General features: G+C 38.3%; 1 pseudogene; it reads left to right on the top strand.

Moving 5' to 3' along the window:
- Positions 1-33386: 33386 nt before the first annotated feature.
- Positions 33387-35604, top strand: LOC101414869 (TBC1 domain family member 22B-like; annotated as a pseudogene).
- Positions 35605-72089: the final 36485 nt, after the last annotated feature.

Genomic DNA, 72089 nt, shown 5'->3' with positions numbered 1-72089 from the left:
TTCTGAAATTCAATCCAAACATAACCCCAGTTATTGTTTATATACAGAGTCAATTATAGGCAGAAGACTCAAAATAACAGTTTTCAGGAGGCATTGGTAAACAGTAGAGGCAAGAAAAACAAAGACATCTTGAATATGGTGGTGTGAGGACAGGAAGCATGAAAAGAATGGACAGATATAATTGATGGAACAAAACCAGATGCTCTTTCATTTCCAAGTGCTATATTTCATGGTTAATTCCTATTTCTTCCAACATTAGACCAAGAATAAAATATTTAGAAAATTTACTAGGTTTTCTTGCCTTGGTATTCCTATGTTACTAAATTTAGCAATTTTTCCTTACTTTTTATCCATTTATGTGTTTATATTCAGTTCTACATGACAACTCAAAAGCCACCTAATCTGAGAGACCTTGCCAGACCACCCTTTCCTGCATAGGGCATCTGTTGTCATTCGATGGCCTTCTCCTCTGCATTTTTTTGCTTCATAAATCAGGGCACCAACTGAAAGATAAAATATAAACTCTAAATACTAACTCACTAAAATATTAACTTGGAGGGCCAAAATTAAAATTAAAATTGGTGACTTGAACATTTAAAATATGTTTTTTTAAGATTTATTTATCCTCCCTCCCCTCTCCCTCCCCTCCCCCCCCTTCCCACCCCACCCTGCTATTTTTGCTGTCTGTATCCATTCACTGTGTGATCTTCTGTATCTATTTCTCTTTTTGTCTTCTTTTCTCATTTCTTCTTCTCTTGGATTTGATCCTGGGGACCTCTAATGTGGAGGGAGTTTCCCTGAGTCTCCCTGTCAGCTGCACCACCTCAGTTCCTGGTCTCTGTTGTGCTTCACCTTGACTCTCCCCTTCATCTCTTTTGTTGCATCATCATCTTGCTATGTGACTCACTTGTGCGGGCACTGGCTCACTGTGGGGATACTCAGCTCACTGCATGGGCACTGACTCACTCCACAGGCACTGGCTCACCACACAGATACTCGTGCAGGCACTGGCCTTGCCATACATGCACTCAGCTCGCTGTGCAGGCACGTGCATGGGAACTTGTGTGGGCACTCAGCTTGCTGTGCAGACACTGGCTCACCATGCAGGCATCCTTTCTCTTCTTCATTTTCACCAGGAGGCCCCAGCCATTGAAGTCAGGTCCTCCCATATGGTAGGCAGAAGCCCTATCACTTGAGCCACATCAGCTTCTCTCAAAATATGTTTTAATGAATTGAAGCATGTAAAATGCTCCTATGCTAATAATGAAGAAAATTTCCTCCAATTAATGTCCTGAACAGTAAATATTAAAAATGAACATACACTAGAGACTGAAAGATTTTGCTTTTTTGACACTCTCCTCACTTTTTGTGCAAGATAAGTTAAGATTTTGCTATCATGTGAAACAATACTTCCTGAAATCACATATTTTTCTTTCCTTTTTTGAGTTGGTATTAGCTGTGTACTTGGCTATCCAGTTGTTGGAAACTGAGGCATGGTGGTCTCAGAAAGGGAGATATGCTGTTTCCAGGGCTAAACTTTTAACATAGGAATGCAGCAATTAAGCCTTTCGAGTCAGCAGGACAGAGCTGTCCCGGGCAGGGAGAAATACGAGTAAACACACTTTGTAGTTTGAAAGGAATACTAAATCTTTGTATTTAGAGATAAGTTCTTTAATTTACCAGTCTTGTTAATGGGTAGTTACACTGTTTGTTTTCTCAATAGTTTGAGTATATATAATGCCACAGGTAGAAAATAAATTTGTCTGATGAGTGACTACTCGCAGACCCCCTGATCCCAGCTTTCTCTTTCTTTCTTTGTTTCACTCTCTCCTTTTCTCTTTCTTTCATTCCTGATACCCTTCAGGTCCAAATCTCCAACATCCAGTTTTCCACTCTCTTGACCTTTGTTTTGCTTATAAAATCTTAATGTGCTTCTCTGCAGTGTTCCCAGGTGTAATTGGTTTTTGTTTTTTAAAGATTTATTTTTTATTTATTCCTCTCCCCTTTCCCCTAACCCCCCATTGTCTGCTCTCTGTGTCTATTTGCTGGGTGTTCTTCTTTGTCCATTTCTGTTGTCAGAGCATCAGCTCTCCGTGTGTACAGTGCCATTCCTGGGCAAGTTGAACTTTTTTTTGCCCTGGGCTGCTCTCCTTATGGGTCGCACTCCTTGCACATGGGGCTCCCCTATGCAGGGATACCCCTGCATGGCACGGCACTCCTTGCGTGCATCAGCACTGTGCATGGGCCAGCTGCACATGGGTCAAGGAGGCCCGGGATTTGAACTGCAGACCTCCCATGTGGTAGACCGATGCCCTAACCACTGGGCCAAGTTCTCTTCCCTCCCAGGTGTAATTTGATGCAGTCTCCAGTTTTGCTCATTTTTCATACAGAATAAATAATTTTATCTTCATGGTCTGTATCTCTCCCTTCCTTTTTCTCTCCAGTTCTATCTCTCTTCACCTTTTATTATCAGCTAGAAATCCATGCCATCTATGCCATTTATGTGAAGCAATAAAGCAATATACATTTTTTGTGATAGCCTTCATATGGTAAGATCCTGAGTGCCTTCGGAATCATCAGTGCATGATATTCTAACAAAACTTTGAGAATTAATATTTCAATAAAGTACTGTGATAACTTGCAACTAAAATTGGGAGTCCTGACTCCATTGTCATATTGGATAATAGAGTTTGAGGTATGCAATTTTATTTATCTTTTACCACAGACTGCATTTGGATTCTGTTGCTCACACTGATTAATCAAATCATTAATACTGTAGAATATAGGGTAGGGCAAAGGGTAATAAAAGATTGAGCTTTTTTAGCTAGTAATGATAATTATTATTTTAGCTAACATTATTGTCCCAGGCCTGATATTGAGTGCTTTAGTATGCACTTGTTCATTTCATTCTTACAGCATTCCTATGAAACAGATACCAGTATAAATCTCATTGCACAGAGAGGAAATAGAATACATGGAGAGCTTTTTAAAAATTATCAAGACCACAGAACTAGAGTGAGATGGATCTAGGACTCGACACTACTCCGGTTTGACTCTAAAATCTATCCTCCTAACTTTATCCTTGTTATCATTTGGTTGTGTCTATTTTATCTACTGATCTGTTCATCTCTCTGTGAACCATTTGCAAGTAAGTTGCAGACATCAAACCACCTCACCCTTAAATACTTTAGTTTGCATATTCTAAAAGAAGAATATTTTCCCACACCTAAGAAAACTGACAATAACCTTCTAATTCTATAATCTTATGTAAATGCTGACCAAATTAAAATTTCTTCTTTAGTTTCATTTAATCTAGACTAGTCCCCCACTTTTTCTTTTATTTTTTTGAATATGATATTGACTTATGAGAAGACCTGGCCAGTTGTCTTTCAGAAATTCCCCTTCTTGTATTGGTCTTATCGTTCTGCCATGTCATTAACTTGTTTTTCTATGCCATGTGTTTTTAGTAAACTGAAAGATTAATCTAAAGGCTTCCCTAGATTGGGGTTGCAATTATTGAAAAGAATACTTCATAGAAAATGTTGAATTTCATGCTGTCACCACTGTATTGTCTCAGTATAAATGATGCTACCTATGATGATTTGGTTAAAGTGGTGACCACTTCATTGAAGCCCATTTTTGGTTTATGATTTTTTCCTAACTAAAAAATAATCTGTAGGATGATACTGTGGCAAGATATAAATAGTGTATTCCCCAGGAATGTTTGGGTGATCACAATAATCCTTGCGTGATTCAATTATTACTCTGGAGCTGCAAAGTACATATTTCTAGCATATCATATTTCTATTATTCCTTTCATATTTCTTGCATTATTCTTTAAAGGAGTGTCCATGATTAATTTGTGATGTTTACACATGAGCAGGAGTAAATGGTGAAATGTGATTATTTTTGTTTCATTTCTGATGTAAATATACTCTCTCTCAAGTTTCAGAATTTAATGTTTAAAATGGCTTAATTTTCATTCAATGTGCTGAACAGCTGCCATATACCCACTAATCTCTGTTTTATACATAACTGATAAGTTATGATTACCTATATCAGATTATTAAGTTTTACTCATGAAACCTTAAAATAAGTCTTCCAGGTATTTCATATAAGTGAGTCATATAATATTTGTCTTTTTGAGTTTGTGAATGTAATTAATACCAGTGAGTTGTGTACTTGAAATTAGTTAAAATGGGAAACTTTGAGTTGTATATATATTACTACAATAAAAAGTTAAAAAAAAACTGCCAGTGATTTTCACCAATTTATAAATCTGGAAAATTTCATTTTATATTTGGTATAATTTCCAGGAGTTTCATGACTGTTATCTGATTTAATTCTTTAATGATTATGTGAGATTGCTTTGACTACAGGTGAAAAAATGTTAAGAATGAGTAAACTCGGAGTCAGACAATGCATAACTAATCCATGGTTAATCCGGCATTGAACCCTAAGTCTTCAGAGTTTTTAAAAAGTTTTCCACTCTAGCATATAGGTTCAACATAAGTTCCATAGACTTGAATATAGGTCCTAGGGCTGCAGGTCAACATCAGAGTTGTGCCAGGTACTATGAGCTGGAATTGATAGGCTGGTTGTTGTTTCATATTTACCAATAGTTTAGATGTGGTCAAAATCACCTAGGTGACCAGATGGCAGCATCTTTGTCTTATAGCTGATATGGCATCAACTTCCCTTATCTCCATTTAAAAATTATGGAATAGTATAGAAAATACACACATATATTTAAACTTTATAAATGTTCATACTAAAATGTATAATATGGGAATCAGCTGTACCTCAATCAGTTGGGCTCCCATCTACCATATGGGAGGCCCTGGGTTCACATCCCAGGGCCGCCTTGGAAGGCAGCGTCGCCCACATGCTGCAGAGAGCCACTGGCCTGGGCACCGTGGAGTGCCACCCAGCTCACAAGCACTGCAGAGAGCCAACTCAGCAAGGTGATGCAACAAAAAGGGAGACAAGCAAAAATGCAGAAGAGAGTGCAGTGAATGAATACAGAGAGCAGACAGCAAACAAGTCACGGGGGGGGGGGGATAAATAAAAATAAATACAGACACAGAAGAAAGCACAACAAATGTACCCAGAGAGCAGACAGTATGCAAAAAAAAATCACAAGGGAGGGGAATTTAAAAAAAAGTGTGTTATGATTAACCATAGGAGTTACATTTCACTATTTCATACAATCAAAAAAATATGAAATAACCAGAATGCACAAGAAATTATGGCACATTCATAAGTTTATATTACACAGCATTATAAATAAAGTTGTAAAAATATATAAAGCTTTGTAAAGCACATTAACTTTATCTACTCAAGCTGAAAAATATTTATACCTCATGTGGTAAGTAGAATAATGACTTCCCAAAGATGTCCATATTCCAATTCCTAGAACTTGTGGATATATTAGATTACATGATAAAGAGGAATTAAGATAGCCAATAGAAATATGGCTGCTAATTAACCTTAAGATAGGGAGATTATTCTAGGTTATTTGGGTGAACACAGTGGATGTAACAAGGGCCCTTGGAGATGGAAGAGGGAAGCAAGAAGGTCAATGTGAGAGTATTAGGATATGAGAAAGACTTAATCAGTTAGAGCTGGTTTTTGAAGTTGCAAGGGGACTGTTTTAGTCAGCCAAAGGGGTGTTGATGCAAAATACCAGAAATTGGTTGGCTTTCCTAAAGGGTATTTATTTGGGGGTAGAAGCTTACAGTTACCAGGCCATAAAGTTTAAGTTACTTCCCTTACCAAAGTCTTTTGCCACATGTTGGAGTAAGATGGCTGCCAATGTCTGCCAGGGTTTGTGCTTAGGTTCCTCTCTTCATGGGACTTGCTTCTCTCTGGGTGAGGGTTCCTCTCTTCATGGGGCTGCATATCTCTCCGGACTTAGTTGCTGTGCTCACTCCACAAGGCCAGCTGTAGACTATCAGGCAAATGGCTCCATCTCTCTGCCCAGGGCTTCTGCCATGTGTAAGGAGCTGTCTCTTTTCCTCTGCGTTCATCTCCTGTGTGTACACTTCCTGGACTCCAGCTCCAAATTCCAACATCAAAATTCCAACACCACAAAACCCAACATCAAAATCCCCAACGCTGTCCTTTCCCATGTCTTTTATTTGTGAGTCCCTACCCACCAACACCCTACTGATGTGGCCCAAGAGAAGCAGTAATCATAATTTAATCATGCCCAAGTATAGAGCAGTTTACAAACAAAATCCAATATCTAATTTTGGAATTCATAGCTATATCAAACTGCTACAGGGACTCTAGCCAAGGAATGTGGGCAGTCTATAGAAACTGCAAAGAGCAAGGAAATGGATGTTCCCCTAGAGCCTCCAGAAAATAACAGCCCTGTTGACACCTTGTTTTTAACCTAATGAGGCTCATTTAAAAAAATCGAATTGGTACATCAGTTATAGGAAACTAATAATTTGCAACCAAAAATACTCCTTATAGAACATTAGATCATAGGAGCCTGAAAAAAATGTTCGTTTGTTTTAGCATTTTTATGGCAAATTATGAACATTGCTCTTTCAAACACTCTTAATAAAATTTAAAAAAAGAATCCTTAATTCCGAGGTTGGATTATACCAAAAACTTATCTACAGTTATTCGATGCAGTATTCCATATATGCCTGTCAGTTTAAGTTCATCAATTCTATTATTCAAATTTTCTATATCCTTTCTGATTTTTTTGGACTGCTTCATCTAACAATTACTGAGAGATGGTGTAAAAATAATTGACTGTGGAGGTGAATTTATCTATTCTGTTTGATAATTCTTTCCATTTTTGCAGTATATACTCTTGAGACTAACATTATGTACATTATATTTCAGAATTGCTTTTGTTTTCTTCCCAGAGTATTTAATCTCTTTTGATTAAGAAGTAATCCTCTCTACCTCCTCTCAAACTTTTTGTTCTTTAGCCTATGTTGCCTTAAATGTCATCCTAAAGTATATAACTGGATTTGCTTAATTCCAGTTTGTAATCTTTCAAATTTAACAAGTGCACCTAGTCATCTACATTTCTTAGAATTCTTTCTGCTATTTTTATTTCATGATTTTTATTTGTTTTGCTTTTTCTGTGTTTCTTCTTTCTCCATTAACTATTAGATTTTTCATATTTTTTTATTCATGTAACCACATTTTAGTGTTTGTCATAGAAAGTCAAGTGTTTTTAAGCTTTTCAACTCTAAAGTTACTTAATAACTTATGCTCCTCTTGAAGAATATGAGGACATTAGACCTTAGACTATTTAAACATTTTAACTCCTCGTTTGAGATATCACTTGCATATTTTTGATCTACCATTTTTAACTTGATAGTACATTTTCATTTATTCTGTTTGGGATTATTTGGGAATTTGGATTCTGTGGTTTGCTACCTTTAATCATTTCTGAACATTTCTCCATTATTTCATCAAAACATTTTCTCTGATCCAATAATTTTCAGTTATTCATTTGAAACCCCTAGTAGCTGTATTTGAACATCCTCATTCTCTTCTCCATGTTCAATACACTCCTTTTAAAAATGTTTTCCATCTTTCTGTTCTTTTGGTACTTCATTTTTGGATAATTTCCAATTGTATCTTTCAGGCTGTTAATTTATTCAACTGTATTATGTCTGCACCTAAACTGCTTTTAGCCCTATTTAGCTTATTATTGCTTCAATTATATATTTCATATATATTTATAAATCATAATCATATATTATATTTCAGTTATAAAAATATTCATTCCTAGAACATTCTACTTTGTTTTTCAAATACTCTTAGTCACTATACTTTACCTCAGTGTTTTTAAAAATATTTATAAATTAAAAAATACTTATTTTATATTTTGTTTGACAGTTCCAATATTGGAATTTATAGGTCAGATTTTACTCTCTTGTTTCTTTTGGTTGTTATTCATAGTACATTGTTTTCACCTGAATCTTGTATTGTTTGCTGTGAGCCCATATTTCTTGGAATTTTAACACTGTGAATACTTTTCAGCCTGGGATGAACGTGGGTTCTTTCAGAGAATATTTCCAGTAGTTCTTGCTATATGACTGGTAGCACCACCAAATTGAGACCATTAAATCTGAGGAACTATTCAAGGGAAGGCTGTTTGTGGTTATTAGTTCTCAAAGAGAAACATTTTTTAATTTTTAGCTTTTTTTTGTAGAGACATATACACAACTCAAAATTTCCCATTTTAACCACTTTCAAGTGTTCAGTTCAGTAGTATTAAGTACATTCACATTGTTGGACTTTTCCCCCTTATAGTGACAGAACTTGAGAGAGCCAGTCTTCTTGCAGGCCCCTGTTGGTACGAAAAGGCAAGGGAGCAGAGCTTTTTTTCTGATCTACCTTGCATTGAAATGTCTAGCCCTGTAGGGGTCACAGGCTTATAAATGAGTGTCCTGTCATATTCCCCATCTTGGAGGTGGGTCCTGGTCTTTGTCTCTGTTCTCTGATATTCTTCTGAGTCCATAAAATCTAAGCTTAAGTTCCCTGGGTTCAATAAATGCCTTAAATGCAAATGTGAGCTTTTACTTATTTCTGTAGGTTCCTGTCTTTCTCTGGATTTTGGCCCAAATATGCCCTACGTAATGTATTGAAGAAGATATTTTTATATTTCATCTGGAAATTTTAGGGCAAATTAATTTTTATTCTATGATTCTATTTATCATTATCTTATTTGATTGGATAAGTTTTCCTTATCATTTTTATTTTATTTTTGCATTCCTGCCTTGGAAGTTATACGTTCTAAAATTTCAAAATATTCTAAAATTTAAAAAATGATAACATACCCATTTGACATGAATTCTAAAGCAATTTATATCCTTTTCTCCTAAGAATACAAAGATTAAAATGCTTTTATATGTTATTTGACTTCTGACATTTTAATTTTGCTCCCCGCCCCATCCAACCAGAAATCATTTTTATTATTATCTTATATAGCCAACCCTTCTTTAGATGTAGCACTGTATCCAGTACATTCCTTTCTCACCACTCCTTCTTCCAATACATTTCTTCCTTCTGAATTTAACTTCTTTTACCATGAAGTATATCCTTAATTAGAGGAAATCGTCTCTCTTTTGTTCTTGATTTAGAAATTTTTTTAAAAATTTTTTCCTTATTTTAGAATCAAAGTTAAGCTGGATAGTGATTATAAACAATTTTCTTTTAGCACATTAATTTATTCCCATATATTCTGGACTCCATTATTGCTACTAAAATATTAGTAAAGGTAAAATTTCTTTTTTTAAGAAAATTATTCTGTTTCTTACTCTTTGACTATTTTTACAAACTCTTCTTTGCCTTTTTATTCAGCAGTTTAATTTCAGTGTGGTCAGGTGTACATTTTACTTTTATTTTTTTTCTATAGTTTATTAAATATGTTTCTGTAGTCAAGGACCCTTATCTTTAATCAGTTATGGGAAATTCTCAGTAGTAATCTTTCATATCAGGTTTTTCTGTTTTCTGGATTCTTTTCTTCAGATACTTTAATTAATATGTTAGACCTTCTCCTTCTATCATCAAGGTCTGTTAACTTTTCTTCCTTGTCTTCTATTTAACTGTGTTCATTCCTGGGTAATTTCATCACATACATATTCAAAGGTACTAAACCTGTTCTGAGGATGTATTTTTTATTTCCAGAAGTCTAACTTCATTCTTTTTAAAATTTCCCAGGTCTTTTGTGATTATGCCTTTTTGATTATAAATTATGCCTTCAATTTCTTTTTCCTATTAATATAATTATTGATATTTAAATCTATCTGACATGTCTTTTAAAGAGTTTAGAAAGGAAATACAAATATTTTATTAAAGAATTTATAGAAGGACATACACAAACACAGTAGTTCTCTGTATGGTGAGATTAGAGTGGATTTTTCATTTTGCTTATTTGTTGTTGTTGTTTTTACTTTATTTCTACATTGCTTATGTAATAACAGATACCCTTCAAAGCCAGAGAAAATAACTAGTTTTACGGTGCCAGGTTACCTATCATACAAACATCCTGATAATAAATAAATGTCAAATAGCCAAACCTACCATATGACAACCTACTGAGATCATTCAGATACCTAAACTGATTAGGGATCAGGCATAACTGTGGTTTAATACCACACATTGGATATCAAAAAAAAAAAAAAAAAAAAAAGAAGTCAAGGTTTTAAAAAAAGACACACTTTCTAAGATATTTTCAAATACATTTTATATCCACCTCTAAAGTGTTTTCAAGCCAATGGAATGTCTATAGCTTTCAGAATATTGTGCAATTTTCCTTTTCATATAATAATATTTCCCATTATGCATAATCTAACTGCAGTATGATTCTGTTTTAATACAAATCAATAATTTTCAAGCATTTTTAACAACCTACTTCATGCCATTTTAGAAAATCACACATAAACATACAGCCCAGAGTATACACCTCTGATTTATATAAGAGGAATTGTCCATTTAGCTTTTCTACAAAATACTTTAGGCTAAAGAAAATAAGAAATAATTTGAAAATTGCATAAAGAGAGAAAAATCATTGTGGCATCTTCCAGCTAACAATTTTCAAAAATAGCAAAACTTTTTTTCGTTATATATTATACTACTATGTTTCAAGAATTCTTTACAGTCATTCTGTAAGTATTTATATTGAAATTTATGAAGCATGTATATTAAGACAATGAAAAATTCACCAATTTTGATTAGTACACTTCAACAAAAATTTTTTTAGCTTAAATGGCCAAAGCATTACTTCACGTACATATAAATTTTATTGGACCCAGAAGCTGACAAGTTTGTTCAAAAGTGATGACGGACAGATTTCTGAAACAAAAGAAAGGCTCAATAGCAACTTTAAAAGAAAAATCTTTGTTCAAAGAAACATTTTAATGCCCCACATAGTGAGAACTTTCTTCCTTTTCTAGTTTTAAAGTGTTTTTTTAATGGCAAAGTCCATATTTTCTTGAAATTCTGTAAACGTATTAGTTATTGGAAGAGATACTACACTTGTTTCTAATAGGAAAATCCATATGCAGGCACTCAGTTGAAGGAGTGAGTTTAAATTCAGTAGGTGGAATGGAACTGCAACCAGTTGCAAAAATAAGAATATCTTCCATTGTTGTTGCAGATTTACAATTTTCAATAGCTTGTAAGTAACTATGCCAAAATCCCAAAGTTTTATGTTAGACAATGGGTAAACTGTAAAAAGATCACTAAGAATTTTTACAGAAAGATTATAAGGTTTATGATAGAGGATGCTGCAAAATGCTTCTGGAGAAGTCAGAATTTTCTCTAAAATGCAGAGTTTTCAGACCCTGCTTAAAACTTTCAAAAGGTGTTTGGGCTCTCTTAATTACATGGTCGAAAAGTATGTCTTTTACCAACATATATTTGTCACTTAATGTCTAAGACATCCAATAAGCTGTAGGTAGTTAGAGCATTCATATATTGCTGAGTTAAAGTCAGCCATATTTGTTGTAGTATTTATCTTGGGCATTAAGGGACAAGTTCAATGCAAGATGCTGCATTGAAAGACTCAGAAATTCTTGTTTTGATCCAGGATGCTCTTGGCCAAATTTATCATTTTCGTTTACATAGGCTATGTCAATTGAGTATACAGGATTAAAGCTTTGATTTCTGAATCTATCTAAGGCACTATTCCAGATATTGGCTTTGTTGATATATAATCTTTTAGTTTTTCTTTTAATTGGGAATCCTAACTCTATTAATACAGTTTAAAAACTCCTCTAAATTTGCTGCCTTGCCTTCTTCTAACAGGTTGATTCCTTGCTCCTTTCCAGACCAGTGGGACTTCCAGGGGTGTTCTCATTAGATCTGGGCTCCAGGTGACTGAGTAATTTCGGTGATGACTCTTCTAACAGACAATCATGTAATATCCATGTTATTTGAATTAGGCTAAGTGTGCTTTTTGGCTTCTTTTGAAATCCCCTGAATTGTAGATACCTTCCACATTCCAAACACTCCCAATTTTGTTCCCATGATTGTGGTGAGCAACAGTCTAAATGGGTTCCACTGGAACCACAACATTGACAGTGTTTTATTTCTCATTTGCTGTCAGGTGCATTCTATTCTTGCCCTTTACAGTGACATCCTTGGACATCACAAGGCTCATGGTGCTGCAAAAGCTCTCAATAAGCATTTTCCTCTAGTTCTCAAGACACATCTTTCTCAGGAATATGAATTCCATTCTCAACATCTCTTTCTGAAATGTATCACTATCATTGAATACATGCATCTGAAGAAAAACACTCCTGCGTTTATTGCTTGAAACTGTAAACCGTTTCTGTGAAACCAAGCATTCTTACTACTAGGATTTCATAATATACTGTATGTTGGACTAGGCTCAATAAATTCCAAATGGCACATGGTAAGGACTGTCTATAACAATTAGATGTAATTATATGAACAGGTTGATGGTTCCAACGAAATGACCCAAAATTGCCAGTAATCTGGAAAATACATTCTCTCTGAAGGCCACATGGAAAATGGTAATAACTATTTACATCGGGGTGCAACATATTCAATTAAAGCACCAGGTTCCTTGCAAAGACAGGTTTTCAGTTTAGAACCTCTCTTCACTTACTTCCTGATGTCTTCTATAGAAAACCATAAACTCCCTCTTCTTTACCTCTCTGACAAATTCCACTTGACATCAACGAGGTTCTGTGTGTCACCAGATTAATTTTCATTCATTTTACAAGGCGCTCTTGGCAGAAGTTCCGGGACCGGCGGTAGCACTTTTCCATTCTCACGCCGCGGGACACGCCAACCGGGAGCCGCCCCATCCAACGGCCAGTAAGATTCAAATGTCCCTGCAGTTTTATTTAAAATCTTTTGTTTTTGTCAGGTCTGCTGACCATATGGGCTACCCTGCAAGAAGCAAGCTCTCAGGTATGTTATATCCTTCAGTGTTCAGTAACTGTGTTTTGCGCGATTGTCGTTAAAAGACCTTTATCCTTTAAAGGAGGTTTGCATCTGTGTCTCCCAAATGTCTTTAATGATTATCACTGGCCCTTTTATGTTCATTTTACAGATTGGCAGTGCCCAGAGCGAGCAGATTTGAAACACAGGCCTGTAACTTCTCAGGGAAGACTGTTTTCCCAATCAGATTTCAACCTTAGAAAGTTATCATTCCCTCTCATTAACTCGTACCATTTGTTGGATGATTGGTCATTTAGAGGCTTTTCACTCATTTATTAATTACCAAAATGTACTGCCTTCATCTGTGAACCTGAATGTTAACTCCCTCTCCTCTCCCGTATTTAAATGATTTTAAATTCTAAACCCTTTGATTTTGAGACTAGTAACTCTCCATACAGCTTCTACGGATTCAGCTCATTCACTAGATCATCTGGTTTCCAGTTTTCTTGTGGCTTTTATTACTTGAGGGAGACAAATGCATTCATATAGCTATGCTTTTTTTTTCTTTATTTTTAAAGAAGTTTTATATTATATAAAAGTTACATCAAAAATACAGGCGAGGAGAGGGGGCAAGATGGCGGCTGAGTGAACATCCCTGTTAGAGTCTTCTGCAGGGAATCGGCTGGGCGGCGTTGGAGACTCTTTGGGACCGGATTGTTTCGGGATTTTTGCTGGTCCGGAGGTGTCTGGACATCGATTTGGAGGGAAGGTAACAGAGAGGATTCGTCTGTGAAATATACACAGAGATCCCAGCTACCTGTAGAGGATTCCCTTCTTGGGTAGGCGGAGACGAGGCATCTAGCCCTGCTCGGTGGGGCTGAGCCAGGCCGGGCCGCAGCGGCGGACGCCGGAGCCGGGCCGCGCTGCGCCGGCGGTGAGCGGGGCCGGGCGGGGCCGAGCCAGGCCGAGCCGGGCCGTGGTAGCGTTTGGAGCCGGGCGGGGCCGGTGCAGGCCCCGGCTGCGGGCCGCGGTAGCGCTTGGAGCCGGGCGGGGCCGGTGCAGGCCCCGGCTGCGGGCCGCGGTAGCGCTTGGAGCCGGGCGGGGCCGGTGCAGGCCCCGGCTGCGGGCCGCGGTAGCGCTTGGAGCCGGGCGGGGCCGGTGCAGGCCCCGGCTGCGGGCCGCGGTAGCGTTTGGAGCCGGGCGGGCCCGGGTCAGGCCGCGGCGGGTACGGAGCCGGGCAGGGCCGGTCCAGGCCACGGTGGCGGGAGGTGGACGCCGGAGCCGGCTGGGCCGCTGTAGCGAGCGGAGCTGGGCGGAGCCAGGCCAGGCCAAGGCGGCGTGAGGAGCCGGGCAGAGCCGGTCCAAGCCTCCGCGGTGGGCGGAGCCGGGCCTGCTGAGGGGGTTCTGTTTTTTTTTTTTTTTTTTTTTTTGTTTGTTTGTTTGTTTGTTTGTTTGTTTTTTAATTTTACTTAATTTTTTTTTTTTTTTTGAGCATCTGCAGTACTGGGGAGTTCGTGGGCCCTGGGCGGCCTATTGGGGGTTTGTGGGAAGGGAGGTGCTTGCAGACCCATTTGGGCAGACAGACGGGGGGGTTTTAGGGCAAAGCGGGGGGAAGTTGTTGTTTTAGATAGTGTTGCAATTGTGACACGTGTGTACCTGTATCTCTCTTCTCCCTATCCGATCCCCACCGTTTGCCCATCCTCTTTTTCTTTCTTCATTTCTTCTTGCCTTTCTTTTTTCTTTATTATAATTAGTTTTTTTTTTTTTTCGGTTTTCTCTTTCCCTCTTGTCCCTCATCTTCCACTTATTTTTACTTTAATTCAAGTATACAATAGGTGCTACAGGGAACACCTCACATTTGCTGGGTTTTCCCATCCTCCACTGCCTCATTTCTGTGTGAACTGATTTAGGCTACCTACACTATCCCCCTTCCCCTGCATCTTGATATCCACTATCATCTACTGTCTCTCCTATATTCCACCCCCCACCTCCCGTTCTTTGATCCACAAAGTGTCTAACTCTTAATTTCTAATACCTTTGTTCTGTTTTCTGTCTATTATCCACTCTTGAAACTATTACCTTTCTTTTCTTTTTCCCTCTCTCATGAAAACAATAGCTGTGTAGTTCATACCATATTCCTCCCAAATTCAGTCATCAACTTCATAAAAGGTACTCTACCTACAGCTATAACTCTATACAATCTACATGAATCTAACCTCCATCCTTCCAGATCTCATATTCCTGCTTTCTTAACATACATCACCAATACAACTTTACACTTTTCCCTTGCTTACACAATTGCCTTTCCCCAACACTAATACTTTCCTCTAAAGTGAACTTAACCAACAACAAGTAACTAGAATAAGAAGAAAAAAGTGACAAAGAGAAGATATAACACCTGTGCAAAAATAACAACTAATTAACCTCCAAGAGCAGACAAAGAAGCTAAGGAACTGATTAAATTCGTCAAAATAAAGAGATGACCAGAAAGCAACAAAAATCTACGAACCAAACCAATAATCAGGAAAACATGGCTGAATCCAATCAACAAACCAATAATCACGAAGGGGAGCAAAACTTGGCACAAGCAATGAAAGATCTCAGAACATTTATCACCGACAAATTTGATGCAGTAATGAAAGAGGTTAACAACATGAAGACATCACTTGGAGGGGAAATTGCAGACATACGCAAAAACATAACAGATATGATGGGAATGAACACCACAGTTCAAGAAATCAAAAATACACTTGCAGCAAATATCAGCAGACTAGAAGAGACAGAGCAGAGAATTAGTGATGTGGAAGACAGTACATCAGAAATCAAACAGATAGTAGAAGGGGTCAATAAGAAGATAGAAAAAATCCAATTAGGATTTAGGGACCTGAATGACAATGCAAAACGCTCAAACATACGTATTATAGGCATTCCAGAAGGTGAAGAGAAGGGAAAGGGGTCAGAAAGAGTGTTGCAGGAAATAATGGCTGAAAACTTCCCAAATCTACTGAAAGAGACAGATGTACATATCCAAGAAGCACAGCGCACTCCACAAGTCATAAACCCCAACAGGCCCACCCCAAGACATATACTTGTCAAATTATCCAATGCTCAAGACAAAGAGAAAATCCTAAAAGCAGCAAGAGAAAAGAAAACCATCACATACAAGGGAAGCTCAATTAGATTAAGTGCTGATTTCTCTTCTGAAACAATGGAGGCAAGAAGACAGTGGTATGATATAGTCAAGGTACTAAAGGAAAAAAATTTCCAACCAAGAATACTCTATCCAGCTAAACTAGCATTCAAACATGATGGAGAGTTCAAAATATTCGCAGACAAACAGAAACTGAAAGAGTATACCAACAAGAAACCTCCCCTTCAAGAAATTCTAAAGGGAGTTCTGCAGGAAGAAAGGAAAAAACAGGAAAGGCAAAGTTGGAGGAGAGTATAAGACCAACAACAACAACAAAAAAGACAAAAAAAAATATACAAACAAAATATGACAAACACAAATCCAATCAAAATATGGCTAACACAAATAATTCCTTGATAGTAATAACACTGAATGTCAATGGATTAAACTCACCTATCAAAAGATTCAGACTGGGACACTGGATAAGGAAATATGACCCATCCATATGCTGTCTACAAGAGACACATCTTAGACCCAGAGACGCATGGAGATTGAAAGTGAAAGGCTGGAAAACAATCATACAAGCTAACAATAACCAAAAAAAGGCAGGAGTAGCTATATTAATATCAGACAAAATAGACTTTAAATGTGAAACAATTGTGAGAGACAAAGAAGGATACTACATTTTAGTCAAAGGGAAAATCTGTCAAGAAGATCGAACAATCATAAATATCTATGCCCCTAACAAGGGTGCCTCTAAATACGTCAGGCAAACGCTGGAAAAACTAAGTGAAAGAATAGATACATCTACAATTATAGTGGGGGATTTTAATACACCACTATCAACTCTGGACAGAACATCTCAAAAGAGAATCACCAAAGAAACAAAACATCTGAATAGTATATTAGAGGAGCTCGATCTAATAGACATATATAGATCGCTACACCCAAACACAGCAGGATATACATTTTTCTCAAGCGCACATGGATCATTCTCCAAGATAGATCATATGCTAGGCCACAAAGAAAGGCTGAACGAATTCAGAAAGATTGAAATCATACAAAACATTATCTCTGACCACAGTGGAGTCAAGCTGGAGATTTGCAAGGGAAAGAAGCCCAGATTTCACACCACGATTTGGAAATTAAACAACACACTCTTAGAAAAACAGTGGGTCAAAGAGGAAATCTCAAAAGAAATCAATGACTACCTTGAAACAAATGATAATGATAACACAACATACCAAAATTTATGGGATGCAGCAAAAGCAGTACTGAGAGGGAAGTTTATAGCCATAAATTCATATATCAAAAAAGAAGAAAGAGCAAAAATTGAAGAACTAACTGCACATTTGAAGGAATTAGAAAAACAACAACAAAGTAACCCAACAGGAAGAAGAAGGAAGGAAATAACAAAGATAAGAGCAGAACTAAATGAAATAGAAAATAAGAAAGCACTTGAACAGATAAACAAGACCAAGAGCTGGTTTTTTGAGAAGATTAACAAAATTGACAAACCTTTAGCAACACTAACAAAGAAAAAAAGAGAGAAGATGCAAATACACAAAATAAGAAATGAGAAAGGCGATATCACCACTGACCCCACAGAAATAAAGACTATCATAAGAGGATATTTTGAAAAACTATATTCCAACAAAAATGACAATCTAGAGGAAATGGACAAATTCCTAGAAACACATAAACAGCCCATATTGACAAAAGAAGAAATTGATGATCTTAACAAACCAATCACAAGCAGAGAGATAGAATCAGTTATTAAAAATCTCCCAACTAAGAAGAGCCCAGGGCCAGATGGCTTCACAGGTGAATTCTATAAAACATTCCGGAAAGAACTGACACCAATCCTGCTGAAACTATTCCAAACCATCGAAACAGAAAGAACATTACCCAACTCCTTCTATGATGCCAACATTACCCTAGTACCAAAGCCAAACAAAGACATCACAAGAAAGGAAAATTATAGACCAATTTCTCTAATGAACCTAGATGCAAAAATACTTAACAAAATACTTGCTAATCGTATTCAACAACACATTAAACGAATTATACACCACGACCAAGTGGGATTCATCCCAGGTATGCAAGGATGGTTCAACATAAGAAAATCAATCAACGTAATACACCATATAAACAGATTGAAGGAAAAAAATCACATGATTATATCTATTGATGCAGAAAAAGCATTTGACAAAATACAGCACCCTTTCTTGATAAAAACACTCCAAATGATTGGAATACAAGGAAATTTTTTGAACATGATAAAGAGTATATATGAAAAACCTAAAGCCAATATTGTTTACAATGGAGAAAATCTAGACTCCTTCCCTCTAAACTCAGGAACAAGACAAGGATGCCCACTGTCGCCGCTCCTATTTAACATTGTCTTAGAAGTACTTGCTCGAGCACTGAGGCAAGAACCAGAAATAAAAGGCATTCAAATTGGAAAGGAAGAAGTCAAAATTTCATTATTTGCAGATGACATGATCCTATACATAGAAAACCCTGAGAGATCTACAACGAAGATTCTAGAACTCATAAATGAGTTTAGTAAAGTCGCAGGTTATAAGATCAATGCGCAAAAATCAGTAGCATTTCTGTACACCAATAATGAGCAAGATCAGGAGGAAATCAAGAAACAAATACCATTCACAATAGTAAATAAAAAAATCAAATACTTAGGAATAAATTTAACTAAAGAGGTAAAGAACTTATACACTGAGAACTATACAAGATTGTTCAAGGAAATCAAAGAAGACCTAAATAAATGGAAGACTATTCCTTGTTCATGGATAGGAAGACTGAACATTATTAAGATGTCTATCCTACCAAAATTGATCTACACATTCAATGCAATCCCAATAAAAATCAATGCAGCCTTCTTTAAGGAACTAGAAAAACTAACTATGAAATTTATTTGGAAAGGAAAGAGACCCCGAATAGCCAAAGACATACTGAAAAAGAAAAACGAAATTGGAGGAATCACACTACCTGACTTCAAAACATACTATAAAGCTACGGTGGTGAAAACAGCATGGTATTGGCATAAGGAGAGACATATAGACCAATGGAATCGAATTGAAAGCTCTGATATAGAACCTCACATATACAACCACATAATATTCGATAAAGCCACCAAACCCTCTCAACTGGGAGAGAGTGGCCTATTCAACAAATGGTGTCTGGAGAACTGGATAGCCATATGTAGAAGAATGAAAGAGGATTACCATCTCACACCTTATACAAAGATCAACTCAAGATGGATCAAGACCATAAAAACCTTAGAAAGCAGTGTAGGGAAACATCTACAGGACCTTGTAATAGGTAATGGATTTATGAATATCTCACCAAAAGCACGAGCAGCAAAAGAACTAATAGATAAATGGGACTTCCTCAAAATTAAAGCCTTCTGCACCTCAAAGGAGTTTGTCAAGAAAGTAAAAAGGGAGCCCACACAGTGGGAGAAAATATTTGGTAATCATATATCTGATAAGAAACTTATAACTTGCATATATAAAGAACTCCTACATCTTGAAAATAAAAAGATAAACAATCCATTTAAAAAATGGGAAAAAGACTTAAACAGACACTTCTCCGAAGAAGAAATACAAATGGCAAGAAAGCACATGAAAAAATGTTCCAAATCTCTAGCTATCAGGGAAATGCAAATCAAAACCACAATGAGATACCATCTTACACCCATAAGATTGGCAGCTATGAAAAAAACAGAAGAATACAAGTGCTGGAGAGGATGTGAAGGAAGGGGAACACTCATCCACTGCTGGTGGGAATGCAGAAGGATCCAACCATTCTGGAGAACAGTATGGCGGTTTCTCAAAAAACTAGCCATAGATTTGCCATATGACCCAGCAATACCACTGCTGGGAATATACCCAGCAGAACTGAAAACAAGAACACAAACCAATATATGTACACCAATGTTCATAGCAGCATTGTTCACTATTGCCAAAAGTTGGAATCAACCCAAATGCCCATCAACAGACGAGTGGATCAATAAAATGTGGTATATACACACAATGGAATACTACTCGGCTGTAAGAACAAACACACTACAAACACATGTGATAACATGGATGAATCTTGAGAACCTTATGTTGAGTGAAGCAACCCAGACATTGAAGGACAAATACTACATGACCTCAATGATATGAAATAAACAAGCTGCCCTAGATAGCAAGAGACTGAACGATAGGCTTGCAGGAAATCGGAGGGTGGAGGAAGGATATGAGCCGATGTCTGCAGGGGTGGAATTTAAGACAAGATGGTGGTAAGTATGAACACAAAGAAGAGATAAAAGGGGGGCAAGGGGTTGCCTTTGCTTGGGGCTTTGCGGGTTTGAGGGTGGCTGGGGAGGGACGGGTGGGTAACGTTGCCCAAAAGTGGGGGGAGGGAGGGGTAGCATACGAACCAGGAGAGGGTCAGGTGTTGGTGGAGAGTAAAATGCCGAGAAAATCATATCAAAATATAATAAAGAGGGTTACCTGTTTAGAATGCTCGGAGGGGAGGGTCTGATGCAGGACGGGCTCCTGGGGAATGTCTAAATGCTCATTCTGCCAGAGTGGGTGACACCATGGGGTAGAAACCCAAGTAGTGAGAGTGGGGGTGGACCCACATCCTGGGGAGGACTAATGCCATCCAATAGAGGGAACTGTATCCCTCGAGAGAAAGGGTGGCTCCCAGGGCATTGGGGCAGTTGAGCAAGTTAGGCCCTGAACACTATTCCATCTATCTCTGGAAGTGGCTCCTCAGGAAACGGAGGTTGGCTATCACTGAGGGCACCAAGGTGGAAGGGAAAATGGACGTTAAATGTGTGGAACCAAAGTAAATGGGGGGTAAGAGAGGAGTTTCTTGAGAGTACACAAGGATGGATATAAAACATGTAATATTACACCATAACATATAGGAGATGACAGACTGATAATGTAAACCATAATGTAAAACATAGGATAACTAAAAATGTAAAGAACTGTGTATCCTAAAGTATGCACCATAATGTAAACACAGATGTCACCTTGTTAGAAAGCTAATGTCTCAGACTCTGTACATCACTTTAAGTAAATATGATATGAATAGGGCGTAAGAGTATCACTGTGGAAGGGAAAAGGTTTTCTGGTGGATGTGTGGGAGTGCTGTATATTATATATATACATTGCTGTGGTCTAGGACTCCTGTGAAGAAAAGCTGAATAATTAGGGGGGGGGGGGGGGGGAAAAAAAGAAAAAAATAGGATGTGGAATTTTTTCAAGTCAACATTCTTTATCTAAGTTCTTTATCTAACTTTATCCAAGTTCTTTATCTATCCTTTAAACTCATTGCTATATGCCATTCCCTAGTAAGGGACCATGACATTATATTGGGCTTCAAATTTCGGGGAGTTCTGGATCACAGAGTGTTTCAACAATGGCAATGGAGGGATACTGGTATGGGATACCAATGACAGGTGATATATGACTGACAGGGAGCTGTACAGAACATATGTCCAGGGTGCATGGTAATGTTTGGATATACTCATAGTGGCAACAATTAAAAACCACAGTAGGGGGGGTACTGGGTTCCTGGCCAGTGGTGCTCTGTCGTGGTCCCTAGGGGAGCAGCGACAGTCTCCCAGGTACAGTGGTGGGGACCGGGAGGGAGTGAGGGTTCAACAGTGAGCCCCTGATACTAATGACTATGCTTGTGAGCTGATAAACCCAAAATAATAACAAGGCCTAGAGCAACTTTGTGCCTGGGAATTTCCTTCTGTCAGCCTTCATGTTACTCAAATGTGGCCAGTCTCGAAGCCAAACTCAGCATGTAAATGCAATGCCTTCCCCCCAGCGTGGGACATGACACCCGGGGATGAGCCTCCCTGGCAACGAGGGACCACTATCAACTACCAACTGATGATGCAACTGGAAAATGACCTTATACGGAAGGTTCAATGCGGATCAGCAGAATATCCATGTCTACATAAAATACCATGACTTTAAAATGCTGTTTGACCTAAAGTAAGGGGGAAATGGAAAGGAGAAATGAGTTTATATGGCTACGAGTTTCTAAAAAAGAGTCTGGAGGCTGGCAGAAGGTTTGCCCTCATGCACAACTGAGCAGAGTCAGAGAGACAGATAAAGCAGATACAACCCCCAGATATTGGTTCCTTTGAGGGCTAAAGAGACCCATGGGAGTTATGGTCATGGCCGATGGGGTTAACTACCAGGGCAGATGGCCCCTCTTTGGAAATGGTGTTTATGTGTGATGAATCTGGACTCAGATGGGATCTCCCTTCATAAGACTTTCATGCTAATGTGCTGGAGGTGCAGTTAATGTTGGGGTTTAAGATATATTTAGGGGATTTGAATCTCTGGACTGACAATGTGATAGCCAGATCCTGAGCCTCAACAGACTCCAGCACCTACAATCTGATTTATTGGACTTACCACACTCAGCTAAGATGGAGGTGAAGAAGGACAACCACCACACCATGGAGCCTAGAGTGATTACAACTGAAAATGGGAGGATTGCATCCAGCATCCAGGTGGAATCTGAGTCTCCTCTTGACATAAAGTTGCAATGGACACAACCAATCCAGTGTCCACATAGAAGAGGTGGCATTGGATTGGGAAAAGTGGACATAATGGACAAAGGGTATGGGGAAAGGCAGGAAGAGATGAGAGGTGGAGGCGTCTTCGGGACATGGAGCTGCCCTGGATGGTGCTTCAGAGGTAATCACCGGACATTGTAAATCCTCACAGGGCCTACATGATGGAATAGAGGAGAGTATGGGCCATGATGTAAACCAATGTATATGAGGTGCAGAGGTGCCCAAAGATGTACTTACCAAATCCAATGGATGTGTCAGGATGATGGGAACGAGTGTTGTTGGGGGGGGGGAGAGGGGGGGTGGGGGGGTGGGGTTGAATGGGACCTCACATATATATTTTTAATGTAATATTATTACAAAGTCAATAAAAAATAAAAAAATTAAATAAAAAAAAAATACAGGCGATTCCCATATACCCCACCCCTCCTTCATTAACAATATCTTTCATTAGTGTTACAATTGATGAACAAATATTGAAGTGTTTCTGCTGACCATGTTCTATAGTTTACGTTATGGTTTACACATTACACATACAACTTTTAGATTTTGGCAAAATGTATAATGGCCTGTATCTGTCACTGCAGTATAATGCAGTATAATGCAGTACAAGTCCAATGCCCCTCAAATGCCACATTTTATACCTATTCCTTCTTCCTTCCCTCAGAACCTCTGGTGACCACTGCCTTTATATCAGTGTTACAAGCTCTTCCATTACTAGAATAATAAAAAGTCTACTTTGGTCCATAGTTGCATTCCCCCCTTATGTTTGCTCATTCCTCAATCTTGAGGATTTGGGGATAATGCCCACTCTGTTTCTGATTGAGAGGGGGCTTAGATCCCATGGGGCAGATGGATGGAACTGTCTTGCTTGTAGATGTAGATACTCTGGGTTTTGGAATGGGAGCTGTCCATCCTCATTTCCTTGTTATTTGTCCTGGGTGAGTTCGATGAACTGGAGAACAGGTATTTAGCTGCAACTCTGCTGAGATTTGGGCATATGAACAGACCAAAGATTTAAGCCTCTGGGACATAAATTTAATAGGTGTAGTGCTAATTATAGGTTCAAATAAAAGGGGCAAAAGAACCAAGTGTAGGTTAATTACAAATGAATCTAACGCTGATTCTTTGGGGAGATAGGTTATCATATATTTCAAGGTCTACTAATGGGGTGCCAGTTTCCTGGGGTTGTCTGTCTTACTTATTGGGTCCAGATGTCTCTAGAGCCCTTTGGAGCACTCCTGCTTGAAGCATTGTTTTCTGTGGCAGAAATGAGATCCTTCAGAGAGGTGAATAAGCACAACCTCTGGAAATAACTCTTGATTCACTTTGAAATCTCTTAGCCATAAGAAATAATTTGTATTCAGTATGTCCCCCTTTTGGTCAAGAAGCATCACTAATTGGTGCTTGTTAATACTCCCTTGGTGCCAGGAAGTCTCATCTCATGTCCCTTACCAGGGGGAAGGCATGGAAGTTATGCTTTTAAAAGAATACTTGCTATACTTCTAGAATTTTTCTGAATTTTGTAGCAAGATTTTTAGTCAATATTACAGAAATGGAAGCCCAAGGTGGTTGTTATACAAATCCCTAATAGAAAGGGCTACTTTTCAAGAAGCAGACTTTCAGCCAGATGAAGTGGATGAGAAAGGCCAAGGACCACTTCACTGGGATTAGACAGAGGTTTGTGCAAGATCATTTCAACTCCAATATTCTATCATAGAAATAACTTTATAATTCATGTAGGGATGAAATTGTCAATTGTGTACTAATAAACTGGATCTGAAACAACAAACTGAGCAAAACTGAGCAAAACAAAAATAAATAATTCCCCTAAAGCACTATTTGTAGCATTTGCTAATTTTCATGGTGTAAACACTGCCACTGGTAGCTGCTTCCTGGATACGGCCAGCCTGGTCTTACTATTATGAACCAGTTCCAGTACATCACTGCATTTAGTATATATTCCCAGATATGTATTTGTGATAGAAATGATATTTTCACTTTTTCTTGTCAAAAGATATCCTAAGTTTGAATTTCAGACTACACTTCAGAACAGATATCATCAAACTTTTTAAAATAAAGGGCATGGTAATAAATAATTTAGGCCTCATATAGTCTCTGTTGCATATTCTTTCTTTACAACCCTTTAAAATGAAACGACTCCTCCACAGCAAGCCCAAAGCTGGATTTGATCCAGGGCTATAGTTTGCTGGACCCTGCTCTGGCAGCTTGTGATTATTTTGCCTTATAAAAAACTGTGATTGAGCTTTCTTAGAGAAAATAAGAAAATCACAGTCTCTATTTCCTAACGTCTTGTAACATTTGGGCAATTAACAAACCAAGAAATTTCTTCTGGCATCAGTGAGCTGGCAAAGGAAAAAAATACATGCTTTAAAAAGAAACTTCCCATAAAAAATGAACATAGAAATTGCTACCTTATTATTATAGAAATACTTTCTGACCAGCTGCAGTTATCAGTTTTAAGATTTCAGTATCACTGAAACAAAATTAATGAAGATACAGGCCATTGTAAATTGAATACAGAAAATTCCACTTCCTATCAGAAATAAAAAACTAAAAATGAGATCAAATGAGACAAAGGGGCAACTGGGAGGAGGAAAATGGAAAAGAAAAATGTTTTCCTTTATCTATAAAGGGAGATTAGGTAGCAAAATTGAGAAGATTGGTCAGAATAAACAGCAAGAAATCAGAGCATAAATCACAAAATATATACTATTCATTAGCTGATAGCCGTGTTAGTGTATTTTAACTCAGAAATAATTGCTAGTAGTTATTTGAGTAGATGAGAGATGTACCCATTTTTTTTTCTAAGTAGGTAGAAAGCTCTAAGATCCAAATCAGTAATTCCTTCTATAGTTCTGAACTTGGTCATCTCTTAAAGGCTCAGCAAAAGTGTTTGTTATTGCCTTGTGAACATTGAGAAATAAATATCTTTCAGAATGGTGTGGTTTGCATGACACATATATTCTAAATCAAAATGAAATTTTCTTATGCCAGCAATGGCTGTCTTATAGAAGATATCTCTAGGTTATTAAATAGGGATAACTAATTTATATGATGTATTAGTATCCTTGTGATAAAGCTACTTTACCTTTAAAGAATATTCTAGGTAAAGAAAGTACCCATTTTTTAACTCAGAAAATATTAATTGGTTTCCTCTTTGTGTTAGACAGTGTTTCAGGCACTAAAGATAGAGCAGTGATTAAGACAAATCCTATGCTTTCCTTGTATTTATAGTCAGAGATATTGGGTGGAGAGTGGGAGGGAGAAGAGAGCAAAGAAAAATAAATATATAATATACCAATTGGTGATCAGGTCTAAGAAAAAAATATAGAAGGATGGAGAAGTTCTATCTGATATGATTGTAGCAAAACTCTGAAAGATGGTGAGGGAATGAGCCATTTGGATATCTGCTGGACGAGAGCTTCTGGGAGGAGAAACAGCAAGGGTCTGATGAATAATGAGTGAAAGAAGAGATGCAAGATTGTGGCGATAGCTGGGACAATACTACCTAGAGCCTAAAGGTTTTATTCTGAAGGATAAGGTTGGCTTTGAGGTATTCCAAGTAGAGAGGTGTGGTGTTTAAAGCTGTATGTACCCCAGAAAAACATGTCCTTCAATTTAATCCATTCCTGGGGATGTGAACCCATTATAAATGGGACCTTAGGATGAGAATACTTCAGTTCATGTGCTACCCGCCTAAATCAGAATACTCTTAAGTCTACCACTGGAGTCCTTTATGAGAGAATGAAATTTAGAGATGTAGAAAGCCATGGCAGCAAGAATCTAAAATCAATGAATCCTGGAAAAGAAGGGAAAGACCAGCAGTGCTGCCATATGCCTTGCAGTATGACAGAAGAACAAAGGATTGCCAGCAACTGATCTTCAGGAAGAAAGCTTTGCCTTGATAGTGTCTTTTTGTTGTTATTGTTTATTTTATTATTTATTTCTCCCCCTACTCCCCATTCCCCCCATTCTCTACTCTCTGTGTCCATTCGCTGTGTTTTCTTCTGTGCCTGCTTGTATTCTCATTAGGTGGCTCCAGGAACTGATCCTGGGACCTTCCGGAGTGGGAGAGAGGTGATTACTCTCTTGTGCCACCTCAACTCCCTGTTCTGCTATGTCTTCTTATTTTCTCTCCTCTGTGTCACTTGTTGCATCATCTTGCTGCACCAGCTCTCTGCATCAGCTGGGTCTCCTGTGCAGGGAGGCTTTCCTGCACTGGGTGGGATTCCATACAGGGTGGCACTTATGCATGAGGCAGCATTCCCGCATGGGCCAGAATCCATGTGGGCCAACTCACCATGTGGGCCAGCTTGCCCTCACCAGGAGGCCCTGGGCATTGAACTCTGGACCTCCTATATGATAGACAGGAGCCCAATTGGTTGAGCCACATCTGTTTCCTGATAGTGTCTTAATTATATGCAGCATATATAAAGAAATGCTTCTACTTAACAACAAAAGGGCAAACAACCCAATTACAAAATGGGCAAAAGACCTGAACAGACATCTGTCCAAAGAAGATATACAAATGGGCAGAAAGCATATGAAAAGATTCTCAACATCATTAGCCATCAGGAAAATGCAAATCGAAACCACAATGAGGGAAGCGGACTTGGCCCAATGGATAGGGCATCCACCTACCACATGGGAAGTCTGCGGTTTAAACCCCTGGCCTGCTTGACCCATGTGGAGCTGGCCCATGCTCAGTGCTGATGTGTGCAAGGAGTGCCATGCCACGCAGGGGTGTCCCCGGCATAAGGGAGACCCACGCCCAAGGAGTGTGCCCCATAAGGAGAGCTGTCCAGTGCGGAAGAAAGTGCAACCTGCCCAAGAATGATGCCACACACATGAAGACCTGACACAGCAAGATGACCCAACAAAAAGAAACACAGATTCCCAGTGCCGCTGATAAGGATAGAAGCCATCACAGAGGAACACACAGTGAATGGACACAGAGAGCAGACAACTGGGCGGGTGAGAGGAGGGGAAGGAGAGAGAAATGAAAACAAAACAAAACATAAAAACTTCACAATGAGATACCATTTCATACCCATTAGAACAGCAGTTATTAAAAAACTGGAAAATAGCAAATGTTAGAGAAGTTGCAGAGAAATAGGAACACTCATTAATTGCTGCTGGCAATGTAAAATGGAGCAGTTGTGGAAGACATTTTGGCAGTTCCTCAGAAAGGTAAGTATAAAACTAAAATATGATCTGGCAATTCCACAATTAAGTATATACTACAAAAGAATTTGAAAACAAGAACTCAAACAACTATTTACACACTGATCTTCACAGTGGCATTATTCACAATTTCCAAAAGATGGAAGCAACCCAGGTGTCCATCAATCGATGAATGGATAAATAAAATATAGTATATACATTCAGTGGAAAGTTATTCAGTCTTAAAAAGGAAAGAAATTCTGATACATAGAGCAACATGGATGGCCACTGAAGATATCTTGTTGAGTGAAATAAGCCGCACACAAAAATAACAAATATTGTGTGATCTCACTGATTTGAAACAATTGGAATAAGCAAACCCATACAGTCAGAATCTAGAATATAGGTTACCAGGGTTTGGGGTGGGGCTATGGAATGGAAACTACTTCAAATGTACTAGGTTTCTATTTGGAATGATAGAAATATTTTGGAAATGGATGGTGATAGAACAACACTGGGAACACAACAGCACTGTAATATATGTCTGAATAAGTTAAATAGGAGAAACATTAGATTGTTTATATGGTAACAGGTTACAAATTTTTAAAAATCTGGGGAAATACACTGCACAGACAAGCAACCCTAAGTTAAACCACGGATTTTAATTAGTAGTATAATTATAAAACTCTGCCATCATTAATTGTAACAAATATTCTAAACCAATGAAAAATATTGGTGGCAGGGTAATATATGGGAATCCTGTATTTACACCTGATTTTTCTGTTAACCCACAATTTTTCTAATAAAAAAAAAAAAACAACAACAACCCAAACCAAGCACATAAACTAAACATAAGCAAATAAATTCCCATTGTTTAACCTGACCCATTTCATGTATTTGCTTTAAGCACCCTGGAAAGAGGAACAACAGCCTTCTGGCTGTTATCTGAGATGAGGAAGATGGGATGAGTAGGGGGAACTGTAGACATGAGCCATGTAAAGTGTTCAGATAGGCATTAATGTTAATTTTGAGATTTTTATTAGACACTAGTCACCATTATGTGTCTGGCTGCTGGAAATATTTTTCAAATGTAGGAGATTTTGGAACCAGAGAGGTATTTTGTGATGATATTTAAAAACATGGCACTAGTTGATGATGATGACATGTAGTGTTTACTATAGGGCAGGCACAGTTTTAATCCTCAGAGCAACCCTGGAAGATGGGTATTAATATTTACATTTTATGAATGAGAAACCTGAGGCACAGGGAGGTTAATTATAGTCCGTATAATCTCCTTACACTTAGTATGAAGCAAAATTGTTAAAAATGATACATCAATTGTAACAAGTGTTCCACACTAATGCAAGTGGTGTGGTGGTGTGGTGATAAATGGGAATCCTGTACTCTATTGTTTTGTAAACCCACAACTTCTCTAATAAAGAAAAAAAAATTTTTTTCAAACTGTAAAAAACATGGAAGGACCTGCATTTTTAAAAAGATAGTTGCTAAATATTTCTCAGGTGGCATCCTTTGTTAAGATGGATTTTCTACTTACCATTCTTGTGCTCTATTGCCTGGACTAGGAGTGGATAACTGGGGCAGGCTAGCGCAGGGAAAGGGAAGACTTGGATCACAGCTGAAGACCTGGCAGACAACATGGCGGACAAACATCATTGCCATGAGACTCCACCCAGAATCCTCCTGAGGATAAGACTGCTGGAAAGAGTTCCCAAGACCCAGCTCCAAGTTTCTACTTGGAACTCTTTCCCGGGTCAAGGAGAAGCTCCAGATAACTCCAAACAGGCCTCCTCATTGGGCCTCTGAGAGCTAAGAGGTGGGGATCATAAGGCAACCAATCAGAAGAGCAAAAGGCTGGAGTTTTTTTCCAACATTTGGAAGGGGGAGGAGTCAAGGTTTTAAAAGGCCTAACCTGAGGCTTCTGCCTGCGTCACTCACCCTGCAGCATGCTGCAGTCCATATCTAGGAGCATTCATTCTTTTCTTTTTCTTAATAAACTCTTTACTCCCTTTCCTACCCTATGGCTGTCTTTAAATTCTTTCATGTGACATAAGTCAAGAACCTAGAAGCCCAGAACCCAGAGTATTCTGCTAGCATAACCAAAAGTCCATGGGCAAAATCCAACTCACCCTTTGATTTTGTAAATAAAGTTTCACATGCACATGCAAAGATACTGAGTTGGGATGTAAACTCAGGTAGAATGACTTCCAGAATCACACTATATGCTTCCACATGAGAATCATGGGAATAGCCAATACCATGTACCTCCTGATAGGATGCATTGGAAATAAATCAGCATCATTTCATCACATCTGAGATGCTCCTGCCAAAAATGCATAATCTGAATCTTATAATAAGTAAACATCAAGCAAATCCAAATTGAGAGACATTCTGCAAGATAACTGGACTGCACCTTTAAAAATGTCAAGGTCATGAAATACAAAACCCAGCCAAATTAAAGATTAACCTGAGAACTGAATGCCAAGCATTCTTTTGGATTTTCTGTTGCTATAAAAATCATCACTGTGACATTGGCAAAATTTGAATAAAATTTGTGGATTAGAGAATAATATCGTGTCACTAATGTCTATATTTTATATCTCTTAAAACATACTTAATATGCTTTAAAACAACATGTCTGAAACTATTGGCCAATATTTCTAGGCAGAATAGACCCTTGATAAATATATGTGGACTGCGTGAATGAAATGTATAAGAATTTGAAGTGATTTTTCAAATTTGATTTCTTAATACCAAAGCTAGGAATTCTCCTATAGTGAGGCTTTTCCAAGCACAGTGTCTGGTAGCTAATAAGAAAAATAGCTATAATTATTGAGAAAGTGATACTTTACCATCAGCACACTCTGGCATCATCTGTGGAAGTCTTGAAGGAAAGTGTCACTTGTACATGCAGAGAGGAGTGAACAGGTAGAAAGAATGGTGTGAACAAACTCCTAAGGGAATGTTGACATTTTGTTCTAGCAACAATGGCTTGAAGATTTTAACTGAGAAGGTTTATCCCATGTAGGGGAGTTAAATTTAGAGATGTAGGGAGAAGGCAGCTTACCATATCTTGGGTTCACCCAGTGCCTACTAAGGAGGGATTAAAGGATTATGAGTAGGGATATGTCCTGTGCATTAGGAAAATTAATTTAATAATAAAATAGTGAAGTTATCACAGAGGTAGGAAATGAGCTAGGACATTATTACATTAACTTTTCATTATTTAACTGTAGTTAAGTGTGCCTCCTATTAAATATATTTGAAATTTTTTGTTTGGGCTATAGCAGTTCTTTTTAAAAATGGCCTCTATTCTATATAATTCTTGTTAAATATTGAGGTATGACAAAAAACATACCAGGCAAAACATGACAGTGGTTTACCCTTGAGACTAAGGTGGGTCATCTGTAACCCTTGGCATCCTTTTATTTATTTTAATTGCAAATGAAACATTCAGGGCATTTCTACTAGCCCACTATATTTAATAACTATTATAGTTGTGGTTACCTGGAAGCAACAGATAAGCACAGAGAAACTTATTACTTTATAAAAAGTTCATCTTTTAGAGTCTTCCAGACATGACGAAACATTTAGGGTCTTGGTTAGGTCTCCAGAGTATAGCAGAAGTGTATTAAATGGACTTAGAAAATGCAAAACTGCTACATTTCAGATGGTTGCTGTAAGTCATTTGTTACATCCTGACTTCACCCATAAGACACTTCATTCTTGTGTATTTCCTTAGGGAATGCCTCTATTCCACATACAAATAAGAAAGAAATTGGCTTGGGGAAGTTGTAACAGATGACCAAGCTGGGTGGTAAGTGTGAGGTGGATGCAGACCTGAGATGTCTCCATCGTACAAGTGTTATCTTCCTTCAGAACTCCTTTCTGTTATGTATCTAAGGACTTTGATTGTTTCACTGGTGGTGCCTCTTTGAACCTGTAATATCCAATATGTTCATTTTTTTAAACCCACAAAATTCTACAAGCTCTCTGGAATAGCTGGACTGATTGGTTATTTTGATGTGAAATTGTTTAGACACCAGATCAGTTGGCCCACATGATAGGAAGACTAAGAGGAACATTATTTAAAATAAAACACACAAAAACTAGAGGTTTATTTATACACCACTGACTTTTGTTCATATATTCCAAATTGCAATTTGAGGAAGAAGTGTGAAAACATTTATGCAATTTCCTTGATGTCCATCACCACACATACAAAAAGAGATACCTAGTTTATTTCTATTTTCTAGAATTGGGCATTTGCCTTGATTTTTATTTCACACTGATATCTAGAAATAAGACTAGTTAATTTCTTCTTGGACTTTTGGTTAAGATCAAGTGTAGAAATAGTGTTAGGAATCTGTCATTTTAATTAATTTAAATTCATTTTCTATACGGAAAAACAATTAGCATAGAGTATATGTTAATGTGCATTTTCTCACTATGAGGACAACTCCAGTGAAGTTAGTTTAGTAATACCTTATTCTGAGTTCTTTTGTGTGATGCAGGAAAACAGCTATATATATATATATTTTTTTTTTGGTGTCATTTTTAAAGACCTCCCTCAAGAAGGCCAATTGCACAGGGACTTGACATTTGGGGAAAGTTGTGCAGATTTCTAGAAAACACATTTTTGGCTTGGAAGAGAGTGACAGTCTTGCACAGGATTTAAACATCAAGACATCAGTAGGTGGTAAGAGCCTTAAACGATGTGATTTGTTACTGAATTTCAAATGCAGCTCTTCAAAGGGACTAGCAGATAAAGTGGAAAGAAATCTGATAAGTGATATTTGTTCAGAGGGATGCTAAATGATCAAGAGATTCTGAGATGGAGTTGTGGGTTTAGGATTGTTTTTGCCCCTCACCTTGAGTCTTGCTGAAACATGCCACAGTGGCGGTGTTTCCATTCCCTGGGAACGGGAATAACGAGAAAGATTTTAGTTCTTAACTCTTTTGCAGTTTTTCAGGAATGCTTTCACCAATGCTTTTATTTTTTGTTTTTATCATCACATAAGGGTAACTTGGTGGCAGATATCTGGAGAAAGATTGTAACGATTTGGCCCTTTATTGCATCTTATCTTTCTCTCTAAGATGGTATAGCATGTTTTATATCTTAGGGGCAAATAAAGATTACAGGAACAAAGGTCTTAATTTTATTTTATTAATTCATATTAGCAACACAAGTGTGTTCATATATCAATAGCTACATAACTGTAATTTATTAATCTGTCTCATTAACGGTATACAAAATAAGAATCTATATTATGTAAGCACATGTCGATAACTTGATTCAACCTCATGTTCACTGATGGAGTAAACAGTTATTAAAATGATGTCATTGACATTACCGGTCGGCTTCAAGGGCATGCAGGAATCCCGCTCCCCATTGGTCCGCCCGTCCACAGCCTGAGAAGCCCACTAATGACAGCGCCTCTGGGTGGAGGGTCGCCCCCATCCAAGATGGCGCCCCCAGGAGCTGGGAGCGGGTGACCGCCAGGGAAGCGGCCTGGGTTGGGCCTCGGATTGCGGGGTCTGGGGGCATCTGGCTGGGTCCCCCCCTGGCCCACCTACAATGCCTACCCTGGGCCAGAGCAATGGCCATTGAGAACAGCATGCAATTTTGGAAGAGGAGCGCCAAGCTGCCGGGGAGCATCCAGCCTGTGTATGGAGCACAGCACCCTCCTCTGGACCCACTGCTCATCAAAAACTTCATTAAAGAGCGGTCAAAAGTCAACTAGAAAATGACCTTGAATTAAAGATTCAATGCGGAACAGCAGAATATACCTGTCTACATATAATAACATGACTTCGGGAAGCTGTTTGACCTAATGTAAGGGGGAAATGGAAAGGAGAAATGAGATTATAAGGCTGTGAGTCTCTAAAAAAGAGTCTGGAGGTTGTCAGAAGGAATACCCCTATGTACAACTGAACAGAGTCTAAGAGACAGATAAGGTAGATACAACCCCAGGTATTGGTTCTTTTGAGGGATAAAGAGACCCACGGGTTCTATGGTCATGGCAGAAGGAGTTCACTGCCATGACAGATGGCCCTTCTTTGGAGCTGGTGTTTCTGCATGATGGAATTGGACTCAGAGGGGATCTCTTTTCACAAGACTTGCATGCTACTTTATTGGAATTGTAGTTGGTGCTGGATTTAAGATATATGTAGGGGATTTGAATCTCTGGACTGATAATATGACACCCAGGCCCAGAGCCTCAACAGACTTCAGCTCCTACACTTTGATTTATTGGACTTACTCCACTCAGCTAGCATGGAGTTGAAGAAGGTCAACCACCACAACATGGAGCCTAGAGTGTCTACAACTGGAAGTGGGAGGAGAGCATCCAGTACCCATGTGGAATCTAAGCCCTCACTTGACATAGGTGTGCAATGGACACAACCAATCCAATGTCCACAGAGAAAATGTGGAATGGGTGTGGGAACGGTAGCCATGGTGGCTGCTGGGTGTGGGGAACGGGAGGAAGAGATGAGATGTGGAGGTGTTTTCGGGACGTGGAGTTGTCCTGGATAGTGCTTCACGGACAATTACGGGACATTGTAGATCCCCCCAGGGCCCACTGGATGGAACGTGAGAGAGTCTGGGCTATGATGTGGACCATTGACTATGGGGTGCAGTGATGCTCAGAGATTAACTTACCAGGTGCAATGGATGTGTCATGATGATGGGAGAGAGTGTTGCTGTGGGGGGAGTGGGGGGCGGGGGCGATGGGGTTGAATGGGACCTCATATTTTTTTAATGTAATTAAAAATAATAATAAATAAATTTTAAAAAAAAGTCAAAGCAGTTCCTCTGAAGAATAAGAAGGCCCCCAGTTTTCATGAATTTGCCTGGAATACCAGTGATGCGTGGGACATTGGGGATGATGAAGAAGAGGACTTTTCCTCTCCTTCTTCCAAACCCTAAACTCAAAGGTTGCTTTGGCAATTGCAGCCCAGGTGCTGGAAAACCACAGCAAGCTGAGGGTGAAACCAGAACGGTCCCAGTCAACAACATCCGAAGTTCCTGCCAGCCACAAGGTCATAAAGTCCAGCAGTGATGCCCAACTGTCCAGAAACTCCAGCAATACATGCCTGAGGAACCCTCTCCACAAACAGCAGCCGCTCCCTCTCCAACCCATCAACCCCCTCTTTGCCCGGATCTCAAACCAGAATGCTTCTGGGGCTCCCCCAATGACTGTCCAGGAGAAAACCCGCCTAGAAAAGTTCCATCAGCTTCTCTCCAGACACAACCCTGACTTAGATGAACTGAGGAAGTGTGGCTGGCCAGGGGTTCCCAGGCGGGTTCCTCCTGTAACCTGGAGACTCCTGTCGGTGAGTTCTGCCTACCTTGTGGGGCAGTGTGAGCCTCACGCAGTCCTTCTTGCCTGATGAGGGCTATCTCCCCGCAAACACTGAGAGGAGGAAGTTGACCCTGCAGAGGAAGCGGGAGGAGTATTTTGGCTTCATTGAGCAGTATTATGACTCTCGAAACAAGGAGCACCACCAGGACACCTACAGACAGATTCACATTGACATTCCAAGAACAAATCCTCTCATTCCACTGTTCCAGTGACCACCTGTACAGGAGATCTTTGAGAGAATTCTCTTTATTTGGGCCATCCGGCACCCTGCTAGTGGGTATGTCCAGGGAATTAATGACCTGGTTACTCCGTTCTTTGTCGTCTTCCTCTCAGAATATGTGGGTAAGGAGCATGAGTATCAAATTGAACAAGCTATTGCTGTTTCTTATCTTTGATCTATTCATTTGTTTTCCCCAAGAGTGTAGCCAGTGCATATGGCTTACTAAAAAAGAGATAGTGGCTTTGGAACACACAATTAAAAACCCTGTTTTAAAAGCAAAAAAAAAGATGTCATTTCAGTTGAGAGGGTATGGAGTTCTTCCTGATAAAACAACTATTTCCTCTCTACCATCACCTTGGGAACACCAGAAAACCAAACATTATCTATGCATTCATTTGTGTTATTCCATATTTTATCAGCTGTTTTCTTAGGAGGCATTCAAGAAATAATAAACACCACTGTATTTTCCAGACTGTGCAAAGGCACTGATAACAAATTTAATGCTGAGTGTGAGGTGCCAGTGATATATTCCAATTCATACTTTTACCTTAATTCTTTGAGTATTTGGAATTAAGATGATTATCGATAGATAGATACCTTATCTATGTCTTAACTGTAAATATACTCCACTTTATGAATGGATTTTGGGGGCTCTTCATGTAATGATTAACGGTTTGGTAATACACCTTAGTTTTTTTACTTTTAAAAGAGAACAGATTATTTAAGAAATATATGTTGGATATGTCTTACTTTGCCAGCTCTAGGACAATACCACACATGGTGTGGCTTATCAACAGGAATGTATTAGCTCATGGTTTCAGAGACTTGCTTGCTTTCTCCCAGAATCTGTAGGTTCTGCCTGGCCATCAATCTTTGGGTTCCTTGGCTTTCCCATCACATGGCAACGTCCTCTCTTTTTTGGGCTCAATTGACTTCCAGCTTCTTCTCCTCCATAAAGCCTCGAAGATTAGGATTAAGGCCCAACCTCATTCAGTTGGGCCACATCTTAACTAAAATAGTAACACCCACAGGAATGGATTATGATTAAGAACAAGTTTGATTGTTTGTTTTTTCTTTTCCCTGGGATATGTAATTCAACCTTCCACAGAATATTAAGAGGAATAGAATTCCCCATTTCTTGCCAAGGGGGCTTGTGTGATGATGGAGATTAAAAAAATCAAACTTATTGAGAAAAGCTACACTCAAGATGAATAAGTAAAATTTGTTCTTCTGCCTGCTTTAGGGACTTAGGCAAAAAGAGCAAGGTACAAAAAGTAGAGAGAAGAGTAAAACCCATTTTATTTTGCACTAATTATAATTTAACAAAAAAATTAAGGAAAAATGAGAAGGTGAAATTATTAATATTATCTTTTTAAAGTAAATGCTTGGTCAAATGAAAGAACAAAATGTATGCACCGGGCACAGATATCCTATAATCCTTATCCAAGTGTTCAGGCTATAAATTATGCAAGTACCCACGTAACAAAGCAGCATGAAATCCATGTTTACAAAGGAATACTCTCACCAAGTGCTGGCGACTTGAACCTAAATAACAGATGAAAGTTGATTACTGGAGGATATAACTTCTTTATCTTTAAAAAGTGACATTTTGTGCAGCAATGCATGATATTCAAAAGCTACAATGAGTAAGCAGACCAGATCTTACTATTGCTCTCTAAACTACTTGAGGCTGAGTGCCCAAATCTGGTTTATCAGCTCCCTGAGCAGGTTGGCCCAGTAGGGTACGAAGTTGGTTACGGTTAATGTAATCATGGCTTCCAAGGGGGTGTGAAATTTGACAAGCTGTGTGGTGCAGTGGTCATTACTGAAGTGGGTGGTTTGACTAGAAGCTGTCTTTATGATTTTCATAATTTAGTTTTTCCTTGCTCCTGGAGCATCCTGAAACTTACCTTTTATATTATTATTATTTCAATGATGAATTCTAAACTCAGTTAAAGTTCTTCCTCCTAGCCTGCACATTTTCCTCTTCTCTCCTTATCTTCTCCACTCCCCTCCCCCTTCTCTTCCCCTCTCCTTTTCCCTTTCCATTTTGGTTTCTTTTTCTATTTCTTTTCTTTGCTTTCTTTTTCTTTTTTCTTTTCTTTTCTTTTTTTTTTTGAGAGAGTAGGCTAGAGTATTAACATAGCTTCTTTTTCAAGTATTAGGATGACTAGTTAATATTTCATTCTAGGAGTTTAGCATTGGAGCACTCACCCAGCAGAATTGATTAACACTGCAACAATTCATCAGGAAAGTGGAATGTTATATTTCCCTTTGAATAAAAATCCTTTTCTTAATCTTCTATTATTTCAATTCAATAACAAATCTCCATCTTGAGCAACCTTTTCCTTTCTTCTCTTTCCTATATACTTAGACAGTATGTTGAAGAACATAGTAATATCTTACCATCAATTTTATGACTATTTTACACTAGAACAGTCTTACATATCTATGAAATAACCTTATTTTGTTATTCTTACAGAGGAGACAGGCTCTGGCAGACTTTTAAACAATATTTAATTTGAACAGAATTACAGGGAATTTATTTTTAGAGAGAGGTAAATGCTTAAAATGGAAATTAGTTATATATATTCATAAACATTAGCAGGGTTATAATATTGACTAGCAAAGACTGTATCAAAGTCTTGATTATGTTCATAAAGATATCAGAGGAAAAGAAAATAGTCTTATGTTTGAGTTATATGCTTCTGCAGATCAGTATCCTCAATCATCATATAGGTTATGGAATAATATAAATATAAATAAGAACCCAGAAAAAAAGAAACAATTTAAAAGTATAGACTTCTTTTTCCTCTTTTCCCCATCAAAGTAACTTACAGTCTCATTGGAATGTAGCAAACAGAACTGCTTTAGAGGCAAGGAAGATTCCTTAATGTGGTATTAAGCAACACAATATAGCACATTTTGTAAACTCTTCCAACTGCCAAGTCTCTCCACTGCATCAAAAATGAGAAGTACACAGCAATTGTATTATTAATTACAAAGAATAAAACTACAATGGCTGAAACATAATACTATCACATCTTCAGAAAATTTTCCTCCAGGTGAAATGATAGTAAAATTCAACTGGAGAATAAATTCCACACTAAGAAAGTTGGTTGTCCTAAAGTGAAAATATACATAGCATGACAACTACTTTATTGAAGCCATATGTTTGCGCATTTGCCTACTCATCAAGGAGATAGTGGAGTTCAAGAGGACATTGCTGTGTATAAGATCTATATTGAGGGGTGTTGGAGAAGCTGTAGATTTTCTATCCCAGGGAAGAGTTTGTAAAAAAATTTCCTGGCTGTCTATCAAAGTGAATATAACTGTTTTGATAAGCAATGGGTTGAAAGCTGTGGTGACTTTGAAACGCAGTCACACAGGTTAGTGTTTCTTTCTTGAACTCTTCCCTCCAGCTACACTGATCACTGGTTGGAAAGCTCATAGCCGAGGACTGACAGCTTCATTTTTGGTCTATTCATATAAATGCATTTATGTATTTATTTATTAGTGAGTTGTTGGATCTTTTGAGTAAAGAGACCAGCATCAAGTCAAGCAAAAGTCACTTCTTATATTTTAGATCAAGTGTCATAAGTGTCCTTCCAATTCTATTGTTTGAGTTTCTTTTACAGCACAGTTTCTAAACCCTGGCAATATTGATATTTTGGGCCAGACAGGGCATTGTGGGGGGAATGAGGCTTTACACTATAGGATATCTAGTAGCATCTCTGGCTTCTGCCTACTAGATCCAGATTCACACCCTCATCATTAAAATAAAAAAAAATGGCTCCAGACATTGTCAAGTGTCCCTGTAGGACAAAACTCATCCTTGGCTGAAAACCATTCTTTACAAAACAAGTCAGCAGCTTTTGAATTTTGAAGTATGAGGGAAAACAATTACATTCTTTGAAATTAAAAAAAACTTTTACTTCCTATGAAATGTAGAATTAGTTAGGGACAGTGGGATTGAAGAAACAAAATATGAACTGGATCCAATCATTCCCATGCTTAAAGCCCTGCAGTGGCTACTCAAGTCACAGAATGTAAGATCCAATGTTTTTATCATGGTCTGTAAGAGTAAAATTTTCCCAATCTGGTCTCTGTTCTCACTTCACCCTCTACCATTTGCCCCTTGCTCTCTCCAGCCACTCAGTCACTAGCTTTCTGAAAGTCTGCTTCTTGAACCAACCAAGCTTTTTCTTGCCTTAGGGCTTTTGCACAAGCTTTTCTTTCTTTCTGGAATGTTCTTCACCTCGTTTGTGTACAGCTCTTTTTCCTCCTTGTCATTCAAATGTCATCTCTTAAAAAACTTTCCGACCATCTTATCTTGATAGCAAATTCCCATCCAAGCTACCTACTCTCTATTCCATTACTAGAATATTGCCCATAACATCAACACTATCTGAAATGACACTGTTTATTCACTTGTTTTTCATTCTGCCTTTCCCTTCTCCAACACCTCTATTTCTTTTGAATATAAGCTCTATGAGGACAGGGGTCTTGACCATTTTACTCACTGCATTATCCCCAGGACCTAGAATGTGCCCAACACAGAACTGATAATTTATACATATTGGTTGACAGGAAACTACTTCAGTAAAGAAATATTTAAGTTTGCTTGTAAGGCTTATTATTACAGAAGTCTCATGCCTTTCTTCTCTTTGTTCTTTTAATGTTACCCTTGTCTAACTAAGAGCTCCTGGGGAAGAGGAAGAAAGAGATCACCCCTAACAAATAAAGTGTTGGACACATAGTTGTATTATATGATGACAAGCCAGTTAATGAAATCTGAGAGAGAGGGTTAAAACACAAATCCTATTCTTTTGTTTAAAACACACACACAGGCTTCTAATTCCTTTGCAAAGTGTCTTCTGAGATTTTAGATTTTAATGAAAGATAATTTTTAGCGGGTTCCTATTTTTAATTTTCAGAAATGAAATCATTTGAAAAGAAAATATCTAGATCTGCAAGCTTGAAAGTATATTACTGATACCAAAAATACTTGCAAAGTGATGTAATAGATAAAACTCCATAGAACTGCATTTCATTTGACAGTCCTGAGACTTTTCCCAGAGACTGCACAAAAGCATTAAATAGAAATGACCTAGGGGTAGGTATTGGATCAACATGCACCAGTAAGTTTCTGAAATCAATTTTTTGCTCCTCAGATACAGGAAAATTGATATAACAAAAGCTGTGTAGCTCCTATTAATTATCAATTATTTTTTTTTTTAATTTTTAAATTCATTTTGTAAAAATATTACATTAAAAAATATGAGGTCCCATTCAACACCACCCCCCCCTCCCCACCACTCCCCCCCCCCCCCCCAGCAACACTCTCTCCCATCATCATGACAAATCCATTGCACCTGGTAAGTACATCTCTGGGCATCGCTGCACCTCATGGTCAGTGGTCCACAACATAGCCCATACTCTCCCACGTTCCATCCAGTGGGCCCTGGGAGGATCTACAATGTCTGGTAATTGTCCCTGAAGCACCACCCAGGACAACTCCAAGTCCTGAAAACGCCTCCACATCTCATCAGTTCCTCCCATTCCCCACACCCATCAGCCACCATGGCCACTTTTCCCACACCAATGCCACATTTTCTCTGTGGACCTTGGATTGGTTGTGTCCATTGCACATCTATGTCAAGAGGAGGCTTAGATTCCACCTGGATACTGGATGCAATCCTCCTGCTTTCAGTTGTAGGCCCTCTAGGCTCCATGGTGCGGTGGTTGACATTCTTCAACTCCACGTTAGCTGAGTGCTGTAAGTCCAATAAATCAAAGTTTAGGAGTTGAAGTCTGTTGAGGCTCAGGGCCTGGCTATCATATTGTCAGTCCAGAGATTCAAATCCCCTAGATATATCTTAAACACAAGCACCAACTACAATTCCAGTAAAGTAGCATGAAAGCCTTGTGTAAAGAGATCCCATCTGTGTCCAGCTCCATCATGCAGAAACACCAGCTCCAAAGAAGGGCCAACTGACATGGCAGTGAACCCCATCTGCCATGACCATAGAACTCGTGGGTCTCTTTAGCCCTCAAAAGAACCAATACCTGGGGTTGTATTTTCTTTATCTGTCTCTGAGACTCTGCTCAGGTGTGCATAAGGGCAATCCTTCTGACATCATCCAGACTCTTTTTAAGAGACTCATAGCCATATAAACTCATTTGTCCTTTCCATTTCCCCCTTAATTTAGGTCAAACAGCATTTTTAACTCCTGTTATTATATGTAGACAGGGATATTCTGCTGGCCCGCGTTGAACCTTTAATTCAAGGTCATTTTCTAGTTACATCATCAGCTGGTATTTCGTAGTGGTCCCTTGGTGCCACGGAGGCTCATCCCCAGGTGTCATGTCCCACACTGGGGAGAATGCACTGCATCTACATGCTGAGTTTGGCTTCGAGACTGGCCACATTTGAGTAGCATGAAGGCTGTCAGGAGGAAACTCCCAGGCACAGTGCTTCTCTAGGCCTTGTTTTTATTTCAGGCATATAGGCTCACAAGCATTGTCATTAGTATCAGGGGTTCACTGTTGGACCTTCATTCCTTCCTGGTTCTTACCATTGCATCTGGGGGACTGCTGCTGCTCCCCTAGGGACCATGACAGAGCACCCCCAGCCAGGTACCCAGTACCCCCCCAGATGTTGTTTTTAATTGTTTCCACTATGAGTATATCCAAACATTACCATGCACCCTGGACATATGCCCTATATAACTCCATGTCAACCATATATCACCTGTCAATATCATCCCATACCAGTATTCCTCCACTACCATTATTGAACCACTCTGTGATCCAAAACTTCCTGAAAAGTGCAGCCCAATATAATGTCAGGTTCCCTTACTAATAAAATGGAAAATAGCAATGAGTTTAAAGGTTAGATCTAGAATATGTATTGATTTGGAAAAATTCTACATCCTATCTTTTTTCTAATTATTGAGCTTCTCTTCACAAGAGCCTTATATCACAGTAATTCATATATACAGTATACAGTACTCCCACACATCCACCATAAAACCTTTTCCCTTCCACAGCAATAATCTTATAACTTATTCATATCATATTTACTTAAACTGATGTACAGACTCTGAGACAATAGCTTTCAAACAAGGTGACATCTGTGCTTACATTGTGGTCCATACTTTAGGATATACAGTTTTCTAAATTTTTAGTTATCCTATGTTTTACATTATGGTTTACATTATTAGTCTGTCATCCCCTATATGTTTTTGGTGTAATATTACATGTTTTATATCCATCCTTGTGTACTCTTGTGAAACTCTTCTCTTACCCCCACATTTACCTTGGTTCCATCCATTCAACATCCATTTTCCCCTCCCCTCACCCACAGCGACAGCCAATCTCCATTTCCCAAGGAGCCACGTCCAGAGATACTTGCAACAATGTTCAGGGCCTGACTTGCTCGACTGCCCTAATGCCCTGGGAGCCACCCTTTCTCTCGAGAGATACAGTTCCCTCAATTTGATGGCATTAGCCCTCCCCAGGATGTGGGTCACCCCAACTCTCACTACTTGGGTCTCTACCCAATGGTACAACCCACCCTGGCAAAATAAGCATTCAGACATTCCCCAGGATTCTGTCCCACGTCAGACCATCCCCTCTGAGCATCCTAAACAGGTAACCCTCCTAATTATATTTTGATACGATTTTCTCAGCATTTTACTCTCAACCACCACATGACATTCTCCTATGTTCGTATGCTGGCCCTCTCTCCCCCCAATTTTTTGGGCAATGTTACCCATCTGCCCATCCGCAGCCCACCTCAAACCCGCAAAGCCCCACCCAAAGGCAACCCCTTGCCCCCATTTTGTCTCTTCTTTGTGCTCATACTTACCGCCAGCTCATCATAGATTCCACCCCTGCAGATGTCAGCTCACATCCTTCCTCCACCCCCCGATTTCCTGTAAGCCTATCGTTCAGCCTCTTGCTCTCTGAGGCAGCTTGCTTATTTCATATCATTGAGGTCATGTAGTATTTGTCCTTCAATGCCTGGGTTGCTTCACTCAACATAAGGTTCTCAAGGTTCATCCATGTTATCACGTGTGTTTGTAATGTATTTGTTCTTACAGCCGAGTAGTATTCCATTGTATGTATATACCACATTTTATTGATCCAGTCATCTGTTGATGGGCATTTGGGTTGATTCCAACTTTTGGCGATAGTGAACAATGCTGCTATGAACATTGGTGTACATATATTGTGTCCTTGTTTTCAGTTCTGCTGGGTATATACCCAGCAGTGGTATTGCTGGGTCATATGGCAAATCTATGGTTAGTTTTTTGAGAAACCGCCAAACTGTCCTCCAGAATGGTTGAATCCTTCTGCATTCCCACCAGCAGTGGATGAGTGTTCCCATTTCTCCATATCCTCTCCAGCATTCGTATTCTTCTGTTTTTTTTTCATAACTGCCAGTCTTATGGGAGTAAGATGGTATCTCATTGTAGTTTTGATTTGCATTTCCCTGATAGGTAGAGATTTGGAGCATTTTTCCATGTGCTTTTTATTTTATTTTATTTTATTTTTAATTTAATTTAATTTATTCATTTTTTAAAAAATATTACATTAAAAAAATATGAGGTCCCCATTCACCCCCACTGTCCCCTCCCCACCACTCCATCCACAGTAACACTCTCCCCCATCATCATGACATATCCACTGCATCCGGTGAGTACAACTCTGGGCATCGCTGCATCCCATGGCCAGTGGTCCACACCATAGCCCACACTCCCCCATGTTCTATCCAGTGGGCCTCCATGTGCTTTTTAGCCATTTGTATTTCTTCTTTGGAGAAGTGTCTGTTTAAATCTTTTTCCCATTTTTTAAATGGGTTGTTTATCTTTTTATTTTCAAGATATAGGAGTTCTTTATATATGCAAGTTATAAGTTTCTTATCAGATATATGGTTGCCAAATATTTTCTCCCATTGTGTGGGTTCCCTTTTTACTTTCTTGACAAACTCCTTTGAGGTGCAGAAGGCTTTGATTTTGAGGAAGTCCCATTTACCTATTTGTTCATTTGCTGCTCGTGCTTTTGTTGTGATATTCATGAATCCATTTCCTATTACAAGGTCCTGTAGATGTTTCCCTACACTGCTTTCCTAGGTTTTTATGGTCTTGGCTCTTATATTTATGTTTTTGATCCATCTTGAGTTGATCTTTGTATAAGGTGTGAGATGGTAATCCTCTTTCATTCTTCTACATATGGCTATCCAGTTCTCCAGGCAACATTTGTTGAATAGGCCATTCTCTCCCAGTTGAGAGGGTTTGGTGGCTTTATCGAATATTATATGGCTATATATATGAGGTTCTATATCAAAACTTTCTAATTCGATTCCATTGGTCTGTGTGCCTCTCCTTATGCTAATACCATGCTGTTTTCACTACTGTAGCTTTGTAGTATGTTTTGAAGTCAGGTAGTGTGATTCCTCCAATTTCATTTTTCTTTTTCAATATGTCTTTGGCTATTCGGGGCCTCTTTCCTTTCCAAATAAATTTCATAGTTAATTTTTCTAGTTCCTTAAAGAAGGCTGTGTTGATTTTTATTGGGATTGCATTGAATGTGTAGACCAGTTTTGGTAGGATAGACATCTTAATACTATTTAGTCTTCCTATCCATGAACAAGGAATATTTTTCCATTATTTAGGTCTTCTTTGATTTCCTTGAACAGTCTTGTGTAGTTCTCAGTGTATAAGTTTTTTACATCTTTAGTTAAAAATATTCCTAAATATTTGATTTTTTAATTTACTATTGTGAATGATATTTGTTTCTTGATTTCCTCCTGATCTTGCTCATTATTGGTGTACAGAAATGCTACTGATTTTTGCGCATTGATCTTATAACCTGCAACTTTACTAAACTCATTTATGAGTTCTAGAAGCTTTGTTGTAGACCTCTCAGGGTTTTCTATGTATAGAATCATGTCATCTGCAAATAATGAAATTTTGACTTCTTCCTTTTCAATTTGAATGCCTTTCATATCTGGTTCTTGCCTCAGTGCTCGAGCAAGTACTTCTAAGACAATGTTAAATAGAAGGGGAGACAATGGGCATCCTTGTCTTGTTCCTGACTTTAGAGGGAAGGATTTTAGGATTTCTCCATTGTAAACAATTTTGGCTGTAGGTTTTTCATATATACTCTTTATCATTTTCAAAAAATTTCCTTGTATTTCAATCTTTTGGAGTGTTTTTATCAGGAAAGGATGCTGTATTTGTCACATGCTTTTTGTGCATCTATAGATATAATCATGTGATTTTTTTCCTTCAATCTGTTTATATGGTGTATTACATCGATTGATTTTCTTATGTTGAACCATCCTTGCATACCTGGAATAAATCCCACTTGGTCGTGGTGTATAATTCAATAATGTGTTGTTGAATACGATTAGCACATATTTTGTTAAGTATTTTTGCGTCTAGGTTCATTAGAGAAATTGGTCTGTAATTTTCCTTTCTTGTGGTGTCTTTGGATTTGGTACTAGGGTAATGTTGTCAACATAGAAGGAGTTAGGCAATGTTCCTTCTGTTTCAATGTTTTGGAAGAGTTTCAGCAGGATTGGTGTTAGTTCTTTCCGGAATGTTTTGTAGAATTCACCTGTGAAGCCGTCTGGCCCTGGGCTCTTCTTAGTTGGAAGATTTTTAGTGACTGATTCTATCTCTTTACTTGTGATTGGTTTGTTAAGATCATCACTTTCTTCTTTCATCAATATGGGCTGCTTATGTGTTTCCAGGAATTTGTCCATTTCCTCTGAATTGTCATTTTTGTTGGAATATAGTTTTTCAAAGTATCCTCTTATGATAGTCTTTATTTCTGTGGGGTCAGTGGTGATATCTCCTTTCTCATTTCTGATTTTGTGTATTTGCATCTTCTCTCTTTTTTTCTTTGTTAGTCTCGCTAAAGATTTGTCAATTTTGTTTATCTTCTCTAAAAACCAGCTCTTGGTCTTGTTTATCTTTTCAAGTGCTTTCTTATTTTCTATTTCATTTAGTTCTGCTCTTATTTTTGTTATTTCCTTCCTTCTTCTTCCTGCTGGATTACTTTGTTTTTGTTGTTTTTTTTCTAATTCCTCCAAATGTGCAGTTAGTTCTTCAATTTTTGCTCTTTCTTCTTTTTTGATATATGTGTTTATCGGTATAAATTTCCCTCTCAGTACTGCTTTTGCTGCATCCCATAAATTTTGGTATGTTGTGTTATCATTATCATTTGTTTCAAGGTATTCATTGATTTCTTTTGAGATTTCCTCTTTGACCCACTGTTTTTCTAAGAGTTTGCTGTTTAATTTCCATATCTTGGTGTGAAATCTGGGCCTCTGGCCTTTGCAAATTTCCAGCTTCACTCCATTGTGGTCAGAGACATTATTTTGTATGATTTTGATCTTTCTGAATTCATTAAGCCTTTCTTTGTGGCCTAGCATATGGTCTATCTTGGAGAATGATCCAGGTGCACTTGAGAAAAATGTATATCCTGCTGTGTTTGGGTGTAATGATCTCTATATGTCTATTAGATCCATCTCCTCTAATATACTGTTCAAATATTTTGTTTCTTTAGTGATTCTCTTTTGAGGTGTTCTGTCCAGAGTTGATAGTGGTGTATTAAAATCCCCCACTATAATTGTAGATGCATATATTCTTTTACTTAGTTTTTCCAGCGTTTGCCTCACATATTTATAGGCACCCTTGTTAGGAGCATAAATATTTATGATTGTTTATTCTTCTTGACAGATTGTCCCTTTCACTAATATGTAGTATCCTTCTTTGTCTCTCACAATTGTTTCACATTTAAAGTCTATTTTCTCTGATATTAATATAGCTACTCCTGCCATTTTTTTTTATTGTTTGCTTCTATGATTGTTTTCCAGCCATTCACTTTCAGCCTCCATGAGTCTCTAGGTCTAAGATGTGTTTGTTGTAGACAGCATATAGATGGGTCATGTTTCTTTATCCAATGTCCCAGTCTGAATCTTTTGATAGGTGAGTTTAATCCATTGATATTCAGTGTTATTACTTTCAATGAATTATTTATGTTAGCCATATTTTGATTGGACTTTTTAATTGTCATATTTTATTTGTTTTTTCCCATCTCTTTTTGTCTTTTTTGTTGCTCTTACACTCTCCTCCAACTCTGCCTTTCCTGTTTTTTCCTTTCTTCCTGTAGAACTCCCTTTAGAATTTCTTGAAGGGGAGGTTTCTTGTTGGCATACTCTTTCAGTTTCTGCTTATCTGTGAATATTTTGAACTCTCCCTCATTTTTGAATGCTAGTTTAGCTGGATAGAGTATTCTTGGTTGGAAATTTTTTTCTTTTAATACCTTGACTATATCATTCCACTGCCTTCTTGTCTCCATGGTTTCAGATGAGAAATCAGCACTTAATCTTATGGAGCTTCCCTTGTATGTGATGGTTTTCTTTTCTCTTGCTGCTTTTAGAATTTTTCTTTGTCTTGAGCATTGGATAATTTGAGAAGTATATGTCTTGGTGTGGGCCTGTTCGGGTTTATGATCATTGGGGTGTGCTGTGCTTCTTGGATACATACATCTGTCTCTTTCAGTAGATTTGGGAAGTTTTCAGCCATTGTTTCCTGCAACACTCCTTCTGACCCCTTTCCCTCCTCTTCTCCTTCTGTAATGCCTATAATACATATTTTTGAGTGGTTTGCATTGTCGTTCAGGTCCCTAAGTCCTAGCTGGATTTTTTCTATCTTTTTATCGACCAATTCTACTATCTGTTTGATTTCTGATGTACTGTCTTCCACATCACTAATTCTCTGCTCTGCCTCTTCTAGTCTGCTGATATTTGCTGCAAGTGTATTTTTGATTTCTTGAACTGTGGTGTTCATTCCCATTGTATCTGTTATCTTTTTGCATATGTCTGCAATTTCCACTCCAAATGTTGTCTTCATGTTGTTAACCTCTTCCTTTACTTCATTAAATTTGTGGGTGATAAATGTTCTGAGATCTTTAATTGCTTGTGCAAAGTTCTGCTCCCCTTCCTGGTTTTTAGTTTGTTCCTTGGATTCAGCCATGTTTTCCTGATTAATGGTTTGATTTGTAGTTTTTTGTTGCTGTCTGGTCATCATTTTATCTTGATGGGTTTAATCAGTTCCTTAGCTCCTTTGTGTAGTCTTGGGGATTAATTAGCTGTTGTCTTTGCATAAGTGTTATATCTTCTCTTTGTCACTTTGTTCTTCTTATTCTAATTTCTTATTGCTGGTTGGGTTAACTTTTAAGGAAAGTATTAGGGCCAGGGAAAGGCAATTGTGTAAGCAAGGAAAAAGTGTAAAGTAGTATTGGTGATAAATGTTAACAGGAGCTCTATCTTGATCATTACTGTGTCTCACAGGTCAGGCACTCAACGTGAATATAATTATTTTTTAGTTATCAACACCATATTAGTAAAAGAATTAATTGGTATATTAAATTTTTATTAGTCTTGTGGTTGGTAGCATCATCAATAGTGTATTCGATGACCGAAAGCACTCCTGGCAGATGAGATGAAAAGGGACTTGAATTGTCTGCATGATAATATTGGCATGAAATATTTTTCAGGATTCCTAATAAAATAAGAGATAGTAGGAGCTTCTCTAGCTAAATGAGCCTTAAGAGAGACTACTTCAGAGACAAATATACCTTATAATAAGTGAGATTTATGGTGCAAATTATAAGGTGAGTTAACCATATCTAAAAGTAAGAAAATGCCTCTCTGGTGAAAAGGTGATGTTTAAATTGTTACCTAAATATAAATTGCCAGGGCAGCAAAAGAGAAAATTAATGACTGAGACAATAGCACATGCAATGCTACTGGGATTTGAGAAAATGTAATAAACTTGAGGTAAAAAGAAGAAAGGGATATAGGAGGTGGGAAAGAAAACTGAAGTCTGAGGAATAAGAAATGGCTCCCAAAGTTACATAGGGTCTTTATGTTATTTTAAGTATTTTGGATTTGCTCATAAAGACAATGGAGGTCACTGAATGGGTTTAAACAGATAATTAACATCCCTAGAATTACATTTTTAAAAGAGCAACCTGGTTACACTGATCCCATAGAAATGAAAGAGATCATAAGAGGATACTATGAATAACTGTACACCAAAAAACTAGATGATGTAGATGAGATGGAAAAATTCCTAGAAACACACACCCTACAATGACTTATAAAAAATAGAGCACCTCAGAAACCACAAGTGAAGAGATTGAAACAGACATCAAAAACCTCCCAAAAATGAAAAACCCAGGACCAGATGGTTTCATAGGTGGATTCTACCAATCATTCAATCTAATACCAATCTTGCAAAGCTTTTCCAAAAAATTGAACAGGAAAGAATACTACCAAAGTTGTTCTACGAAGCCAACATCACTCTAATACCAATACCAGAAAAAAATACTACAAGAAGAAAAATATACAGACCAATACCTCTAATGAATATAGATGTAAAATCCTCAGTGAAATACTTGCAGACAGAATCCAAAAGCACATTAGAATAATTATACACCATGATCAAGTAGGTTTTACCCCAGGTATACAAGGGTGGTTCAACACAAGAAAATCAATTAATGTAATAAGCCAAAATAATAAATTGAACAAGAAAATCACATGATAATCTTAATTGATGCAGAAAAGGCATTAGATGAAATACAGCATTCTTTCTTGGTAAAAACATTCCACAAGATAAGAATAGAAAGAAGCTTTCTCCTTATGGTAAAGTACATATATAGCTACAGTTAGCATTGGACTCAATGAGGAAAGACTGAAACCTTTCCCACTGAGATCAGGAACAAGACAAGGATGCCCAGTGTCACAACTGTTAGTCAATTTGTGCTAGAAGCTCTAGCTAAAACAATTAGGCTAGAAAAAGAAATTAAAGTCTTCCAAATAGAAAAATAAGAACTTAAATTTTCCCTATTAATTGATAACATGATCCTATCTTTAGAAAAGTCTTTAAAATCCACAGAATTTAGATGAGTTCTAGAATTAATAGACGAGTTCAGCAAATTTGTGAGGTACAAGATTAATAAGCAAAAATCAATAGAATTTCTATACAATACTGAAGAGCAATCTGAGGAGAAAGAAAAAAATTTTCATTTACAATAGCAAGTAAGAGAAATATTTAGGAGTAAACTTAAGGACATAAAGGACCTATATTCAGAAAATTACAAAACATTGCTAAAAGAAACCAAAGAAAACTTAAATAGAGATTGTGTTCATGTACTATAATACTCGATATTAAGATGTCAATTCTTCCCAAATATATTAACAGCTTCAGTGCAATCCCAATAAAAAATCCTAACAGCTTTGTTTGCAGAAATGGAAAAAACCAACTATCAAATTTATTTGGAAGATTCAAGGGCCCCAAACAGCCAACAATGTCTTTTGAAAAAAGAAGAATGAAGTTGAAAGATGCTCACTTTCTGTCTTTAAAAGGTTTTATTACCTACAATGATAAAAAGAGCATGGTACTGGCATAAAGGCAGACAGATTGACCAATGGAACCAAACCAAGAACTCAGAAATGACCCTTACATCTATAGTCAAGTGATTTTTGAAAAGGTTGTCAAGCCCTCCCAGCTGAGTCAGAACAGTTTATTCAATAAATAGTTCTGGGAGAACTGGATATCTGTAAGGGAAAGAAAGAAAGAAGACCCCTATCACACAACTTCTACAAAAATTAACTCAAAATGGATCAAGGACCTAAATATAAAATTGATAACCATAAAACTCCTAGATGAAAATGTAAGAAAACATCTTGAAGATTTTGTGGTAGGCAATAGTTTCTTAAACCTTACAATAAAAGCATGAGCAATGAAAGGAAAAATAGATAAATGGGCTCTTCTCAAAATTAAACAATTTTGCACTTCAAAGAACTTTGTCAAAAGGTTGAAAAAGCCATTGACTTAATGGGAGAAAATATTTGGAAATCACATGTCCAATAAGGGTTTAATATCCATGATATATAAAGAAACACTACAATACAATATTAGAAAGACAAGCTACCTTATTAAAAAATGGGTGAAAGACCTGAATAGACAATCGTGCAAATAAGAAACACAAATGGTGAGAAAACACATGAAAAGATGTTCAACATGACTATTTGGAGTAGGTATGAATTCCAAAAACAGATATTGAATTATATTTGTAAACTGGTCTGTACCTGGGCATGATTAAATTATGATTAGGGCTTTGATTGGGCCACATCAGTAGGGTGTGGAGTCCCCACCCCTTGGTGGGTGTGGACCTACAGATAAAAGGCATGGCAAAGGATGGAGTTGGAGCATTTTGATGTTAGGGTTTTTAATGTTGTAGTTTTAATGTTGGAGTTTGACGATGAAGTCTTAAGCTGGAGCCCCAGGAAGTAAGCACACTTGGAAAGAGAAGCAAGCCCTGGGAAAAGAGGAACCCTGGAAGCCTGAACCCTGGCAGACATCAGCAGCCATCTTGCTCCAACATGTGGAAATAGACTTTGGCGATGGAAGTAACCTATGCTTTATGGCCTGGTGTCTGTAAGCTCCTACCCAAAATAAATACCTGTATAAAAGCCAGCAGATTTCTTGTATTTTGCATCAGCACCTTTTGGCTGACTAACACACTAGTGATTAGGAAAATGGATATCAAAACTACAATGAGATATCATTTCACACCTATTAGAATAGCCACTATTAAAAGGTTGGAAAACTAAAAGTATTGGAAAGTATGAGTCTAGATAGGAAAGCTTATTCATTGTTAGTGGGCATGTAGAATGATACAGCCTCTCTGGAATTTGGCATTTCCTAAGGAAGTTGAATATAGACTTGCCATGTGACCCAACAATACCACTACTAAGTATATACACAGAAGACCTGAGAGCAGTGACATGAACAGAAATCTGCACACCAATGATCATAGTGGTATTATTCACAATTGTCAAAAGATGGAAACAACCCAGGCGTCCATCAACCAATAAATGGATAAACAAGTTGTTGTGTATACACATCATGGACTATTATGTAGCTGTAAGAAGAAATGAAGTCATGAAGTATATGGTAACATGGATGAACCTGGAGGACATTATGTTGAGTGAAGTAAGCCAGACAAAAAAAAGAACAAATACTGTATGACTGCACTATTATGAACTAAAATCTCATGGAGTTAATATTTAGAATATAGGTCACCAGAAACTAGAATAAGGGTAGAGAATGGAAAGCTGAAGATTAATCTGTGCAGAATTGGTAAAAAGGTAGTTTGTAAATCTTTGGAAATGAATAGAAGTATTGAAAGAACATCATAGTGTTTTTAACTAGCAAAGTTATAAGGGCATGGCAGTGATTGAAAGGGAAAGACTAAGGACAAGTATCTTACTAGGGGGAAAGCAAAAAACTTAACAAGGGACTGTGTAACAGTGAAACCTCATGTTAAATACAAACATGAGTAATAATGCATATATAAGACTTTTAAAAAATATGAATGCAAGTAAACTAAAGAGAGAAACAAAATAACAGCTGTGTACAGCAGGAGCACTTCTGACGAGATTGAGAGGTGAATATATTGCTTGTTTATTATTACTGATATAATGAAAATACTTTCATATTGATTGAAGTGATGAATGGAATGCACAACTATGTGATTGTACTAAATAACATTGATTGCACACTTTGGATGGATTTATGCTTTATTAATATGTATCAATAAAATTGATTTGTTAAAAGAAAAGTATCAAAGACATAAATATAACAACCAAAACTGTAAATCTCCTAGAAGAAATCTTAGGGAAGTGTCTTCAGGACCTTATGATAAGCAATGGCTTCTTAGATGTAACACCAAATGCATGAGTAATAAAAGAAAAATTAGATGAATGGGATGTCATCAAAATTTAAAGCTTTGAAAATCAAAGCACTTCATCATGAAAGGAAAATGACAACCTACAGCTTGGGAGAAAATATTGGGAAATGACACATCTGATGAGTTTAATATTCAGAATATATATATAGAAATCCCACAGTTCAATAACAAAAGATGAACAACTCTATTAAAAATTGGTGAAAGACTTGAACAGTCATTACTCCAAAGAAGATATATAAATGGCCAAAAATACATGAAAAGATGTTTAAAATCATTAGCCATTAGGGAAAACAAACCATAACCACAATGAAATACCATTTCACACACATGTAGAATGGCTAATATTTTTTAAATGGAAAATAACAAATATAGGAAAGGATTCAGGAAATAGAACCACTTGTTCGGGCTTTTCGGCCAAGATGGTGGCTGCGTGAGCTTGCCTGGTAGTGTCTCTGCAGGGGGCGGCTGGGCAGCGTTGAAGGCTCTTTGGGACCGCGCTGTTTCGGGGATTTTTGCTGGTTGGAAGGTGTCTGGACGTCAATTCGGTGGGAAGGTAACAGAGAGGATACATCTATAATATATAAACGGAGGTCCCAGCTGGGCTCGGGAAGTTCCCTCCTTGGGTGGGCGGAGCCGCGGTAGCGGGTGCTCCTGAAGCTCCGGAGCCGCGGCGGCCAGGGTTTTTGTTTTGTTTTTCCTTTTACTAGAGGCTTTGCGGTGCTGAGAAATTCGCAGATACTGGGCTGGCTGGTGAGGGATTGTTGGGACAAGACTCCTTTGCAGATTGATTTGGGGAGACAGACGGTGTTTTCTTGTGAAGCGGGGGACGTTTTTGGTCGCCGGACAGGGGGGGTAGTGCTTCCGCCTGGAGCCCCATCCCCACAGGTCCGGCTGCCGATCTGCAACGGAATTGGATTTTGGACAATAAGGGGACACAATTGGGAGACTGTTGTAGGGTGCAGTGAGGGAGGAGGACACGTCTGGAAGCTGATTGGGGGATATTTTGCGAAGTTTGGGATTTCGGATCTTAGAGTCTGTTTTCGGCGTTTCCAGCTGAAGCCCACCCCACCCGGCGGGGCTTGGGATCTGGGTCATTGAACTGGCCGTGGTGTAGAGGCGCCCTCAAGTGGCCGTTGCGAGGGAGCACAGGGAGGGAGCTGTCCAAAGGCTGATACCCTGAGGAGTTAGGTGAATTTCAGGGATCAGAAATTCAATATAAAATTCGCGGATCTGGCTTCCCCCACAGGGCTGGCACCCAGCTACGGGGATCCCTGAGGGCTGTGTTGCACTGCGGGGCTCCTAAGCTTTCTGTGGACCAGATTTGAGCTTGCCAGGTCTGGGTCCCCTGAACTCTGGCGATCCACACCCCAGACTCACACCTCTTGAGTCTTCAGTGTCTCAGACTTTCCACCCCTGAATCCATCACACTCTGGGGTCTACCTGGGGTCCTTGAGTGCCCTGGACCTTAACGTTTGCGTTTGATCTTTATTGGTTCATATTGTTTTGTTTTTATTTTCACTTTATCTTATTTTTTACTCTTTTTGACGCCCTGATTGCTAATATTGCATTATCCCCTAGTCTTTTCTCCTAGCGTCTCCCCCAAAGTCCTTTTTTTTTTTTATACAGATATTTAGGGGTTTTTTTGATTGTTGTTTTAGATAGTGTTGCAATTGTGACACGTGTATACCTGTATCTCTCTCCCCCCTATCTGTTCCCCACCGTTTGCCTATCCTCTTTTTCTTTCTTCCTTTCTTCTTGTCTTTCTTTTTTTCTTTATTATAATTAGTGTTTTTTTTTTTTCGGTTCTCTCTTTCCCTCTTGTCCCTCATTTTCCACTTATTTTATTTTAATTCAAGTACACAATACGTGCTACAGGGAACACCTCACATTTGCTGGGTTTTCCCATCCTCCACTGCCTCATTTCTGTGTGAACTGATTTAGGCTACCTACACTATCCCTCTTCCCCTGCATCTTGATAACTACTATCATCTACTGTCTCTCCTATATTCCACCCCCCACCTCCCATTCTTTGATCCACAAAGTGTCTAACTCTTAATTTCTAATACCTTTGTTCTGTTTTCTGTCTGTTATCCACTCTTGAAACTATTACCTTTCTTTTCTTTTTCCTTCTCTCATGAAAACAATAGCTTTGTAGTTCATACCATATTCCGCCTATATTCAGTCATCTACTTCATAAAAGATACTCTACCTACAGCTATAACTCTATACAATCTACATGAATCTAACCTCCATCCTCCCAGATCTCATATTCTTGCCTTGTTAACATACATTACCAATACCACTTTACACTTTACCCTTGCTGACACAATTGCCTTTCCCCAACACTAATACTTTCTTCTAAAGTGAACTTAACCAACAACAAGTAACTTGAGTAAGAAGAAAAAAGTGACAAAGAGAAGATATAACACCTATGCAAAAATAACAACTAATTAACCTCCAAAAGCAGACAAAGAAGCTAAGGAACTGATTAAATTCATCAAAATAAAGAGATGACCAGAAAGCAACAAAAATCTACAAACCAAACCAATAATCAGGAAAACATGACTGAATCCAATCAACAAACCAATAATCACGAAGGGGAGCAAAACTTGGCACAAGCAATGAAAGAACTCAGAACATTTATCACTGACAAATTTGATGCAGTAATGAAAGAGGTTAACAACATGAAGACATCACTTGGAGGGGAAATTGCAGACATACGCAAAAACATAACATATGATGGGAATGAACACCACAGTTCAAGAAATCAAAAATACACTTGCAGCAAATATCAGCAGACTAGAAGAGACAGAGCAGAGAATTAGTGATGTGGAAGACAGTACCTCAGAAATCAAACAGATAGTAGAAGGGGTCAATAAGAAGATAGAAAAAATCCAATTAGGATTTAGGGACCTGAATGACAATGCAAAACGCTCAAACATACGTATTATAGGCATTCCAGAAGGTGAAGAGAAGGGAAAGGGGTCAGAAGGAGTGTTGCAGGAAATAATGGCTGAAAACTTCCCAAATCTACTGAAAGAGACAGATGTACATATCCAAGAAGCACAGCGCACTCCACAAGTCATAAACCCCAACAGGCCCACCCCAAGACATATACTTATCAAATTATCCAAGGCTCAAGACAAAGAGAAAATCCTAAAAGCAGCAAGAGAAAAGAAAACCATCACATACAAGGGAAGCTCAATTAGATTAAGTGCTGATTTCTCTTCTGAAACCATGGAGGCAAGAAGACAGTGGTATGATATAGTCAAGGTACTAAAGGAAAAAAACTTCCAACCAAGAATACTCTATCCAGCTAAACTAGCATTCAAACATGATGGAGAGTTCAAAATATTCACAGACAAACAGAAACTGAAAGAGTATAGCAACAAGAAACCTCCCCTTCAAGAAATTCTAAAGGGAGTTCTGCAGGAAGAAAGGAAAAAACAGGAAAGGCAAAGTTGGAGGAGAGTATAAGACCAACAACAACAACAAAAAGACCAAAAAAATATACAAACAAAATATGACAAACACAAATCCAATCAAAATATGGCTAACACAAATAATTCCTTGATAGTAATAACACTGAATGTCAACGGATTAAACTCACCTATCAAAAGATTCAGACTGGGACATTGGATAAGGAAATATAACCCATCCATATGCTGTCTACAAGAGACACATCTTAGACCCAGAGACGCATGGAGATTGAAAGTGAATGGCTGGAAAACAATCATACAAGCTAACAATAACCAAAAAAAGGCAGGAGTAGCTATATTAATATCAGACAAAATAGACTTTAAATGTGAAACAATTGTGAGAGACAAAGAAGGATACTACATTTTAGTGAAAGGGAAAATCTGTCAAGAAGATCGAACAATCATAAATATCTATGCCCCTAACAAGGGTGCCTCTAAATACGTCAGGCAAACGCTGGAAAAACTAAGTGAAAGAATAGATACATCTACAATTATAGTGGGGGATTTTAATACACCACTATCAACTCTGGACAGAACATCTCAAAAGAGAATCACCAAAGAAACAAAACATCTGAATAGTATATTAGAGGAGCTCGATCTAATAGACATATATAGATCGCTACACCCAAACACAGCAGGATATACATTTTTCTCAAGCGCACATGGATCATTCTCCAAGATAGATCATATGCTAGGCCACAAAGAAAGGCTGAACGAATTCAGAAAGATTGAAATCATACAAAACATTATCTCTGACCACAGTGGAGTCAAGCTGGAGATTTGCAAGGGACAGAAGCCCAGATTTCACACCACGATTTGGAAATTAAACAGCACACTCTTAGAAAAACAGTGGGTCAAAGAGGAAATCTCAAAAGAAATCAATGACTACCTTGAAACAAATGATAATGATAACACAACATACCAAAATTTATGGGATGCAGCAAAAGCAGTACTGAGAGGGAAGTTTATAGCCATAAATTCATATATCAAAAAAGAAGAAAGAGCAAAAATTGAAGAACTAACTGCACATTTGAAGGAATTAGAAAAACAACAACAAAGTAACCCAACAGGAAGAAGAAGGAAGGAAATAACAAAGATAAGAGCAGAACTAAATGAAATAGAAAATAAGAAAGCACTTGAACAGATAAACAAGACCAAGAGCTGGTTTTTTGAGAAGATTAACAAAATTGACAAACCTTTAGCAACACTAACAAAGAAAAAAAGAGAGAAGATGCAAATACACAAAATAAGAAATGAGAAAGGCGATATCACCACTGACCCAACAGAAATAAAGACTATCATAAGAGGATATTTTGAAAAACTATATTCCAACAAAAATTACAATCTAGAGGAAATGGACAAATTCCTAGAAACACATAAGCAGCCCATATTGATGAAAGAAGAAATTGATGATCTTAACAAACCAATCACAAGCAGAGAGATAGAATCAGTTATCAAAAATCTCCCAACTAAGAAGAGCCCAGGGCCAGATGGCTTCACAGGTGAATTCTACAAAACATTCCGGAAAGAACTGACACCAATCCTGCTGAAACTATTCCAAAACATCGAAACGGAAAGAACATTACCCAACTCCTTCTATGATGCCAACATTACCCTAGTACCAAAGCCAAACAAAGACATCACAAGAAAGGAAAATTACAGACCAATTTCTCTGATGAACCTGGACGCAAAAATACTTAACAAAATACTTGCTAATCGTATTCAACAATACATTAAACGTATTATACACCATGACCAAGTGGGATTCATCCCAGGTATGCAAGGATGGTTCAACATAAGAAAATCAATCAACGTAATACACCATATAAACAGATTGAAGGAAAAAAATCACATGATTATATCTATTGATACAGAAAAAGCATTTGACAAAATACAGCACCCTTTCTTGATAAAAACACTCCAAAAGATTGGAATACAAGGGAATTTTTTGAACATGATAAAGAGTATATATGAAAAACCTAAAGCCAATATTGTTTACAATGGAGAAATCCTAGACTCCTTCCCTCTAAACTCAGGAACAAGACAAGGATGCCCACTGTCTCCGCTCCTATTTAACATTGTCTTAGAAGTACTTGCACGAGCACTGAGGCAAGAACCAGAAATAAAAGGCATTCAAATTGGAAAGGAAGAAGTCAAAATTTCATTATTTGCAGATGACATGATCCTATACATAGAAAACCCTGAGAGATCTACAACGAAGATTCTAGAACACATAAATGAGTTTAGTAAAGTCGCAGTTATAAGATCAATGCGCAAAAATCAGTAGCATTTCTGTACACCAATAATGAGCAAGATCAGGAGGAAATCAAGAAACAAATATCATTCACAATAGTAAATAAAAAAATCAAATACTTAGGAATAAATTTAACTAAAGAGGTAAAGAACTTATACAACGAGAATTATACAAGATTGTTCAAGGAAATCAAAGAAGACCTAAATAAATGGAAGACTATTCCTTGTTCATGGATAGGAAAACTGAACATTATTAAGATGTCTATCCTACCAAAACTGATCTACACATTCAATGCAATCCCAATAAAAATCAACGCAGCCTTCTTTAAGGAACTAGAAAAACTAACTATGAAATTTATTTGGAAAGGAAAGAGACCCCGAATAGCCAAAGACATACTGAAAAAGAAAAACGAAATTGGAGGAATCACACTACCTGACTTCAAAACATACTATAAAGCTACGGTGGTGAAAACAGCATGGTAAAGGCATAAGGAAAGACACATTCACCAATGGAATCGAATTGAAAGCTCTGATATAGAACCTCACATATATAGCCACATAATATTTGATAAAGCCACCAAACCCTCTCAATTGGGAGACAGTGGCCTATTCAACAAATGGTGTCTGGAGAACTGGATAGCCATATGTAGAAAAATGAAAGAGGATTACCATCTCACACCTTATACAAAGATCAACTCAAGATGGATCAAAGACCTAAATATAAGAGCCAAGACCATAAAAACCTTAGAAAGCAGTGTAGGGAAACATCTACAGGACCTTGTAATAGGAAATGGATTTATGAATATCTCACCAAAAGCACGAGCAGCAAAAGAACTAATAGATAAATGGGACTTCCTCAAAATTAAAGCCTTCTGCACCTCAAAGGAGTTTGTCAAGAAAGTAAAAAGGGAGCCCACACAGTGGGAGAAAATATTTGGCAATCATATATCTGATAAGAAACTTATAACTTGCATATATAAAGAACTCCTATATCTTGAAAATAAAAAGATAAACAACCCATTTAAAAAATGGGAAAAAGACTTAAACAGACACTTCTCCGAAGAAGAAATACAAATGGCAAGAAAGCACATGAAAAAATGTTCCAAATCTCTAGCTATCAGGGAAATGCAAATCAAAACTACAATGAGATACCATCTTACACCCATAAGATTGGCAGCTACGAAAAAAACAGAAGAATACAAGTGCTGGAGAGGATGTGAAGGAAGGGGAACACTCATCCACTGCTGGTGGGAATGCAGAAGGATCCAACCATTCTGGAGGACAGTATGGCGGTTTCTCAAAAAACTAGCCATAGATTTGCCATATGACCCAGCAATACCACTGCTGGGTATATACCCAGCAGAACTGAAAACAAGGACACAAACCGATATATGTACACCAATGTTCATAGCAGCATTGTTCACTATTGCCAAAAGTTGGAATCAACCCAAATGCCCATCAACAGATGAGTGGATCAATAAAATGTGGTATATACACACAATGGAATACTACTCGGCTGTAAGAACAAACACACTACAAACACATGTGATAACATGGATGAATCTTGAGAACCTTATGTTGAGTGAAGCAACCCAGACATTGAAGGACAAATACTACATGACCTCAATGATATGAAATAAACAAGCTGCCCTAGATAGCAAGAGACTGAACGATAGGCTTACAGGAAATCGGAGGGTGGAGGAAGGATATGAGCCGATGTCTGCAGGGGTGGAACTTAAGACGAGATGGTGGTAAGTATGAACACAAAGAAGAGATAAAATGGGGGCAAGGGGTTGCCTTTGGTTGGGGCTTTACGGGTTTGAGGGTGGCTGGGGAGGGACGGTTGGGTAATGTTGCCCAAAAGTGGGGGGAGGGAGGGGTAGCATACGAACACAGGAGAGGGTTAGGAGGTGGTGGAGAGTAAAATGCCGAGAAAATAATATCAAAATATAATAAAGAGGGTTACCTGATTAGAATGCTCGGAGGGGAGGGTCTGATGCAGGACGGGCTCCTGGGGAATGTCTAAATGCTCATTCTGCCAGAGTGGGTGTCACCATGGGGTAGAATCCCAAGTAGTGAGAGTGGGGGTGGATCCACATCCTGGGGAGGACTAATGCCACCAAATAGAGGGAACTCTATCCCTCGAGAGAAAGGGTGGCTCCCAGGGCATTGGGGCAGATGAGCAAGTTAGGCCCTAAACACTATTCCATCTATCTCTGGAAGTGGCCCCTCAGGAAACGGAGGTTGGCTGTCACTGTGGGCACCAAGGTGGAAGGGAAAATGGATGTTAAATGTGTGGAACCAAAGTAAATGGGGGGCAAGGGAGGAGTTTCTTGAGAGTACACAAGGATGGATATAAAACATGCAATATTACACCATAACATATAGGAGACGACAGACTGATAATGTAAACCATAATGTAAAACATAGGAGAACTAAAAATGTAAAGAACTGTGTATCCTAGAGTATGCACCATAATGTAAGCACAGATATTACCATGTTAGAAAGCTAATATCTCAGACTCTATACATCACCTTAAGTAAATATGATGTGAATAGGGTGTACGAGTATCGCAGTGGAAGGATAAAGGTGTTGTGGTGGATGTATGGGAGTGCTGTATATTATATATATGCATTGCTGTGGTCTAGGACTCCTACGAAGAAATGCTGAATAATTAGGGGGGGGGGGGGGAAAAAAGGATAGGATGTGGAATTTTTTCAAGTCAACATTCTTTATCTAAGTTCTTTATCTAACTTTATCCAAGTTCTTTATCTATCCTTTAAACCCATCGCTATATGCCATTCCCTAGTAAGGGACCATGACATTATATTGGGCTTCAAATTTCGGGGAGTTCTGGATCACAGAGTGTTTCAACAATGGCAATGGAGGGATACTGGTATGGGATACCAATGACAGGTGATATATGGCTGACAGGGAGCTTTACAGAACATATGTCCAGGGTGCATGGTAATGATTGGATATACTCATAGTGGCAACAATTAAAAACCCAGCAGGGGGGGTACTGGGTTCCTGGCCAGTGGTGCTCTGTCGTGGTCCCTAGGGGAGCAGCGATAGTCTCCCAGGTACAGCGGCGGGGACTGGGAGGGAGTGAGGGTTCAACAGTGAGCCCCTGATGCTAATGACTATGCTTGTGAGCTGATAAACCTAAAATAAGAACAAGGCCTAGAGCAACATTGTGCCTGGGAATTTCCTCCTGTCAGCCTTCATGTTACTCAAATGTGGCCAGTCTCGAAGCCAAACTCAGCATGTAAATGCAATGCCTTCCCCCCAGCGTGGGACATGACACCCGGGGATGAGCCTCCCTGGCAACGAGGGACCACTATCAAATACCAACTGATGATGCAACTGGAAAAAGACCTTATATGGAAGGTTCAATGCGGATCAGCAGAATATCCATGTCTACATAAAATAACATGACTTTAAAATGCTGTTTGACCTAAAGTAAGGGGGAAATGGAAAGGAGAAATGAGTTTATATGGCTACGAGTTTCTAAAAAAGAGTCTGGAGGCTGGCAGAAGGATTGCCCTCATGCACAACTGAGCAGAGTCAGAGAGACAGATAAAGCAGATACAACCCCCAGATATTGGTTCCTATGAAGGCTAAAGAGACCCATGAGAGTTATGGTCATGGCCGATGGGGTTTACTACCAGGGCAGATGGCCCCTCTCTGGAAATGGTGTTTATGTGTGATGAATCTGGACTCAGATGGGATCTCCCTTCATAAGACTTTCATACTAATCTGCTGGAGGTGCAGTTAACATTGGGGTTTAAGATATAGTTAGGGGATTTGAATCTCTGGACTGATAATGTGATAGCCAGGTCCTGAGCCTCAACAGACTCCAGCACCTACAATCTGATTTATTGGACTTACCACACTCAGCTAAGATGGAGCTGAAGAAGGACAATCACCACACCATGGAGCCTAGAGTGATTACAACTGAAAATGGGAGGATGGCAGCCAGCATCCATGTGGAATCTGAGCCTCCTCTTGACATAGAGGTGCAATGGACACAACCAATCCAATGTCCACATAGAAGAGGTGGCATTGGATTGGGAAAAGTGGACATGGTGGACGATGTGTATGGGGAAGGGCAGGAAGAGATGAGAGGTGGGGGCGTATTTGGGACGTGGAGCTGCCCTGGATGGCGCCTCGGGGGTGATCACCGGACATCGTGGATCCTCACAGGGCCCACTGGATGGAATGGAGGAGAGGATGGGCCATGATGTGGACCATTGTCTATGAGGTGCAGAGGTGCCCAAAGATGTACTTACCAAATCCAATGGATGTGTCATGATGATGGGAACGAGTGTTGTTGGGGGGGGAGAGGGGGGGTGGGGGGGTGGGGTTGAATGGGACCTCACATATATATTTTTAATGTAATATTATTACAAAGTCAATAAAAAAAAAAAAGAACCACTTGTTCATTGTTGGTGGGACTGTAAAATGGTGCAGCTGCTGTGGAAACCAGTTTGTTGGTTCTGTGGAAAAGAGTCTACCAGTTCCTCAGAAAGTTAAGTACAGGTTACCATAAGACTCAGCAAGCCCACTTCTAGGTATAAACCCAAAATAGACGTTAGCTGGGTCTCAAACAGATATTTGCACACCAATATTTAGAGCAGCATTAATCACAATTCCTAAAAGATGGAAGCAACCTGTGTCTATCAACAGATCAGTGAATAAACAAAGTGTGGTATATGCATACTATGGCATATCATCTAAGAATGAAGTTCCGATACATGATACAGTATGGATGAACCTTGACGACATCATTTAGAGTGAACTAGGCCAGACAAAGAAGGACAAATATTGTATACTCTAACGGATATGAAATAATTAGAATAAGAAAATTAATTGATTCTGAAACTAGAATATATTTTACCTGGTATCTGAAGCCTGCTTAGCGAGTTTCTCTTCAGGGTTATATACAGCTTTAGTGAAAGATGATGGTGTTGGTGATACAACATTTTGAAGGTAATTAACACCACTAAAATATATATTTCAATGTGTTAGAAGGAGAAAATTTTAGGTTGTGTATATATTACCAGAATAAAAAAAAAATTAAAAACCCTTAAGTCTGTACAACACAGTAAACCCCAATGTAAACTATGAACTACAGTTAATATTACAATTATAATAATATTCTTTCATCAGTTGTAACAAAGGTATCACACTACTAATGCAAAGCGTTAATAAGGAAAACTGTGTATGGAGGGTGATATGTAGGAACTCTGTATTTCATGCATGAATGTATGTATGTTTCTACAAGTAAAAGAAAGGAAGGAAGGAAGGGAAAGAGGGAGGGAGAAAACTAAAGAGATGACAATTAAATGCAATACATCGGGAAGCAGACTTGGCCCAGTGGTTAGGGCTTCTGTTTACCACATGGAAGGTCCACAGTTCAAACCCCGGGCCTCCTTGACCCGTGTGGAGCTGGCCCATGCGCAGTGCTGATGCTTGCAAGGAGTGCTGTGCCACGCAGGGGTGTATCCTACGTAGGGGATCCCCATGCACAAGGAGTGCACCCCGTAAGAAGAGCTGCCCAGTGCAAAACAAAGTGCAGCCTGCCCAAGAATGGTGCCGCACACATGGAGAGCTGACACAACTAGATGATGCAACAAAAAGAAACACAGATTCTTGTGCCACTGACAACAACAGAAACGGATGAAGAAGATGCAGCTAATAGACACAGAGAACAGCAACCAGGGCGGGGAAGGGGAGAGAAAGAAATAAAATAAAAATAAATCTTTAAAAAATAAATAAATGCAATACATGATACTGTATGGGATCTAAGAATGGAGAAGCTCAAAAGAACATTATTGCAACATAAAAAAATTAGATTTAGAGTGTATTCTGTTTTCATTGGGTGCAATGTTCTATGTATGTTAGGTCTAGTTGGTTTAGTGTATCATTCAAGTCCACTAGTTTCTCATTGATCTTCTGCCTAGATGTTTTATCCATTATTGTGAGTGGTATGTTAAATTCTCCTACTATTTCTGTAGAACCATTAATTTTTACCTTCAAATCTGTCAGTGCTTTCTTCATAAGTTTTGTGGCTCTGCTGGTGTATGCATATATATTTAAAATACTACATCTTTCTGTTAAATTGTCTGCTTTATAGGTATATAATGACCATATGTATCCCTTGTAGCTGTTTATTTTAGAGTCTATTTAATATGATATTAGTATAGCCACCCCAGCTCTCTTTTAGTTTTTCCTGGTGTGGTATATTTTTTCCCATCATTTCAACCTCAACCTACTTGTATTTTTTAATTTAAGTTGAGTCTCTTGCAGAGTGCATATAGTTGGGTCATGCTTTATTATCTATTCTGCAAGTCTCTGCTTTTTTACTAGATAGTTTTATACATTGACATTTCAATCACTATTGATAACACAGGACACTCCTCTGCCATTTTTCTAGTTAGCCTTTGAAAGTCTTGCACTTTTTTTTTGCCCCTAACTTCCAGTAAAACCTAATTTTATATTTATTTATTTTCTTGTGTTATACCATATTGAGTGTCTTTTCATTCTATCTGGATATATTTTTCCTTCTGTTTTCCTTGTAGTTATCATAGGGCTAAAATTTAGCATCCTAAATAAATATTATATTTGGTTTAATACAAAGTTAACATAATAGCATGCACCTATACCCCTCTGCACCCCACCATTTTTTCTGTGCTTGTTATTACTTATATCTTTGTACATTTTTCATTACTTTTTATGCATTTGCATTTTAGCACCAGGAGGAACTAAGACATAAGTTACATACAATACAATACAATACAATACAATACAATACAATACAATAATACTGCCATTTATAATTACCCAAATGGTTACCTTTACCACAGGTCTTTATTTCTTTATACCATTTTCAACCACTCTCTAGTGTTCTTTTGTTTCAGTTTTAAGAACACCTTTGTTGTTTTGATGAAAGTAGTGAGTCCTGGCGCTCCCTACTCTACCATGCCCCAGAAGTTATCTTCCTGCATTCTTTTTGACTGGTAATGGATCCTTTCAGGTTTTTCCAGAATTTTTTTCTTAGTTTTTAATTTTCTGTGTTTAGAATTCTAGGTTGACTTTTTTCTTTCTTTCTCTACATTAAAATGTCACTCCATTATTTTCTGGCTTGCAAATGTCATTATCAGAAGCTATTTTCACCTTAACCTTTTCTTCAGTCTATAGTGTGTCTTTCTTTTTACATTGCTGCATATAAGATTTTTATCTTCACGATTGCTTTTTTAAGGATTTGATTGTGATGTGCACTGATATTATTTTATTTATGTTTTTCTGCTGGAAAATTTTTTTCATCAAATTCAGAAAAACTTGCTTTTGTTCTTCAAGTATATTTTCTTTCTTCTATCCATCCTATTTCTCTTACCCTAGGATTCCAAGTACACAAAAATATACACTTAATATTTTATTACAAGTCAAATATGCTCTGTTCATTTAAGTCATTTTTATTTTAATGTTTCATTTTAAGGATCTTATCTATTACCTCTATGTATTCGTGTTCACTTATCTTTTCTTCTGTAGTCCTTTTTTTCATTTTAGATACATATGTTCATTTCTAGATTTTTATTTTTTAAAAATATTTTATATTACTCTCTTTGTCATGTTTTCCTCTGCCTTTTTAAAAAAGATTTATTTATTTATTTATTTCTCTCTCCTTCCCCCATCCCACCCCAGTTGTCTGCTGTGTCTATTTGCTGAGGCTTCTTTGTCTGCATCTGTTGTTGTCAGTGGCAGGGGAATCTGTGTTTCTTTTTTGTTGTTGCATCATCTTGTTGTGTCAGCTCTCCATGTGTGCAGCACCATTCCTGGGCAGGCTACACTTTCTTTCACGCTGGGCAGCTCTCCTTACAGGTGCATTCCTTGCACATGGGGCTCCCCTCTGTGGGGGACACCCCTGTGTGGCAGGGCACTCCTAGCATGCATCAGCACTGTGCCAGTTCCACACAGGTCAAGGAGGTCCGGGGTTTGAACCGTGGACCTTCCATGTGGTAGACGGACGCCCTGACCACTGGGCCAAGTCCACCGCCCTCCTCTGCCTTTTTAATCCTATGCTTTCATCTCTGTCATTTATGTGTCTCTAATAATTAAATTAACTCTCAGAAATGCTTATTTTCATGCCTAGTAATTTTTATCAAATACTGGATATTTTCATTTCTATGAGGCTTGATGTTAGATGTTAGACTTTTTGTAGTCTTTCATATATTGATGGTCTTTCTCTGTGATGTAGTTAAATTTACTGAGTTAATTAGACCTTTTCAATTCTTGTTTTAAGCTTTGTTAGGATTGGTCCAGAGCAGTCTTTATTGCAGAGTTAATGTGGCCCAACTACTAATGAAATGACCTCAAGTATTTCCTAAGAATTTCACTAGTGGCCCAGACTTGGGAGCCAAGGCAGATTCAAAAATCTTTTGTTTCCTGGGAAGCATCCTAATATATTATAGTAGGTGGAAGAACACGTACAGCAGAGAGTGTCTGGAAAGAATTGGAATCCTGATTATTCTCTTTATTTGGTTCTGTCCAAGACCTAATCTCAATTCTACTGGCTTTCCAATCCCTTGCTTTTGTTAGCACTAGTTTGACATTGTGTAAAAAATTCAATTAAAAGGAGTAAACCACTGACACAATAGCCTTATCCAGAAACAAAATTATTCACATTTTACCACTTCATTCATATGAAATTCTAGAGCAGACAAAACTAACATACAGATGGCAGATATCACATCAGTTGTTAAATGAAAAGGTACACATGAGAATTCTTTGGAGGTGATAAGACACTCAAAATTGATTAGAGTGCTGGTTACATGGATGTATGTATTTTTTGAAAATCATTTGCCTATTCACTGAAAATGGGTGCATTTTAAATATAAATCGACCTCAATTTAATTGACTTAAAATGAAAAAAAAATGAATACATAAGGAATATCAAAAGTACAGAGAGGTCTACCTCAATTCAGTTCACTTAAAATGAAAAAAAAGAACACATAAGGATCATCAAAATTATAGAGATGAGAGTAATATACTCAGGTTTGTCAGACATTCCAGTTGCCAGATAAATAAATTTTACTTTATGAGATTAGAAGCATACTTAGTATTAGAGGCTTCCACTTAGGATATGGAACATTTAAAGAAGGGATTCTAGACAATAGCTGCAACTTAGAATTGTTAGTGGAGATATTGAGTAGACTAAGGTCTGGCTGGGGTTTTATCCCTGAGAGACTGATCCAATATTTTTGTTGAGGAAAGCAGAAGATAGTATTTATTAGAAACAATCAAGTAATTCTCATGACCACCCATAATTGGTACTTCTAATATGAAAAATAGTTGATGTTATGGCAGTAGATAAGAACTCTTCCAGATTGCTCATAAAATGAAATAAAGAACAGGAGTAAATAACATAGCCTAGAGAATACCATTTAAAGTCTTAATTTAAATATTAGGATGATGTGGCAATGAACAAAGTCTTTAAAGGGATAATAGAATAATACTATGAACAGTTTTATGCCAATAATTTTGACAATTTGAAAGAAATGGACACATTTTTGAAAAATGCAATTTATCAAATTGATGCAGGAAGAAACAGCCCTATGCCTATTAAAGAAATTAAAATTTGCATGCAAAGATTCCGCCCCAAAAAACCTCCAGGCATGGATGGTTTCACTGGTATGTTACATCAAAAATATTCAAGGAGGAAATAGCAGTAATCTTTTTCTTTAAAGATGTATTTATTTCTCTCCCCTGCACCCCCATTGTCTTCTCTCTGTGCCCATTCACTGTGTGTTCTTCTGTGTCTGCTTGCATATCAAGTGGCACAGGGAATCTGTGTCTCTTTTTTGTTGCATCATCTTGCTGCATCAGGTCTCCATGTGTGTTGCACCTCTCCTAGCCAGGCTGTGCTTTTTCCATGTGCAGTAGCTCTCTTTGCAGGGTGCACACCTTGCATGTGGGGACCCCCTTCATGGCATGGCACTCCTTGCATGCAAAAGCACTGCACAGGGGCCAGCATACCACATGGGTCAGTGTATCAAACCCTGGACCCTCCATATGGTAGATGGATGCTCTATCAGTTGAGCCACATCTGCTTTCCCAGCTACAATCTCACATAAACAATTTAGGGGAGGTAGGGTCATTGCCCAAATCATTTCATGATGTGAATATAATGTTAATAAATTTTTATAAGTGTGTTACAAAAAAGAATAAACTACACCAATATACATGATGTCGATAGATGAAAAAATCTGTAACAAAATATTAGGAGAGCAAATGAAATAACTCATAATTCATGATGTATTTTCCCTGGAGTACAGGGTTTAATCATCCCAGAAGAACCACATAGAAAAAGAGTAGCTCACAGGAAGAAGTTGGGAATTTGACAAAAATAAAATAAAGAAACAAAAACTATTAGTGTCTAGTACAAATGGTAAAACTTCTGAATATTTTTAATGAAACTATGCAGTTTTGCTATGGGTCACTAACCCAGAGTCTAGAGAGGAAAATAAAAACCAACAACAGTGTTATGTTATGCCAAGAAAATGCATGTGCTTGGTTTCCTCAATTTTACTGAAAATGTGACTAAGATGGAGAAAAGAGTATGTCTCAATAACGAGGATCCTAAAGTATTAGTGTGATAGAAACAGGAGCTTTAACTCCTCATCTTCATTTCAACACACTCCCTGACTTAAAAATTAATGAAAATTATTTCTAAGTTCTATTAGTCTTTCATACCCTCTCCTCTTATGGTGCACTTAATATACTCATTATAAATGTGGTCATCGTGACTTAATTACTACACAATATATTATCCCTCAAGCAAGACACATTTAGATATTTTTTTCATGTTTCTTGGATGTAATCATCATAAAAAACTTTCTTAGCAATGGAATATGTTGCTTGTCTGTACTTAAAAATCCTATAATCACAACCTCTACATATAGTCAACCTCTACAATTGCCTACTGTACAGAGAATGTGTGAAGTTTCAAGAAGCATGCTCTTTTATGCCATTTCAATTAGACTTCAGTGCATGCATCTTGTGATCTGGCATCCACTTCCCTATTTATCCTTTGTGTTCTTGGCTTGTACAGTAGAAATTTAAATTAAAACCATTTTTATCGGCTTAGCAATCACCAGAATTAATCTAGTAAGAAAACTACACAGTAGTGACATCTTTTTGTGCCAATCTTCAATCTTATCAGAAAATTAGAAAAGAAATGGAGAAAAGAACCATTTCAGAAATTGGACAGAGCACTTGGCTGGTCAAGTTTACAGCTTCAACATGTGTTAAGTAGAGAAATGTAGAGCTGCTATAGTTTATGCTGTCTTAGTCCACAGCTCAGAGGAAGTAACTTTATTTATTTACCTCAGTGCTAATATATTTTCACAGGTTCTACTCAATTGGAAAAAGATAAGGGAGAAAAGCAGGGGAAATTTAGTGAAAGGAAAGATAAAGGAGGGAAACGGACTTGGCCCAGTGGTTAGGGTGTCCGTCTACCACATGGGAGGTCCGCGGTTCAAACCCCGGGCCTCCTTGACCCATGTGGAGCTGGCCCATGAGGAGTGCTGATGCGCGCAAGGAGTGCCCTGCCATGCAGGGGTGTCCCCCGCATAGGGGAGCCCCACGCGCAAAGAGTGCCTCCCGAAAGGAGAGCCGCCCAGCACGAAAGGAAGTGCAGCCTGCCCAGGAATGGCACCACCCACACTTCCGTGCTGCTGACGACAACAGAAGCGGGCAAAGAAACAAGACGCAGCAAATAGACACAGAGAACAGACAACCGGGGGAGAGGGGGGGAATTAAATAAATAAATAAATCTTAAAAAAAAAAAAAGATAAAGGAAAGGGAAAAGGAATGCAAAAGGAAAAGTATGATGTAAAAATATGATAAGGAACCTCTCCAATTCCCAAAAATGCCCCAATATCACACCTCTTTTTCCCTCTCCCTACCTTCAGCAACTACTGTGGCCACTGTTTCCACATCAATGATATAATTTCTTCCATTGCTAGAGTCACAATAATCCTATAGTACAATACCAGTAAGACTGCTCTAATCTACATTTTATTCCTCCATCCTGAGGACCCTGGGATGGTGATGTCCACTCCACCTCTAAATTGAGAGGGGGCTTAGATCCCACATGGCTGATGGATAGACTTCTCCTGCTTGCAGCTGTAGCCTGTCTTGGTTGCCTGGTGAGGTGGTTGACCATCCTCACCTCCTTGTTAGCTGGTCTGTTAAAGCCCATCAAATCAGAGAGTAAGTGTTGCAAATCAGGGACAGACACAGGACATTATATATCCTGCCATAACCCATTGAATGGACAGGGAGAGAGTGTAAACTACACATAAACTATAATCCATGTGGGTAGCAATGGTCCAAAATGTACTCGTCAAATGTAATGAATGTATCACACTAATGAAAGAAATTGTTGATGTGGAAGAAGTGGGGGGTGTGGGAAATGGGGTATATAGGAACCTCATATTTTTATGCACCAGGAGAAAGACTCCATTCCTTGGCTCCTTCTATAGGAATCTTGAACTGTTCAGTTTGTTTCTCTTTTGCCTCTATAGTGTTTTACACTACTTTCAATGTCTCTAGCTGCTTTTGCCTGGAAGGCAAATTCTGGGAGATGGTCATCCCAGTGGTGACTTTCCCAGGCCAGTATTTTCCAGCCAAAACAAGGCCATGGATCCATGAAGCAGGTGCATAGCAGCTTCAAAGTGCCCTGGGGAGAGGATTAGGAAGGCTGTCAAAAGCCTCCTTGGTGGCTCCCTAAATCTGTGCTTTCCTGGCCTGTCCAGCAAATAGAACCCTTCAGCTAACTGTCCCCTGCACCTTTTCAGAAGCACTGCATCTGTAATTCTTCCCCAACTCTGTCCCTGTCCAGGGTGGGATTGAAACAATATCTGCTGCTGCTTTTGTCTGGGATGTGTTGAAACAATAGCTCAGAGTCAGTACCCAGGGATGCAAATTTGCTGAACAAAAGCTGTGATCAGTGACTGGCCATGTGCACCCTTGCTTTTGGGAAAGAAGAGCTTTATGTCCCTTTCTATCACCAGTGAGCTGG

This window comes from Dasypus novemcinctus, chromosome 30 (genome assembly GCF_030445035.2).
Source record: "Dasypus novemcinctus isolate mDasNov1 chromosome 30, mDasNov1.1.hap2, whole genome shotgun sequence".
NCBI classification, from domain to species: Eukaryota; Metazoa; Chordata; class Mammalia; order Cingulata; family Dasypodidae; genus Dasypus; species Dasypus novemcinctus.
Note: the sequence above shows the minus strand (reverse complement) of the source record. Positions and strands in the feature narration are given on the sequence as shown.